The sequence below is a fragment of the Monodon monoceros genome, unplaced genomic scaffold (genome assembly GCF_005190385.1).
Source record: "Monodon monoceros isolate NGI ecotype Baffin Bay Population unplaced genomic scaffold, NGI_Narwhal_1 Super_Scaffold_13, whole genome shotgun sequence".
NCBI lineage: Eukaryota > Metazoa > Chordata > Mammalia > Artiodactyla > Monodontidae > Monodon > Monodon monoceros.
The window spans coordinates 36,070,765-36,142,853 of NW_021703769.1; positions in this window are offsets into that span (position 1 = coordinate 36,070,765).

A 72,089-nucleotide genomic window follows, 5' to 3' on the forward strand; every position below is an offset into this window, starting at 1 on the left:
TAACTTACTCAAAATGATTACAACCTTGCACGTATGAAATGGATGAAAAGGTTGAAGGCCATACATTGGTTTTCACTTTTGTTTTCAGAAAACTGTAACTGTTCTAGAGCCCTTCTTTTACTTAACTCAATGCATATGGTTAGTCTATCAGGAATGATTAATAAATGGTGAGGAGAGACACATGTGCTGATAAATTTCAGTAAATATGTACAGTGAGTGTTATTAAAAATAATCTTAGGGATATTTCCCCTCTCTGTGTACTCTGGCTTTTTATTATAATTTGACCTCAGTTGCTCAGGATGGGATTTAGCATAATCCTTGGTTCATGATGTACTATCACCCATCCATGCACAGCCGTCTTTCATTCATTCATCTATTCATTATTCACTTACTCTCAGATGATGTGATGAACAGTCTTGGATCCGTCACTAAACTCAACAACTAGAAATTAACAAGCACTTGCATCTACCAATGTGTTTCTTCCTTCTTTCATCTTCCCTTCTCCATTAAAGGGACCCCTGTCCTCAACTCTGTGTTGATAATTTATATAAATTTTAAATGTTTATATAGAGTTCTAAAAAATGGATATAAGCTTAAACAACATATTGTTTAGTTTAATTGTTTTTAGACTTTTTTCAGAAGGCTCCCATGTTCTATGTGGTCTTCTGAGACTTTTTCACTCAATATTGGGTCCCTAAGATTCATCCATGAGATTGCTGTATGATATTCTTTTGGATAAATTTCTCTATTGGTGCCTTCTTTGTCTTTGGGCATTGGGAGTTCCCCCCCCGACCGAATACTTTTGTATTACCAACGTTTCTGTGAGCCTTTGGATACAAGATGTGTCAGTTCAAATTGTTCTCTACTATAAAGTTACTGTTTTCCCCTCTTTAATTAATAACCATCTTGGAGGAGGTTCTTTGAGACCATGAAAAAGTCCTATTTCTCCTCAAATATTTACCCATTAATTTTAGCATCCTCCTGTAGATGGTGCCTGTAACAATTATTTCTGTGTTTTATGCCTAATGGTGAGATTGCATTTCCTTCATTTCTTCTACATTTATTAATTATATGTTAAATATATTTAATAACATATAGTGTTGTGTATTAATATTATATTAATAACATATTAATAGCATTAATAATAGCATATTTTAATCATGATGATACGGAAGAAATATTTCTGCTCCTCCATTAGAGTATATTTAATTATTTATTTATGTTACCATAGGTTCATGGATATTTATTTTATTTTTTGAGTTATCATGTAATGTTATCATATCAGCTAGTTCTGGCTTTGGCCATTGGTTGCTCATTCAGGTGGCTACTGTGCCCTTTTAACATGACCCATCCTTTTTCAAGCACTTCTATATTTTATTGCATTATAAGATATTCCAAGGACTGGGACTTGCTCCTTAGGAATCTTGTATTTTTCCTGACTTGGCCTTGGAATAAACCACTTTTATAAGGAAACTGATTGCTTTTGCTAGAGAATGGTGTTTAGAAACCAAGATCTGGGCACTATGTGTGCTCATTGTTACTATCTTGTCACTGCTTCTAGGTCTTTTCTGTGGACAGAATTATGAGGTGTATATACGCATGGATTCACACACGTACATATGTTCCCTTATCTTTGAATGTATGAAGTGTTTGCTTCATGTCCAAATCTAACCTGTTAAGTCTCAATTTAATTTTCCTTTGTCCCATAGAATCAACCTTGACATCCTAAGCTAGAAGGAATATTTTACTTTTCTGAAATTGCATAGACTTTCATCTGTATCATATATTCTTTTTTCCCATAGATTATGTTAATTTCTATGTCTTCATTATAGTTGATGCTAGACTGTAAGTGCTCTAAAAGAAGGATCCTATTTTAATTCTTTTTACATAGGACTTTTTATAGTTCTTTACATAGAGAATCAACAGTAGAGCCACCTCTTATGGGAAGTTACACATTTTAAAACAGGCAATTATTTTCTTTGTGAAAATTAATTAATTTCAAAAATAATTTTAGATCTTCTCATTACAAAAAGGTAGTTTAAGAGGAAACAAAATTAATAAAGCATGCAGAAGAGTGTTTACAACATTGTAGGTGTAAAATATGTATGAATTCCTTCCCTGTCCCTTACAAAATTGCTTTCTCACAGGACGGATTGAATGGTCTTATAATCTAAGTTAATTAATCCATTCTAAAGAAGCAGCCAGCTTCTTATTCTCTTACTATGTCCTAGAAAGTAAAAAGGCCATTAGAAGTGTATTAACAAATGAACTCATGACAGAGCAGGTTAAATATTATAACCTATTCATTTTATAAATAAGGCTGTAATATTTGTTTTGTTCTTTTAATTATGAGAAATGATCAGCCCTGGCATTTTCCTCTCTCCTATTGAGACTCCATTTTTATATTTCTACAATAATGATTAAATTAGACTCTTTAAAGCATGTCTAATAAGCTCTTTGATTTCTTTTTTCTTTTTGCACGTGCTAGCCAGGAAACCTAGCTGGCCATATTAACTTATATCATCTCATCAAAATACTTTTTTTTTTTAATTAGGCATGCTTTATTTTTTTTTCAGCAGTTCTAAGTTTTTTTTTAACATCTTTATTGAAGTATAATTGCTTTACAATGGTGTGTTAGTTTCTGCTTTATAACAAAGTGAATCAGCTATACATATACATATATCCCTATATCTCCTCCCTCTTGCGTCTCACTCCCTCCCACCCTCCCTATCCCACCCCGCTAGGTGGTCACAAAGCACCGAGCTGATCTCCCTGTGCTACGCGGCTGCTTCCCACTAGCTACCTATTTAACAGTTGGTAGTGTATATAAGTCCATACCACTCTCTCACTTTTGTCCAGCTTACCCTTCCCCTACCCGTGTCCTCAAGTCCATTCTCTAGTAGGTCTGCGTCTTTATTCCCGTCCTGCCCCTAGTTTCTTCATGACCGTTCAAAATACTTTTAAGTTGTATGAGTTTGTGTGCGTGCGTGTGGGGAGTGGAGGTTGTGTAGAAAACAGTCTTTTACTGTAGGTTCTATTTTTCTCCTGTCTCTGTCACTGAATTGGCAAACTATGTCATATAGATCATATTTCACCCCTAGGCCAACCAGAGATTCACTCAACATTCAGTCAAACATCTTATTACTTTGTGACTCTGATCTTATTTCCTGGTATTAGACCATGTTATTGTTAATGACAAGGTTAATAAATATTCTGGCTTTAAGAATTGCCAGAAAATGATTGGTGTGTCTTCTCCACTTGCCTCCTCTTCTCAGAGATGGGGTCATTTGACTCCACCATCGTTCTTTAAGAATCAATTTTGACCTCAAGAGAGAGAGATTTGAAGTGTTCACCACTCTCTGGTGCTTAGAATCAAATCCTTCCTGTTCCAGCTTTGAATGATGTTGGGCCTCTGCAATTTTTTCCTGGGAACAGATTCCCAATTTCCACCCCAGTTGCTGCTACTGAACCTCATGTTTTTCCTTGTCATAGCAAATAGGCTGATCTCCAAATCTCTCTGAAACCTGGGAACCTGCCCCTCTTAAAGGTTAACCTCCCAGGGACAGGGGATTACTCCCCAAGAATCTCCTCATCCACTCCCCACATACATCGTTGAATTTCTCAGAACTGCTAGAAACACTGTGTACAACACAAACTGGGTTCAGACTCTAGGAGCTATATTTTCAGTTCTGCTCGATTCAACTTAAGAAGATTTATTAAGCAACTTCAGGGTTCAGGTCCTGTACTAGAGTCTGGGAATATAAAGATGAATCAGACATAATAATGCTCTCAAGGGCTTCCCTGGTGGCGCAGTGGTTGAGAGTCCGCCTGCCAATGCATGGGACACAGGTTCACGCCCCGGTCCAGGAAGATCCCACATACCTTGGAGCGGCTGGGCCTGTGAGCCATGGCCGCTGAGCCTGCACATCCGGAGCCTATGCTCCGCAACGGGAGAGGCCACAACAGTGAGAGGCCCGCGTACCAAAAAAAAAAAAAAGAATGCTCTCAAGAAGTTCCTTGTCTTGTTGAGGAGAATGAGGGGCAAATATTCTTTAACAGTTTGTGTTAAGAGCTAGAAATATGTACCTAGTCAGAGTAGTCAACCATCTGGGAGGAAAACATTGAGATGACGAAGCTTCTGTGTGTAGTGGCTACATAAACATCTTGCCTGGATTTTGTCCTTCGGCCATTAGAAGATATGGTAGATTGCATTATTGGCCCCATTTTTTCACCTTTCCCTGTATATATATTTTTGACATGACCTCATGGGGGCAGTCACCTGTCACATCCCTTAACTCTGAGAAATTAGTGGACATAATACAGGCAGGGTGTAGGATGAATTTTCACATTGGAGCTTGTGCTTTTGTGCTGCTATCATTGCTGTAAAGAGATGCTCAGGTCAGTCTGCTGGTCCCAGGAGGGGATCGAGAGACATGTGGAATAAAGTTGTTCCAGCTAAGCTACCTCAGCCAAGCTAGCCCAGAGCAGCAAGCCCAACTGACAACACAGATGCATGATAAAGCCCAGCTCATTCCTGGTTTCATGACCTATGAAAACTAATTATTGTTGCATTCAACCCCTTGGTTTTGGTGATTGATTATGCAGGAATAGTTAGTCACACAGGAATCATTGAAGCTGTTGAAGAGTTTATCAGAGTTATATTTTAGAAAGATCACTCTGGAAACCATTTTGACAGTAATTTTGATGGGGAAGAGATTAGAAATGGACAGACAAGGCAAGATCACAATATTTGGCTAACAGGTTGTGAAAACTTGAACTATAGTGACAGTGAAAACAAGAATGGATTCAAGAGTGATATACGGTGTAGATGATAGTGATTTATTGGTTATAGATGGAGAAGGAGAAGATGGAATTGAGAATGGCTTAGAGATTTCTGGGTTAGATTACTGACAAAACTGATTGAGATAAATGGAAAATATAGGAGTTCAGCCAGGTCTATTAGTGAGCATGAAACAACAGCAGGTCAGTAACCCATTCCCCTCTTAGCAGAGATATCTAGAAGTAATGAATTCAGTCAAATCTCCATGTAAATGTGATAATGACCTGAGGACAAGACCTCCTGGTAAACATACTAATGGTGTTTATTGGTGGAAGATACCAGAGAGTCCTTACCTTTTTTTTTTTCGTGGGACGTGCCTGGTGTCTCTTGATTACAGTATACAAAACTGGAATTTATGGATTTATAGGTCATGGATGGCTGAAGAATGGAAAGTCATATCATAGATTGTAGTTAACAGAGTGTGACATGGGTGTTTCTAACATGGAAATGGGTCTCTGTGAGTAGTGTCTCCATATACAATGCTCAGAAAGAATTTTCTCTGTTAAATATGAAACCAAAATTCAGTTAAATGAGGGAGAAAAAAATGGTCTTTTGGGATGTGTGTCTCACTGTCTCAGATTCTTCCAAGACATGAATGTTTCACCTGTGACTGGTGACTTCCTGCTTCCTTTGAATTATTAGTAAGTTTTAGTTTGGGGTAGGACCTATAACTTTGTGAGTCTCCTTTGACAATTCAACATATTGTGTTCCCAAAATGTGGATGTCGGTGCTGGGGCAGTGACAGAGAGAGGTGCAAAGCTTGGACTGACGATGATGCTAATACAGCAAGCTGAAGCCACCAACAAGGACCTGGCACTTCACATATTCATAGTTCATGAATATTCTCCCAAAGACAGCCTCCTCCCAGAGCGTGTAAACTACCTGCCTGTGTTAATGAACAGGGCTGGAGATTGACTTAGAAGATAAAGGTTTTCTTCGATTACAATATGAGGACAATGTGGACGGAGTGAGCACTGGAATTTGCCAGAAGGAGATGGTGCAGTTCTCAGAAAAGTGATATTAGGCAAACAAACAATAGCTGTTTTTAATGAAATTCTCTCAGGTTGGCACACAGTTTTAATGTTCAGATAGGTTTCGTGTCAAGTCTTTTGTTATTCCAGAATCACTTGAAATGTGTGTTCACTGTTTTTCTCTTTTTAATAGGTTTATGCTTTATTTCTCCCCAAATACTATTAACGTGAGAACAGGAGTCTATTATATACCAGTGAGTCTCAAACCGAGCTCATGCAAATTCCTAATAAATTGCAGATTCTGACTCAACAGGCCTGGGGTGGAGCCTGAGAATCTGCATTTCCAAAAACCTCGCAGGTGTTGCTGATGCTGCCAGTCTATGGACCACATGAGTAACAGCATATAGCTCTAGAAAGATCATCTATCAGAGTATGAGTATCTCACAGCTGTTTATTATGGGTTCTTAATTACAAGAATTAGTCCCCTGACTGCCTTTCATAAAGAAATTTCCCATTTGAGAAAAGCTCCTTCACTGCCTCTTCTTTCTTCCTTCTAGAGAGCAGAATAAACCAGAGAGAGAGACCCATGGAGCAAAACAATACTTTCCTCCCTACCCACCGGAGAGAGGCTGCTAGCTGGCTTGAAATGAAAATATGGCTTCCTTCAATGGCGATATGTTAATTAACTGTCCTCAGCAAACTAAATTACAAGCATAAAAAGTTTTTTTTTTTTTGAAAAGTGCTTTTGAAGAAATTTGAGGGCACCTAATTTGTCTTCCTTTTACAACCCCCCCCCGTACTGCATAGGGCACAGCTAAAATCTCCCCAGCCTTGGAGTCCCTGCTCATATCTGTAACACTCATCTGCCCTATTGATTTAGAGATATTATCATCTACTGGATCTCACCACTATTTATTTATGTCCCATGCTTGACTTGTCTCCCCTAGAAACTGTTAAGCTCTTGGAAGTCACGGATGGTAAGAGTAACAACTACATCAGTTAACAATCACATATTTACTATGTGTCGGGCACCGTCCTGTGGATTTTCTGTGCATTAATTCACACAGTACTCTTGACACCTTTATTATCCCTATTTCACAGATGAGAAAACTAAGGCTTAAAGGGGATAAAGAATTTACTTGAGGCATGTCAGTTGCCACCCAATACCCGTTCTCTAGCAATAGAATCACAATTACAATTAGGGCAGCAATAAGGTTGGCTTACCTTAGTCAGATTACCTTTCCCAGCCTCTCTTGAAGGTAGGTTTGCATGTGACTAGGGCATCGCCAATGCAAGCCTAATGTGGTAGAGAATTTGAGGATGCATAAAGGAAGCTAAGGCTATGAGGAGAGAAGCATTTTTCTGAGAGAAGTCCTTGTCACCCTTCTGACGTTTTTCCTTCTTTAGGTCTTGAATGATCCTTTTAAGGACTTTGAGCTCTGGCAGGTGACCTGGGGGATGAAGGCTATCCAATGGCATGGTGGAGCCAGAAAATAGGAAGAGCCTGGGTCCCTGATGATCTGGAAGCTACACTTCTAGTACAGAACTACTAGCTGTAGACTTCTGTTACATGAGAGAGAAGTTAATATATACTATTTCAGTCATTTTGGACTTTCTCTCACTCATAGCCTGGCCTTATCCTAAGTGAAGCACGTCTCAGAGCTCAGAGATATTGCCGAGATTCAGTTCTAGGCAATTTCGTATTTTCTTCCAAGCTTCAGTGCGTGACCGCATGATATGCACATTATATGTTCTGCTTAGTTAGGATGCAAAATGAACTCCTTATTGAGAAGAAAAAAAAACCTGTATATTTTCTGTACTATAATATCCCTTCCCAGAATTTCCTTTCAGATCCAGCAGACTGAAGGCAGGAATACATTTGTGTTCCCCCTAAATAATTAGAAAATGTAGTAAAGATATTTTCTTGAAGACTGGAAATGCTTTTCAAGATTCTTATTTTATTTATTAGTGCTCCTGCACTCTACATTTTTATTACTTGCAATCATACATCTGAAGTTGCCATTATCATTTGTACATTCATTTGGTAAATATTCAATATTTATAAAACACCTATTGTATGCCAAGAACCAGTTAGTTGCTGGGTGCAGGAGAGTAAACAAAATAGCCAATAGTCCTAATATTATGGTGTTTGTGTGGGACGGTATGAGGAGAGTACAAATAATAAATGAATAAAAGTCAGTTATTGTATGTTTTATGGAGAAAATTGGAACAAGGTGGGTAGGGTTGCCAGGATTGGGAAAATTACCTAAAACAGGTAAGAGAGGAACATTTGTTTTCCATATATGGCTGTCAACATGTATATATATTTTTTGTGGTACACGGGCCTCTCACCCCTGTGGCCTCTCCCGCTGTGGAGCACAGGCTCCGGATGCACAGGCCCAGCGGCCATGGCCCACGGGCCCAGCCGCTCCACGGCACGTGGGATCCTCCCAGACCGGGGCACGAACCGGTGCCCCCTGAATCGGCAGGCGGACTCCCAACCACTGCGCCACCAGGGAAGCCCAACATATGTTTTTAGTTTAAGAATTAATATATATCCCGCTGACAGAGTTGATACATTTCTGAAAATGTTCTACATTATTCTTCGTAACTTAAAAAATTTTCTGTAGACTTGTCTGAACATTTGCTGTCCACCAATCCCAATTGGACAATAACTGATTTGCGTTATCTTTTCTTTTCTCTCTGCTGTGAATGTGAATGTCATTCCATCAGGAGCTCAAGTACTTCATTCCTCAAGTGAAATTTTACCTTGTTAAACCAACTGCATACTCCAGATATGCACATATATCTGAAATGGGAACTGCAACCAACAAGACCATCCTGATATTTATTTGGTCAAAAGATGGATATTCCTAAATATTCAACCTTAATTCCTCTCAGTCCTCTTAAAATGCAGACTCGCTCCCAGTAGTGTGTGTGGTCTGTCAAGTAAGTGGAGGTGGAAAGAGAAGCAGGAAAAAATTTGAAAGCAGTGGAAGGAAAGATAGTGAGGCAGCGGCTAAATGTTTTGCACAAGGGCAGGAAGACTTCCCTTAATGTATAAAGACATGATCTTGCAGCACTTTCCATTTTGAGTTCATTTTCCTCACCTAATGATTAAGTGAGAATTCAGATGATCTATAGGTCAAGCATTTCCTAGAAATAAGAAGTCCAGAGTTAATAGTTGTTGTCCTTGTCCTTGGACTGAAACCCATCTGCCTAGCACAAACCAACATAAACCAGCTTTCCTGTCATTATCACAAACAGGAAGCCCCTTAGAAGCTTCCTCAACAAAATACTAACAAACAAAATCCAACAGCACATTAAAAGGATCATACACCATGTTCAAGTGGGGTTTATCCCAGGAATGCAAGGATTCTTCAATATATGCAAATCAATCAAGGTGATACACCATATTAACAAATTGAAGGAGAAAAACCATATGATCATCTCAATAGATGCAGAAAAAGCTTTCGACAAAATTCAACATCCATTTTTGATAAAAACACTCCAGAAAGTAGGAATAGAGGGAACTTACCTCAACATAATAAAGGCCATATATGACAAACTCACAGCCCACATCATCCTCAATGGTGGAAAACTGAAACCATTTCCACTAAGATCAGGAACAAAACAACGTTGCCCAATCTCACCACTATTATTCAACATTGTTTTGGAAGTTTTAACCACAGCAATCAGAGAAGAAAAAGAAATAAAAGGAATCCAAATCAGAAAAGAAGAAGTAAAGCTGTCACTGTTTGCAGATGACATGATACTATACATAGAGAATCCTAAAGATGCTACCAGAAAACTACTAGAACTAATCAATGAATTTGGTAAAGTAGCAGGATACAAAATTAATGCACAGAAATCTCTTGCATTCCTATACAATAATGATGAAAAATTTGAAAGTGAAATTAAGGAACCACTCTCATTTACCATTGCAACAAAAAGAATAAAATACCTAGGAATAAACCTACCTAAGGAGACAAAAGATCTGTATGCAGAAAACTATAAGACACTGATGAAAGAAATTAAAGATGATACAAATAGATGGAGAGATATACCATGCTATTGTATTGGAAGAATCAACATTGTGAAAATGACTCTACTACCCAAAGCAATCTACAGATTCAATGCAATCCCTATCAAACTACCACTGACATTTTTCACAGAATTAGAACTAAAAATTTCACAATTTGTATGGAAACACAAAAGACCCTGAATAGCCAAAGCAATCTTGAGAAAGAAAAACAGAGCTGGAGGAATGAGCCTCCCTGACTTCAGACTATACTACAAAGCTACAGTAATCAAGACAGTATGGTACTGGCACAAAAACAGAAATATAGATCAATGGAACAGGATAGAAAACCCAGAGATAAACCCACCCACATATGGTCACCTTATCTTTGATAAAGGAGGCAAGAATATACAATGGAGAAAAGATAACCTCTTCAATAAGTTGTGCTGGGAAAACTGGACAGCTACATGTAAAAGAATGAAATTAGAACACTCCCTAACACCATACACAAAAATAAATTCAAAATGGATTAAAGACCTAAATGTAAAGTCAGACACTATAAAACTCTTAGAGGAAAACATAGGCAGAACACTCTCTGACATAAATCACAGCAAGATCCTTTTTGACCCATCTCCTAGAGAAATGGAAATAAAAACAAAAATAATTGGGACCTAATGAAACTTAAAAGCTTTTGCACAGCAAAGGAAACCATAAACAAGATGAAAAGACAACCCTCAGAATGGAAGAAAATATTTGCAAATGAAGCATCTGACAAAGGTTTAATCTCCAAAATTTACAAGCAGCTCATGCAGCTAAATATCAAAAAAACAAACAACCCAATCCAAAAATGAGAAGAAGACCTAAATAAACATTTCTCCAAAGAAGATATACAGATTGCCAACAAACACATGAAAGAATGCTCAACATCATCAATCATTAGAGAAATGCAAATCAAAACTACAATGAGATATCATCTCACACCAGTCAGAATGGCCATCATCAAAAAATCTGCAAACAGGGCTTCCCTGGTGGTGCAGTGGTTGACAGTCTGCCTGCCGATGCAGGGGACATGGGTTTGTGCCCTGGTCCAGGAAGATCCCACATGCCGCAGAGCGGCTGGGCCTGTGAGCCATGGCCACTGAGCCTGAGTGTCTGGAGCCTGTGCTCTGCAATGGGAGAGGCCACAACAGTGAGAGGCCTGCGTACCACACACACACAAAAATCTGCAAACAATAAATGCTGGAGAGGGTGTGGAGAAAACGGAACCCTCTTGCACTGTTGGTGGGAGTGTAAATTGACACAGCCACTATGGAGAACAGTATGGAGGTTCCTTAAAAAACTATAAATAGAGCTACCATGACACAGCAATCCCACTACTGGGCATATACCCTGAGAAAACCATAATTCAAAAAGGATCATGTACCACAATGTTCATTGTAGCTCTATTTACAATAGCCAGGACATGGAAACAACCTAAGTGTCTGTCAACAGATAAATGGATAAAGAAGATGTGGCACATATATACAATGGAATATTACTCAGCCATAAAAAGAAACAAAACTGAGTTATTTGTAGTGAGGTGGATAGATCTAGAGACTGTCATACAGAGTGAAATAAGTCAGAAAGAGAAAAACAAATACTGTATGCTAACACATATATATGGAATCTAAAAAAAAAAAAGAAATGGTCATGAAGAACCCAGGGGCAGGACAGGAATAAAGTCACAGATCTACTAGAGAGTGGACTTGAGGACACGGGGAGGGGGAAGGGTAAGCTGGGACAAAGAGAGAGAGTGGCATGGACATATATACACTACCAAATGTAAAATAGATAGCTAGTGGGAAGCAGCCACATAGCACATGGAGATCAGCTCCGTGTTTTGTTACCACCTAGAGGGGTGGGATAGGGAGGGTGGGAGGGAGGGAGATTCAAGAGGGAGGAGATATGGGGATATATGTATATGTATAGCTGATTCACTTTGTTATAAAGCAGAAAGTAACACACCATTGTAAAGCAATTATACTCCAATAAAGATGTTAAAAAAAAAAAGCAGCTTATGGAGACTGGTATTGTTTATCATTGGAATTAAAGCTAATAATGTCTTATCTCTAATATGGAAATATATGAACTTCTAGGACGGTTTACTGTTTTCCCTAAAGAGAAATACAAATTGAATTTTGAGTTTGTGTCACATAAATCATGAAGTACCATTACTATATCGTTATACCCTGATCTAGTTTCTCAAAATCTGATTGCACTCTAAGAATCTCATATTTTGCTATTCTCTGTTAATGAGACAATTATTAATAAAATTTTTATTGGTCTTTGTGTTTTATGTTGTGCAGAAATCCCTAGAAGCAGAGCATGAGCCAGGGATTCAGGAGTAGGTGATTAATTGAGGGACAGTTCTCAGAAGAGGAATGGGGAAACCAGGTTAGAACAGGGGAAATAAAGTAAGCAAGGACATGGTCTCAGCTGAAATCTGGCCTCATCTGATCCCACAGGGAGTTCTGGAGTGTGGGTTGTAACTTCTCACCTGGGCTTTTGTACCCCTGTGTCCGTCAGTTGCTGACTGTGGGATATCTTTCTTCTCTTGGTTTATAACCTCCCATAGAAGGTGGCTCCCATTGACCGAAGGTAGTTCTAAGCTGCTGTGAACCATTAGCAACCAGTATTTAGAGAAGCTGGGATATGGGAACACCGGCCCATGGGTGCGCCAGGCTGGTACTGGTGATCAAAAAGCATCCACCACATTTTCCTTTCTCTTTTTCATTTGGGAAAACTTCCTGCTTGCCTTCCTTTGTAGTATTCTTTCATATTCCCTTCTCATTTTTCTTTAGTACTCATGCTCTTCTTTGTTCCACTCCTAAAAGTTATGAATGGTTGTATTATTCCTTGAATAATTGACCCAACCTGTGAATGTAATGACTTATCAGGAGAGAGTAGACCTCTGAATTTTGTGATCAAAGCGCACAAATTCACAGTGCCTTGGGACCCTTTTGTTGTTGTACAACTGACAACAGGATTTTTCTAAGTCTACAATTTTTGCAGGGCTTCTATTGGCTATGCTATAAATAGCTTGGAGTAAGAACTGTCATGTTTGTCTTTCTTATTCCTAGCTTCTAGCATGGTTCCTAGCATAGAGCAGACATTCAATGAACGCTAATGAGTAACTGAATGAATGAATGAATAGTGGAGTTGAGTTTTGAGATATGAGACTTCACTGTAAGAATCCTAAGATTCAAAAAGATTGAAAAGTTTTTGAGGGTCAGTAAATGAGTACAGGTAAAAGAGTTGTGCTCAGTTGAAGATCCCATACAACATCTTATGGGGGCAACAGCTAGTCAGTGTGAACTGGATGGGAATGCTGGCCTAGGTGGGTTTTTTTTCATTTTTTTCAAGAAAATCTAAAAATGTCTTTACTTTTATTTTTAAATTTTTTAAAATATTTATTTATTTACACAGCTACACTGGGTCTTAGTTGTGGCACACATGCTCTTTTAGCTGTGGCATGTGGGATCTAGTTCCCCAACAAGGGATAGAACCCAGGTACCCTGCATCGGGAGCATGGGGTCCTAGCCACTGGACCACCAGGGAAGTCACTTTACTTTTAAATATTAACAACTAACTTAGGGAAAACCAAAAAAATTCACACTGGTCAGAGTGGCCATCATCAAAAAGTCTAAAAATGAAAAACGCTGGAGAGGGTGTAGAGAAAAGGGAACCCTCCTATACTGTTGGTGGGAATGTAAATTGGTGCAGCCACTAACGGAAAACAATATGGAGGTTCCTTAAAAACCTAAAAATAGAATTAACATAAGATCCAACAATCCCGCTCCTGGGTGTATATTGGGAAAAGATGAAAATTCTAATTAAAAAAAGATACATGCACCCCAATATTCATGGCAGCATTATTTACAATAGCCAAGACATGGAAGCAACATAAATGTCAATCAATGGATGAATGGATAACGAAGATGTCGTCCATATGCCGTGGAATATTACTCAGCCCTAAAAGAGAATGAAATAATGCATTTGCAGCAACATGGATGGACCTAGAGATTATCATACTAAGTGAAGTCAGACAGAGAAAGATAAATACCATATGATATCACATATGTGTAATCTAAAAAAAATGATACAAAATAACTTATTTACAAAACAAAAGCAGACTCAGACCTAGAAAACAAACTTATGGTTACCAAAGGGGAAAGGTTGGGGGAGGGATAAATTAGGAGTTTGAGATTAACATATATACCCTTCTCTATATAAAATAGAGAAAAAATAAGGACCTAGTGTATAGCACAGGGGACCGTATTCAATATGTTATAATAACCTATAATGAAAACAATCTGTAAAAGGATATCTATATATATCTAAGTCACTTTGCTGTACAACTGAAACTAACACAACATTGTAAATCAACTATACTTCAATTAAAAAAAAAAAGAAAACCAAACAACTAACATTGTTAGAACCAAACAATACATTTATTAACTGAACTTCACTTGAAAGCTTTCATTTTTGTCCTCTGCCATGGAATATTTCCTGATTGATGGTTACCATTTTTTTTCCTGTTTGAGTGATTAATAACAAAAAATGGAGAACTAGACAGCAGTATTCTCTGTCATCGCCTACTAATCAAAAGTGGCTCAACCAAGAGCATCGTTTTGTTTTTCTCCCAGTAAAACTCTGCTTTGAGTCTTTTCCTGTCCCAGTGACATCTTCTTCTACTTTTTTTATGCCTGTGTGTACTTAAACTCCCCAGCCCTCTTCTCACTCAATGCTTGGAGCTCCTGACCACTCTTCTGGAAACCTTGAGGTCATTTATGGTTATACTTCAAAGGCAGTCAGTGAACACCTGGAAATTCCTTTGCCAAATTATGCATATGTGTTTATGTGTATTTTTATGTGGAGGAATTTGTCAGATTCTAAAAGTAGTACCCCTTGTCCTGGGTTATTCCATTCATTATTGAAGCCTCATCTACACTTCTCTGTGTCTTACAGCTACGTCCCTTCCCCTCCTTTTAAAAATATTTTAGTGGATCCTCACTGCCTTCAAAATAAAATGCAGATTTTTTGGATTAGCATTAAAGATCCCTTATCATCATTTCCAGACCTTTCATCCTCTGTTCCACCAATTGTAACTATTTACAGTCTCAAGTTCCCTCCTGCTTCCATGTATGTGCACATGTCGCTCACCTTCTCCCCATCTCTCATGCATCTGTACATGGACAGCTCATATATATCCTTGGGTTGAGTTTGCCCCAGAAGCAGACCCTAAGACAAGAACTTGAGTGTGAGAGTTTTATTTGGGAATTGATGCCAGGAAGCACAGCTAAGGGAAAGGAAAATGAACCAGAGTGGAAGCAATCTAGTAAAAGGTGTGTTATCAAGCCCCTTACCACTGTGGGCAATTACAGAAATTCTATCCCACTGAGGAACTCTAAGAGACAGTGTAGAACAACTTCAGTGTTATCTCAACTGTGAAGGAAAAAGGGTGAGGTATTTATCCTCCTGGAAGTTACTGCTCTTGGGAGGACTTCCAGCAGCAACTGGGTGTGTTCTAAGGCCAGGAAAACAGCCCTCAAGTGTTGAGTCTTAGGTGTTCCCAGTAAGTTGTCTGTAGAATAGAAATGAGTGCTGAGGGCATATGGGCAGGATAATGTCAGTTTCACTATAAAATTGGAAATGTTTACAGAGGATTCCTCTGTAAACATACCCTGTCAAAGGAAACTAACCCAAGAGAAGTTCTCCAAAGATCTTTCTCCCTCATTTGAGTTATGTAACTGTTCATTGTGTTCTCTTGATGACCTCTGATAACTTCTAAAAGCATACTAGCTACATAATTGAGAAAATATTGATTAAGTTGATGCCCTGGGTTGGGCATTGTGCTAGGCAATGAAGATATAACAGTGAAAATGGCAGGCGTCCACCCATCAATTACAGAAGTGATGAGTATCACACAACTATAACAAGTTGACCACTTGTCTGCCTCCAAGACTAAAATATATCTTTTATGTCTTAATTCTCAGGTCTTACTCATTATCTGGCACAGAGTGGGCAGTCAATAAATGCTTACCATGATCAGTGAAAAAATGAAATATATTCTTCAGGCTTATCTGGAGCCCTTTATTTGGAAATTGTGAGCACGTGGGAAAATTCCGAGTGAATTGAGCATTGAAATTCTACCTATAAGCAGAGATCTGGGAAATCACTGCCTAATTTGGAACATGCCACCTTGACTGGGGGCTTAATGTGAAGCAGTAATCCCTACCTAGCTGTCACCCAGGAAGAACATGCTGTACAATTCTAAACAGCATGTTCTTTTTGAGTAAACTCAAAGCAAGCCAACTTTGCAGCCAGAATCACTGCAATTGAACATCTGTAATTAAATCCAGGCCTAAGAGGCAGCATTTTAATCTTTAAAGTGATTCCCAATGTGAACCTATAAGGTTATCTACCCGGTGAACCCAAACCAGAGCGGAATGAATCACTTCCTGACCTTCTGGTGAAGTGAAGTGCAGGATAATGTATGGAGTATTTTCTTGATTATTTTATCTTGACATAACTGAATTTTTCTTAAGAAGGAATGCAGTCTAACATAAAAAGTCTAAAGAAATATTTTCAGATTCAAGAATGGAAGTTCCTACATGTTTGTCTAGAAGACTTGTGAGGAATCACACATTCAAAGAAAGTGAAGAAAGGGCATTTTGTGTAGTCTTTATGTTTACTTACTACTTATTTTTCTGGAGATGCCTTGATATGCGAATGAACTCGTTTTGCTAAACAGTGTCGTGATCGAGTGAGCCACCTGTTGGTCATAGCTGACAACTGCACCGTAATTGAGTTGCATTTTGTTTTCTTTCCGTGTGGCCTCATGCTGGAATATGCTGCAGAGCAGTGGTTATTGAACTTTGGTGTGTCTCAGCGTCACCTGAAGGGCTAATAAAGAACACACATGATCAAGTTTCTTGAAGCAGGGCAGGGCCTCGGTCTTTGTATTTTTACCAAGTTCTCACACCCACTGAAGTTTGAGAATCACTGCTATAGCTTATGAACACGTTTTTCTTAAATATTTTGAGCAATTGTTTTATGCAGAACACCCATGAAAAAAGTTTTTAAATTTATATTACTCCAAAAAATTAATAAACAACATAATAAATACAATTAAAAGTGTATTTTGCAGAAACAAGTGGAAACAATTTAAGTATTAGTCTAATGAAGGAGTAACATTTCATTTTGTTTTAATGCAGAAGAAGCTATAGTTGAATTGTGTACTAAATGCTCATGGAAAACCTGCATGTTATTCTCAGAATAATGGTTTTATTAAATACTGATCTACGATATCATAACCTTCCTTTTTTTAGCCTTCCTTTGGTTTCCTACTTAAATTCTAACCTTAAATCTGTGCTATTTACACTCTGTATTCCAAATTTCTCTTCTAGCCCATGTTTCTTTTTCTGGTTATTTAAGTTATTTTTATTTGAAAGGAATTTATTTATTTTCATTAAAAATGAAATAGGTCATATTATAGAAGGAGACTGGAGCTCAAAAATTAATTTCCATCTGTAGAAAACTTAAAAAAAATACGAACCATAGCATTAAATACTTTGGCTCAAATATGGACAATTTCAGGTCAGCATACATTGAAAAAAATTGTTCAAAAATAATAAATGTTATCACTTCAAACCCACCAGAATGGTTAAAAATAAAAAAGACTGGCCACACCAAATACTAGTGAGAATGTAGAGCTACTGGAACTGTTTGGAGTGTAAAATGGTATGATCAACTTTGGAAAAAAGTCTTTATAAAGTTAAAAATTTATGGCTATGATACAGTAAGTGCCCTCCTGGGAGAAAGTGCATGCAAGAGAAATGAAAATGTATGTCCACAAAAAGACTTAAACCCATGACCTATCATCAGAGTGGCTCCTTGGATTTTTCAATGAAACTTCAACAAGCCCAAACAGAGGCAGGACTCCCTAAGACTCAGTGGAGACCCATGCATTGGACTTGTTTAGTTCTGGGCAAATCTCTTCTGTTAAGCGAAAAGAAAGACATCAAAAATGAATGTGTCATAGGTAAGGATGAGAGGCAATATGTTGCCAATTTCAGTGAACTGGTCAGAAGAACCAGTGTGGCTAAGTGCAGAGGTTCTCAACCCTGGCTGTGTAGTAATCATCTGAGATGCTTCAAAAAATACCAATACCTGAGCCCCACACACAAAGATGCCGATTGAATAGGTCTACAAGGGGCCCAGGCAATTCTAAAAAGCAACTGGGATTGGTTTAGAGCAGTGGTTCTCACAGTGTGGTCCTCAGACCAGAAGTATCATCATAACCAGAGAACTTGTTAAAATACAGTTTTTCAGGCCTTACCCTAGATCTACTGAATCAGAAATTCAGGGATGGGGCCTAGCCATCTTTATTTCAACAAGCCCTCTAAATGATTATTATGCACCATGTAGTTTGCCCACTGATTAGAAAATTTCTTTTGGGCTGTTTCAGAATCAAGTCTTCCTGGTTTTGGTTTTAGAGTCTCCGGTTTTTGAAGCATTCCTCTTTTTATATCATGGTATTAATTTTAATCTTAAGCAACTTTCTTATGAATTGTGTATGGATCTTTGTATAATTCCCCCCCCAATTTCTTCAATTCTTTACTGGTTAAGTTTTCATCTCCTCTGTAGCCAATTGTTTTTGCTCTTTCTTTTCCTATTTCTTCTCTTCCTGAATCAGCTTCTTTCACAAAACCACATCTTTATCTGCTTTCAAGATCCCTACATTGTGCTGCAAGGTTTTGCATACATTTTCCAGTAGAACTTTGTTGAATGCAGAGAACAAATCTCATGTTGGCTTTGTTCTTCCGGCTCATGCCTGGTTGACACCTCATCGCTCAGCTTGGATGGGAAATGGCCTCAATCTTTTCCAGCTATTGTTAACAAAGATTGTATCCAGGAGATATATATCATCTGTCATCTCTGATTTATTTTATCTCCTCACTCTGGTGATTTACCAGTTATTTCAGCTGCCCAATGCAATTATTCAAAACTTCAAATTCGTTTTCTTTGTAAACAAGGGTTCCCTCGAGGTCTTTCTGAATTTTATAATAAACTGTAATTTTACTGGTTTTCTCAGCTCAGTGTTCCCTTCATTCTGGTTGGACGTTTCCTGTAGGAACTGCTCCATGCTCTCCTTAGGTCTTGATTTTTTTCTCTTGAACCTGCCAGAAGTTAAACTTCATCTTCTCTTTGCCGAGTTTAGCTGCATTAGAACTTTTTTTCACTTTCAGAGTTTTATAGAATTCCTTGAAAATATCTGTGATATTTCCATAGACTTGTCACCTTCCAATACCTTGTTCTGTTTGTTTAATTTTGTTTCCTTTATTTGTTTGCTTTTGTGTTTTATACTTCCTGTTTCCCCAAACAAGTATGCTTTCTACCAGCATTTCATTTATTATTTGATTCATTTTTAAAGATGCTGATTGGAATCTTTATGGAGTCTCTTCCTCAGAGAGATGTTTGTATTGTATCCTGATTTACACACACACACACACACACACACACACACACACACACAGAGTCTTTGCTGCTTTAATTTTCTGTTCCTATTTGACAATCTTTGTTTATTTTAAGGTATCTTTAAAGTTTTGTAAATCGGTTGTGTTGTCATTTATTGCCATCTCTTCATGGAAAGGAATACTCTCCTAAAGACAATTACCTCAAACACCTCATCTTCAGGAACTTAACAGGTTTGTTCCTTTCTTACCGAGTTTCAACTGTGGGCTTTTCCTAAAGGACGTTCATTGAGAAATGGTTCATTTTCTCTCCTTCTCACCTAAATCCTATTTTTCTCCCTCCAAAGTATCAAACTTCATTTCCTCTATGAAAACACAGTCTTTGCCTGTTGACCATGCTGGCAGTAAATCTCTCTTCCTCTCCTTCTGGCTCTCTTTCTCTCTCTTGCACTTCATATTTTTTTGGATTAAATCATTTAGGGACTACCCACCACCAAACAACCCAAAGCTCCCACTAGCTTGTAACACACATGCAGTTCCTTCATCTTGTTATAATTTTTTGGTATTGCAACTCCAGTTTTTTTGTTTCTGTTTTTTTTTCTTCCAGGTTTATTGAGATATAATTGGCATACAGCTCTGAATAAGTTTAAGATGTGCAGCATAATGATTTCACTTACATACATCATGAAACAATTATCACAGTAAGTTTGGTGAGCACCCATAATCTCATATAGATATAAAGATAAAGAAAAAAAATTGTTTTCCTTGTGATGAGAACTCTTAAGATTTGCTCTCTTAACGAGTTTCATATATAACATACAGAAGTCTTAATTATATTTAGCATGTTGTACATTACACACCTTGTACATATTTATCTTGTAACTAGAAATCTGTACCTTTTGACCGCCTTCCTTCAATTCTCCCTCCCCCCACACCCTGCCTTCTCTGGTAACCAAAAATCTGATCTCTTTTTCTGTGAGTGTGTGTGTGTGTGTTTGTTTGTTTCTGAAGTGTAATTGACTTACAACACTATGTTAGTTCCTGCTACACAGCATAGTGATTTGGTATTTCTATACATTTCAAAATGATCACAGAAAGTCTAGTTACGATATGTCACTATACAAAGGTATGACATAATAATTGACGATATTCCCCACACTGTACATTTTGCACCCGTGACTCTTTATTTTGTATCTGGAAGTTTGTACCTCTTAATCTCCCTCACCTATCCTTCTCCTCCCCGCACTTCCTCCCCTCTGGAAACCACCTGATTTTTCCCTGCTTCTACGACTCTGCTTCTGCTTATTATGTTTGTTCATTTTTTTTGTTTGTTTGTTTTTTTTAGATGTTGGGGGTAGGAGTTTATTAATTAATTAATTTATTTTGGCTGTGTTGGGTCTTCGTTTCTGTGCGAGGGCTTTCTCTAGTTGTGGCAAGTGGGGGTCACTCTTCATCGCGGTGCGTGGGCCTCTCACTATCGTGGTCTCTCTTGTTGCGGAGCACAGGCTCCAGACGCGCAGGCTCAGTAGTTGTGGCTCACGGGCCTAGTTGCTCCGTGGCATGTGGGATCCTCCCAGACCAGGGTTCAAACCCGTGTCCCCTGCATTAGCAGGCAGATTCTCAACCACTGCACCACCAGGGAAGCCCCATTTTTTTTGTTTTTTAGATTACACATATGAGTGAAATCATACAATATTTGTCTTTACTTGTCTTACTTATTTCACTTAGCATAACACCCTCTAGGTCCATCCATGTTGTTTCCAAACAAATTTTAGAATTATTTGTCCTCGTTCTGTGAAAAATGCCATTGGTATTTTGGTAAGGATTTTATTGAATCTGTAGGTTACCTTGGGTAGTGTGGTCATTTTAACAATATTAATTCTTCCAATCCTTGAGCACATTATATCTTTCCATATATTTGTGTCATCTTCAGTTTCTTTCATCAGTGTTTTATAGTTTTCCAAGTACAGGTCTTATACCTCCTTTGTTAGACTCATTCCTAGGTATTTAATTTTTTTGATGCTGTGATAAATGGGATTTTTTTCTTTCTCTTTTTTTATTGTTTGCATGGGATTGTTTTCTTAATTTCCTTTTTGATTGTTCAGTGTTAGTGTATAGAAACACAATAATTTTCTATAAATTAATTTTGTATCCTAAAACTTTACCAAATTCATTGATGATTTCTAGTAGGTTTTTGGTGGCATCTAAAGGATTTTCTATGTCATGTCATGTCTATAGATCATGACATCTATAAACTGTGACAGTTTTACATCTTTCTTTCCAATTTGAATTCCTCTTATTAATTTTTTTTTCTGGTTTGACTTGTGTGGTTTGGACTTCCAATACTCTGTTGGATAAAACCCACTCTGACTTTTAAATCCATATTCTTTTCCTCTACCAAATACAAACAGGAACTGGGTCCCAAACAGCTAATTAATTAGAGGTTACTTATGGATTATATCCAGGAGCAAAATCTTAGGACTAGATGGACTCAGTAAATAGTAAATGAAGTCAGATGGCAAAAAACTTCAGAGTACAATTTTCAAAAACTTCAAAAGCACTACTTTCTCTCAAATATATAGGGAACATATGTTAATTAGTAGCAGAAACTCATTAATGGCATAATCAGCAGGATGGTAAAGTTGGATCAAAGTGGAGTTCAAAAGACTGAAGCATGTATTGTCAATGAAAGAAAAAAATGTTGAAATAAGATTGTTAATTAAATACAAAACTGGTTAATGTACTACAGGGCACTAAAATTGTTTTATTGCCCTGTAGTACAGTACAGAAATCATTTGCAAATTATAAGTCTTCTAGAAGTTAACATTTAACTTTGCAGAGTCTGGGCTGTAATCAATAGTAAATAGTCAATCAAACAAAGATACATTATGCTAGAGCCGTTCTGTCCAATATGAGAGCCATGTCATATGTGCCTATTTCAAAGTTAAATTAAATTAATTAAACTTATATAAAGTTAAAAATGGTGTCCCTTTTTTGTACTAGCCATATTTCAAGTGCTCAGTAGACACATGTGGCTAGTGGCTACCATAGTGAATAGCTCAGACATAGAACACTTTCATCATCACAGAACGTTCTATTGGACCCACTTCCTTGGCCTATAAGATGAACCTCAGGCAGGCTTGCTAAAGAATACTCTAGCTTTACACAAAAAGGCAAAGTTTTGCATAAATTTTCTTAATAGGAGGAGCCATGAATTGCAGGGACTTGAAATTTCATTGGAAGAGACATGAAAATTGAGATGAGAGTTTATCTGTGCTGGTAGCTTGTATGGCTAAAGTTTTTCCTGAGCTCTTTGTCTGGACTCCTACCATGGCTCATCCCAGTTTCAATGCATCCTTACTACAATATGGCTGGGATGCTGTGTGGCCCTGATGCTGCCCATATATAAGCCTGTTTTCCTGGAAGTGGCATCTCAAGACAATGGTCTTGAAATGATTTGTTGCAATATCCTAAAATTAAGGGATTTTGAAAAACTATAGACCTCCTAAAATATTTTAAGTTGAATCTAATAATGTAATAACTATTACATTATATTTTAAGTGTATCCAAAGGAATTTAAATATAAATGGTATTTTGAAATTTAGCATCATCCTTTTTTTTTTTTTTGCAAAGCACAGGCTCCGGACGCACAGGCTCAGCAGCCATGGCTCACGGGCCCAGCCGCTCCGCGGCATGTGGGATCCTCCCAGACCGGGGCACGAACCCACATCCCCTGCATCGGCAGGCGGACTCTCAGCCACTGTGCCACCAGGGAAGCCCACATCATCCATTTTTAAGAAATTCTCCAATGATAATCAGAAAATTTACATCATTTCTCTTACTGCTGAAAACCAAATTTTTATTATGGTTCTCCTACTGAACTGTTTCCTATAGTAATTTATTTTATATTTAAAAGTTTTTATTGTTCATTCTACATTCTTCACAGCACCAAAAGTATGTATAATAAATTGAAAAAAGTATTTTGTTGCTGATAACCATAAAGGTTGCTATGTTTAAAAATGTATTGCAATTAATGGTAATTCACAATTGGTAAAAACATTATAAATCTATTACAAATTTTGATAAATAAGTATTCATATAAAAGCAAAATATTTTTTCAAGTGCATTTCTTAATAAGTGAGACTTTTCCTCAATTTATATATTGTGGATATTTAGGAAGGAGATAAATATTTCTTTATTGCTAAAAGGACACGGGTCTATCATGGATTCTATTTCTATTCTTCTTTTTGTATATACAATCACTGTGAAAGCTTTTTCTCATAAACAAGAACACAGGATTGGAAGAAGTTTTGCATTAACAGCAGCATTTTATTATTTGAACTTTCCAAATATACACCAAAATCACATTGTGATTGATCTATCCGAATAGCCTTTTAATGATTCTCTCAGCTATGAACTTGACAAACTCCTCCTTCAATTTTGCTGAGAGCTCATGATTGGAAACCCCCATACTAGCAAAAGTACTTTTATCCCAATCACTAGAGCTGTTTGATATCTCAGTTTCTAGGAAAAAGAGCAAAAAGGTTTTACAAAGAATAATCAAATGCTATTAACTCAGCTTATTACTCTTTCAACTAGATATATACTCTGAAAAGTTTTGGAAAATCAAAATGTTGCTAACTTCTATATACCTTTGCAAATAAAATATTTTTATATAATTACATGCCTTAAATACATTCTTCTTTTTAATGAAAATCTACATATTAATTCATGGAAAACTTCCCTGAATAACTTAATTGGCAAATCCAGACCTCATTTTAAAACTCATCAGCCAAACTCATCTTACCTGTCAGAAAAAGTGGGACATCATTTTTCCATACAAATAGATGTTATGATGCATACTGAAATATCTGTCTCACAGAATGCATTTTGTAATGCATATACTAAAAACATGATAAAAATTTATCGACTTTATGGTAAGTTATTAAAAAATAATAATATCCTACTTCTCATTACTTAATTTGTAATCATTCAACATATCTAAAATATAAGTTATTTGTAAAGCAAGGAGTATGATAGCATAGCATTTCTCTGAAATATATGTTTGTATATGTGTGTATGTTTGTGTGTCTGGTGTTCTGTTTTTGAGAATAATGATATAGGACTCATGTATTAAAATTAAAAAGAATTTCTTCAATTTCACTAGATATCATGATCAAACTATCTTTATGTATTTAATTTAAAAGAATAGCATAAATTGCTAAAAACAAATTGATCTGACCACCAGTATATAATTTAATTTAATTTTTTAATTGCAGGAAAAACAATGTAACATTTATAAAATGAAACTAGATAAGGTTACGGTAATCAAGACAAATAGCTAAAAGTATTATTTGATAAAATAGGTTTTAATTCTTTTATTTAATAATAAAAACAGTGAAAGAAGTCTCATAAAGATTTATCTCTGATTGGTATCCAGAACAAGGTGATACTCCCAGAAAACAGTTTAAATGAATTAGAGTCACTAACCAGCCATCTTTCATTCATTCAAAAGTTCTTTTCTTCCCTTATCTGGGCATGAGGATTGATAATAGGCATCACTTATGTTTAAAAACATGAAAAAAATTGGTATTTTTGCTTTCAGTATTTCTTATGATCTCTTTGCTTTGTTCTCATGGAATCTACCTCAAGAGGGATTCCTCTTTTGACAGTATTCGGGGATTTAAGAGGTTAGATTGTACACTTCCATCTCTTTACATCAGAATTAAGAAACATTAGAAATGAATAGTACAAAAACTCCTGTGACATAATAAGAAATATATTTTGTCTTTGGTCCCATTTCCTGGCACACAGCTCCGAAAACCCTTGGAATCGCTGAATATGCTACTGAGATGTCTAGTGGCTGGCTCTTGGATAACCTCAGGATGCGGCTGGTTGCCAAGGGAACCAACCATGTTATTAGAGGGCTGGAAATTTCAGCCCCACTTGGGACTAGAGGTTGAGTTAATCTCCAATGGCCGATTGGGAGATTGGGATTGACATATATACACTACTATGTATAAAATGGATAGCTAATAACCTGCTGTGTAAAAAAATAAATAAATAAAAATTAAAAAAAAATCTCCAGTGGCCAATAATTTAATCGATCATGCCTATGTCACGAATCTTCCATACAAACCCTAAATGAAGAAATTGTGAGACCTTCTGGGTTGGTGAATACTTAGAGGTGCTGGGAGAGAGACATGCACAGAGAGAGCATGGAGGCTCTGCATCCCTTTCTTCATACCTTGGCCTCTGCATCTCTTCCATATGGCTGTTCCTGAGTTGTATCCCATTGCAATAAAAGGTTAATAGTAAGTAAAGTGCTTTTCTGAGTATTGTGAGTGGTTCAAGCACACTATCAAACATGAGAAGGGAGTTGTGGGAACCTAAGATTTACAGTCAGTTGGTCAAAAGTATAAGAGGTCTGGACTTGTGATTGGTATCTGAAGTGGGGACAGTCTTGTGGGACTGAGCCCTTAACTTGTGTGACCTTATGCTAACTCCAGGTAGATAGTATCCAAATTGAATAGAATTGTAGGATACCGAGCTGGCGTCAGAGAGAATTGGTCAATGTTGGAAGAAACTCACACCTTTGGCATCGGAAGTATGTGTAGTAGAGAGAGAAACAGTTTTCACTTTTATAAGACATGTCAAATTCTGAAGGACATAAAAGAAGTACCTAAAGAAAGTATATAGCTCTAATACATACATCAAGAAACCAAAAATGGTTAAAAAAAAAAGTGAGCTAAGCGTGCAAATAAAGAATATGAAAAATAGCAGAAGAAATCCAATAAACCAAAGACAAGGGAAATATTAAAATAATGACAGAAATCTGTGAAATTGTGAACAATAGAAATAAAAGCAAATCGTAATAATTAAGCAAAACAAAAAACTTATTCTTTGAAAAGCTTAACAGAAAGACAGATTTCTGGCAAAACTGAATGGAGAGGAGTGGAATTTGCAAATATACCGATCCATAAAGTAACTAGAAAGACTATACATGGCACATAAATGTAAAATAAAAAAAAGAATCTTATGAACTACTCTATCCTATTAATTTGAATACCTAGATGGAATGAACAAATTCTTAGAAAAATAACTGCAAGCATAATCAAAGTGGAGAAAATTGAAATGGACCAGTAAGAATTAAAGAAATTAAGTTAGTTGTCAAAGACCTCCTTTTCCAAAACACCTCATGTCTAACTGGTTTTACAAGTATTACCTCCCAAATATTTAAGAAATGGTTAATTCCTATTGTTTACTCCAGAAACTAGCAAAAGGTAAAAAGTCTGCCTCTCTGTAACTGATAAAGTAAAACATAATTTTTAAATGACTACTATAATCAAGCATAATCAAAAGATTTAAAGAGGGGAGTGATGTGGCCAGATTTACAATTGAAGATCCCTCTTCCTGCTGCATAAGTCATGGACTGGATGAAGTTTAAATTGAAGGAGAGCTCAAATTTGGAGAATTTTGCGATAGTTAAGGTGAGAGGGTAAGAACATGAACTAAGAAAACAACAGTGGTGGTGGAAGAGATGGATTAGAGAGCTTTGAAAGAATTAGAATTGACAGGTCCTAATAACTGATTAGCTCTGGAAAGTGACAATGAGGGAGGTCTCCAAGGTGACAGCCAAATTTCTGCCCCATGAGACCTAGGGAGTCAGTTCCATTAGCCAAGTTAAGGGTGAAGGTGGTCACCAGAGAGAGAGGGTATATCATTTGCCACAAAAAGGACTAGAGGAGGAGGAATATTTTGATGATTTTTAGGTGCCATAAGCTCTAGTAAGCAGATGAATATAAGGATCTAGATCACAAGAGGAAACTCTGGGCCAAAGATTTGGAAGTTTTCAGCATATAGAAGATAATGAAAGGCTGGGATGTAGATGAGACACATCAGCCGAGACAATGTGTAGAATGAGAAGGGCAAGGAAAGAAAGAGGACATTAGCAGACATCTTCAGTGTCTCTCATATCTCCTCTGCTAACATTGCACCATTTAGCTGAGGCGTTCTGTCTGTGGAACATGGTTGCACAGGCAGGGGGTGGCTGGAAACACCATGGAGTTAACCCCCTAGGAAGAACCCTCAGCCAGGAAGAAGGGGGGCTGTCAGTAGATGGATGCCCAGTTTCCTCCCATTTGGTTGGGGCAGCTCTGAGCTGTGTCCTACACTGTCTCTCAGAGCCACCAGTGGGACAGATCTCCAGTTGCCCCAAATGGTGATGCATTTCTATTGATAAGGTACATTTTACCAGCTCTTGTCTTCCCTGTCTCGCTTCCCCACTCCATACCATGGTTTCCTAGGATCACCTCTGGAGTAAACTACCTGCACACAAATTCTTGTCTCAGGAAAACCAAACTATCACAGGAAGGGAAATACCAGGGGGAGAAGGAGAACGTTGGAGAGAGGGTGTAGAAGAAATTGTGAGAGACCAGTCTGATATTGTAAAAGGTAAAGGAGGAAATAATTTCTAAAAGAAGGGAATACAAATACTGTAAGATTCTACTTATAACGGGTATCTAAAGTAGTCAAATTTATAGAAACAGAAAGTAGAATAGTGGTTGCCAAGGGCTGCAGGGAGGGGAGATGGGAAGTTGTTGAATGGATATTGAGTTTCAGTTTTGCAGGATGAAAAAGTTCTGGAGATTTGTTGCACAACAATGTGAATATATTTAATGCTGCTGAACGGTACACTTAGAAATGATTAAGGACGGAGTGAACGGATGAGGATGATTATAAGTTTTGTGACTTTCTGTTTAAATTAAAACAAAAAATCCCACAAGGACTCAGAGGCAAAAAATATACAAATTAATTTTCACTGCAAAGTAAAGGAGCTGTTACAGTGGAGGATTACTGGACTGAATGTCAGTATTATGACCTAGTATGAGTGTGTTTTGTGTTTGGTAACTGCAATCATTGTTGCTTTTGTTGTGGTCATCCATTTACAATGCTTGGTGTCAGTCTATTTATCTCTTGTAAAAATAAAATACAGTGTGTGTGTGTGAAAAAAAATAAAAAATAAGTAAAATAAAAAAATATATTATGGTTAAGTTTTCTAGTGAAGGAAATGGCATTTTATTGTAGTTTTAATTGCTTTGCTTGATAATTAATGATGTTGAACATGTTCTCATAAGCTTGTCATTTGTATATCAACTTATTTAATACTTTGACCCTTTGTAAAAAATTGGCTGTTCATACTCATAAAAAATGATTAAGATGGTAAATTTCATTTTATGTGTATTTTACCACAATTAATTTTTTAAGTGAAAAAAAAGGGAGAAGATAACAAATGGTGTCAAATGCTATAAAAGGTGGTAAAAGATAAGAAATGACAAAGATGTATGGACTTGGCAAAATTGGGGTTCTGAAGAACCTAGAAGAGAGATTTCATTGTAACAAGGGTGGTACAAACTGGAAAGCAGTGGATTGAGCTGTGCTTGGGTGAGATTAGCATATACTGAGTATTTATACCAAAGGCTAGAAACCAGTGGAACAGAAGGAAATCAGAGTAATCTGCTTCTTGCATAGTCCTGTTGTCCCGTGAGAAAATATAAAATGAGATATTTCTCCACTTATAGACCACTTATAATTGAGAACCCAGTTATATTGATCTCTGTGGCATTTTGTCATTTATTCACCTATTCTATAATACAGTTGGAGAGAGACAGAACAAAAGAGAAATGGAGAGCAACCAAATACTCATACAAATTAATAAGACAGACCCTACTACGAACAGCACCTATCATTAATGCTTTAGAAACTGAGATACATGGTGCTATAAGAACGTTAGAGTTGCTACTGGACCCAACCAGGAAGGCAAAGTCAATCATGGTGATGCAGGATGAGGAAGGAGTAGGAGTTAATGGAAGCAGGGGAGAAGTAGAGGAAGAGGATGAGGGATGGAGAGAATAGCATGTGCAAAGGGCCTGGAAAGAGAGGGAGAATGGCAAGATATGAGCCTAAAAGAAGGCTCCAGGGACTGGAACAAAAAAGGCCCAGTTCAAGAGCAAGAGAGAAAGGTAGGGGTCAAAGGATGCAGGCTTTGCTGGCCCTCTTAGAGAGAGTCGACTTCCTTCTGAGGCAAAGAGGAAGTCTGAGAAACCTTTTAAGCGAGGGGGAGGTGAGTGGAAGTTGGGGTAATAGGAGTGTAACATGATCTCTCTGGTCCCAAAGTGGTGAATGGATGGAAGAGGGCAATAGTGGATGGGGTGAGATCAGTCAGGAGGGCAATGTAGCAGTCTTGGTGAGAGAGAACAGTGGCTGAGACTGGGTGGTGGCAGTGGAGATTGAAAGCATGGAAGAATGCAAGACATACTTAGGAAATAACAGATCATCAGGTTGTGAGTCTCCTGTGGAAATGTGAACATAAAAAGTCTCCATAGAACAAGAAGGAAATTAGGCAGAATCTGGAATTTACCCAGACTATGGTGGCCAGGTGAGCAGAAAATACATCATAACACATCATGGTATGAGGATGGCTGGGGGGAGAGCAGTTGCAGATAATTGAGTTATACCAGCTATGGTACCCAGGTCTGCAAGGTCAAGTTCTGGGCCAAAGGAGGTTATTATAATCACAGACATGGAGGACTGTACTGGGGCAAGTCAAGGCCCACTTTAGTGTAGTGGTAGGAGTACAGTAGGTTGAGGTTCTCAACAGTACAAGATTATTAGAGCCCTCAGAAAAGTAGGACGCAGAAAGCCTGCAATTTAGGCCCACTTTCTACCTATCAGCCATGTGACATTTATTCATTCATTCATTCACTTACTTGTCTATTAATGTACGAATTCATTCACTTATTCAACAAATATTTATTGAGTGCTAACATGCAAAGGCTGTGTGCTAGATGCTCAGGAAATGAGGAAAAAGACAGATAAGCTACTGCTTTCAAAGAAAGCATGACAAGTATATGCTGGTGAGTGTTTAGCATTTCCTTCTCCCTGTACTCCTTTCTCCAAATCAAAGACCTGCTTTGTACTTCATGCCACTTTCTAGGAGTAAATATTCTTGCTATCATTGATTTCAAATTACCAACATGATATCAACTGACTCACAAAATTCCTGGAAATGTAACAGTAGGTTCTTATGAGCTGGTATGAGCCAGCCCAGCATCATTGGAATGGACACTCTAGTGGGGAAGAAGAAGCAGTCAATAGTCAAGAAGGAAAATAAGGACTTCCCTGGTGGCTCAGTGATAAAGAATCCACCTGCCAATGAAGGGGACACGGATTTGATCCCTGGTCTGGGAAGATCCCACATGCCATGGAGCAACAAAGCCTGCGAACCACAACTGCTGAGCCCACATGCCACAACTACTGAGCCCGTGTGCTGCAACTACTGAAGCCTTTGCGCCTAGAGCCTGTGCTCCGCAACAAGAGAAGCCACCCCAATGAGAAGCCCGCACACCACAATGAAGAGTAGCCCCCTCTTGCCACAGCTAGAGAAAGCCTGCGAGCAGCAATGAAGACCCAAACAGCCAAAAAATAAATTAAAAAAGAAGGAAAATAAATAATATTATTATATATTCTTATTTCATTATTGGTAGTTAGTGCTAAGTAAAAAGTCATAAGGGGGAAAGAGTGTCTTTAATTAGGGTAATGAGACAAGACCTCTTCAAGAAAGGTCATTTAAACTTAGCTGGAATGAATGAGAGGGATCAAATGAGAGCCTTCTAAGCTAAGGGAACCACTAAGCAAAGCTCCTAGAGTTTGGAGCATTTATTTCTCTATTTCACTCTCTGAGAATTCTTTCAGGCTTCCAGAGTTTCTCCACTGAGGTTCTCAGGTCCCTTTCTTACTCTCTCCTGTATCTACCCACTTTGGTAATGTCTCCCCAAGGCTTGGTCATGTGACTTGCTTTGGTCAATGGGACATTAGCAAACATGGGGCATGTAAAGGCTTGAAAAATCATTTGTGCATTTCCACTTTTACTCTTGGTCCTCTGTGTTCACTATGACAACATGCCCATGCCAGCTTGCTGGAGGATGAGAGATATATGGAGCTGGTCTGGCTCAGTATGACCAAGGTTCAGATATGTGAGAGGGTCCAACAAAGATCATCAGAACCATCTAGATGACACGTGCCAGACCGCAGACACACAGGTGAGCTCTGCTGAGCCTAGGTCTTATCAGCAAAACCACCCAGCCACCTGAAACTCCTGACAAATAATAAATTATTGTTATTTCAAGCCACTAGGTTCTAAGAAGGTTAGGTAGCAATAGCTAATATAATTGGTTTTGTCTATATCTATTGATAGATATAGATAGATAGATAGATAGATAGATAGATAGACTATGAGATTAAGAATTTGTGGGGAGGAGAATATTTTTCTGCTAAGATGACAGTTATACAGAAGGCTTCAAATGTTTAGAATCTAGTGAAATAATATCTTCTTAATTTATAATTAAGAATTCAATGACTTAAATATATGTTCTCAGAGCAAGACAAAAATGGGACTTAAACTATGCAAACAAAGATTTGTCTTTCAGCCCCAGTGAGCTTTAGAAAATGTACCTGATGGTATTGGTTTTCTGGATATTGAAATTAGACATATGTACCTTTACCAGTTTCTCCATTTTATAAGAGGGAGAGAAATCTTATTTTGTAAGAGGGAGAGAAAGCTTTAAAAAATAATTTACTCTAGTTTCATCCAACTTGCAAAATTTGTGCTGTCTCTAGCAATATTTGGTTTTCTTCTCTTCTCCAGTAATCTCTCTTCATGCTTTGTTACTCTCGAGAAAGACTGTGCTTTCTTTGTATACATTAACAAACTGTGTTTAACTTACCCAAATTCCTTGGAAAACTAAGCTAGCAGGGATTTTTAAAGTCGGGAACATATACTAAATTACTCTTGGATCTCTTCTTTCTGTTTAATTTAATTACCCTGAGTAATTGGGCAGAGAAAAAACTGCAACTAAAAAATAACATGTAATAAATTTATAGATATATGTCATTAACCATGATTCATTGATCTTTAAGGACTTGTAGTAGCTTTGGGCCTGGAATATAGCATTTAACCAAGAAATATTTTTTGGCCAACTGACTTAAAATGAATGTACCCAGAGACCAATTTAAATATGTGGACATTGTCAACATTAATATTTAGATTAGTATTCCCAAAATAACACTCAGATCATTCCTATAAACCTATGTGGTTTCAATCACATTTTATCACTAAGAAATTTATAGCAGTTCCAAACGATATGTTAAAATAATTTTCACCCCCAAAGTTCAAGGAGGTAGAATTTTTCTCATCAGGTACATCTATTGATTAAACCCACATCATTCTTGTCATACAAAAGAGAAATGCTTTTGAAGACTGACTACTGTGAACTTGGCTCTTTTCTTTGATGTGGATTATTTTTACACAGCTAATTGCCTTAAAAGCTGATGATCGTGTTAGCAGTGGTAAATTGCTAAGCACAGGTGCTGTGTCTGTATTTTTGAAAATCATGATTTTGAAATGCTTTTGGAAAACAAAAGCAACTTAACAAGCAAAGACCCTCTCTCTGTTCTAGATTAACTTCAAATGAGTGCTTATCATATGAAGACTATATCTGAATGAAAATTGCTCAAAAAGCCCACTTTGGTAAAGATCTTACATTTTAAAAATGTGTCTTGTATACACACAAATCAGTGCATGAAGAGAATCTTTTAAGGATGTATGAAGCCTTTCAATATTATTGATACTTAGTAATAAAAAGGGACCAATTACCAATACACGAAACAACATGAGTAAATTTTACAGACATTGCAAAAACAGGAAAAAATGGACCCCGAAGAATATGTACTGTATGAATCCAGTTATATGAAGTCTAGAGAAATCAAAACTAATTTTTGGTGAGTGAATTCAGAAAGTGGTTGCTTCTGGGGAAGAATTTGACTAGAAAGGGGCACAGGGGAATTTTCTGGGGTAATGACAATGTTCTATATATTATTTTGGGTGGTGGTTACATGGCTACACAGCCCTAGTCAATTGTCAAAACTTGTCAAACTAAACACTTAAGAACCATGTTTCATTCTATGTAAATTATACCTTAATAAAATAAAAATTGGGCACTCAAGAATAATTTTAGCTTTGCTATTTTTATTATAAAGAACAGAGTTTGAATTTATAACCAGAAAGAATGGTGTCAACTAGGGATCAGATATTATCTGAATACACATAGCACTAAGTAGATGGTGGTTGACTAATTATGTGTGCTCCCCTGGGAACACTGCTCAAATATTGTGATGTGTAATGAAACAGGAAAATTCACAAAAAAATAATTGCAAAGCTTTATAGAAAATCAAATAAACATGTAGAGTATGGGTGTGCAACTCTAGCAGAGCAGACTGGCCCATTCTATATGTAACACCTTATAATGATTGTAGCCATCATATGGATATATAAGTGTACATATAGATCATTCATTTCTGTATTTCTGTAGAGATTTAATCTTCCAACCTTGCGCTTAGCGTAAGTGCCTGGCCAAGCCCCCGGGCCCATAACTTTCTGCTTCACTCTGTAAAACTCCTCTTTTATCTGTTTTGTATATTAAGATTCTGTATAAAATGTCATTTGGAAAAGAGGTTTGTGGCTCACATAAGATTGAATTTCACTGTAGAAACTAGTATTTTAATTCTTCTGAGTCAGGACAAGAGAATGTGTTTTAATTTTTTTTAACATATTTTTTGGAGTATAATTGCTTTACAATGTGTTAGTTTCTGCTGTATAACAAAGTGAGTCAGCTATATGTATATATATATCCCCATATCCCTTTCCTCTTGCATCTCCCTCTCACCCTTCTTATCCCACCCCTCTAGGTCATCGCAAAGCACCGAGCTGATCTCCCTGTGCTATGCAGCTACTTCCCACTAGCTAGCTATTTTACATTTGATAGTGTATATATGTCAATGCCACTCTCTCACTTCGTTAATTTTTTTTTTCTGGTAATATGTAGTAGTTAGCAGTTGTAATGGGTTTGCTAACCCTCTATACTCTCTTTATCAGCCTATTTTGTGACCAGTGGCATCCCTTTTCAGGATAGGAATCACAGCTCAAATTCTTAAGAAGTGGCTATATTTATTCTTAGAGATATTGACTATAAATGATGTTGCTCTCATGGATATTACATGGCCAAATATTTTCTCATAAGGTGGATAATCAACAGTGTTAGAATATGATAGGTTTTTGCATGCTTTTTAGATACCTTTTTTTGAAAAGTGATTTTTAGTTACCAGTATCTGAATCTTTGTACTAACATCAGATTTAGAGGGATTTTTACAAAACACTTTTGATTTAGCATCAGTTTATTTTCAGATTGTTCAATAAAGCCTGACTTACTACATGAACAAACAAAGCTAGAGCATCTCTGGTTGAAGTAGAACTGGGGAAACTGGGGCTTTACTTATTTCATTTCCCCATAATTTTCTGCAGCAGCCCTCAAAGAACCACAACATAACCCTAGGGACCACATAAAGATATTGATTTGGAGCAGTGATTCTGAACGAGGGGTACTTTTATGTCACAGGGGACATCTGACAATGTCTGGAGACATTTCTGGTTGTCACAATTGTGCAGAGGGGCTACTGGCATCTAGCTGGTACTGGCCAGGGATTCTGCGCACCATCCCACAGTGCACAGGACAGCCTCCACACGAAGAATTACTTGGCCCCAAATGTCGATAGTGCCAAGACTGAGACACCCTGATGTGAAGCAAGATTGAGATGCAAACACTTCAGTGTAATTTGTACCAACTTTGTTGCTGAGTTAATAAAAATCCACTTACATATTTTGCTATGCTATGAAGTGAAAGATATAGAGCTTAACTCTGATACTTACATTTCTGAGCAGCTGTTTATAGCACTCCTCTTCTGTCTTTAAGTACTTACCTAGAACTAATTAGGAAGAACACTTTAAGGTGTCTCCTTATTGCCTTTAATTGTGTCTTGACATGATTGGTCTTCATTTTTCTCACCCAGCCAGAGGTCAGAAGTACAAACCTCATCACATAGTTCTAAAGCAAAAGGAAAACTTTCAACTGTATTCTGAAAATACTGGAGCAATTATGATTCAAATTCCTAATAATGCTTCCATTAGACCTGTGTTACAGCTTTAAGTAAGTCATAGTTCTTCATATGAGTATTTTTCCTAGAGATGGAGAGCAATTTCTCTCTGCCTATAAGACTGGTAACATATGTCCATGGTTTGGGATGACAGATCTAAGTAAACATTTCCATCAGGTTTCATTGTTATAAAAAAAACAATCCACCCACTGCACAGGAAATTAAGCAATAATGAATGAAAAGCAAGGGAACAGGTTATTAACACTTCCAGTACAAAAAGCAATCAAGGCTTCTTGCCAGTATCATGTATTACTTTTAAAAGAAAGATTTTTGGAAAACTCATTATGTTGGAATTTGACTAATTAGAAAACTAATTTGCAGCAACACTTTTCAGTTGGAAGATACAATGCATAGGCAAGGCTGCACATTTAGAGTGCCCTGGATTTTTAAAAATATGAACCTTTTCAGGTTTTCTTAAGTGTGATCTCCTCACTTGCAAGATCACTCTGTCAGTTGTTGCTGCATAAAATAGTTGCATAAAATGCTGCATAAAAGCTACTCTAAAGTTTAGTAGCTTAAAACAACAGTTATGTACTTAGCCCTTGATTCAGTGGGTTAGCAATTTAGGCTGGGCTGAATTGAATAGTTATGGTTATCCTAGTCTTGGCTGGGCACACTTATGCATATACAGTCAGCAGTAGATCAAGGAAGTGACACTGCTTCTTGCAGTTGGTTGGTTGTTGGCTGGTACAGAATTAGGACAACTGGGACATCAGACACCAAGCTAGCCCTCGTCTGTTCACATAGAGAGGCAAGGGTTTGGAGAGAGAGGGAGAGACAGAGAGACAGAGAGAGACAGAGAGAGCACGCAGAAGCATGCAAGGCCTCTTGCAGTCTAAATTGGTACAAAATTGTTTTGTCACATTCTATAGGCTAATGAAAGTTAAAAAGGCCAGCCCAGGTTGAAAATATGGAGAAACAGGTTCTAGCACCTAAGTTTTGCCCCGGGCTTTATTTTCTATGAAACTCAGACTATGAGATTGTCTATCACTCTAACAGTTTTGTTTTGTTTTTTTTCTTTAGCCAATGTCCTTGAATATGCTTAATTTTGGGGGGGGTATAAGCACTATTAAGCTAGGATTAATAAAAATAAAACAACACAACATTGTAAATCAACTATATTCCAATAAAAATTTTTTATAAATTACATATAGTCCCATTACCTCCACAATAAAACAGTCCATTATTTTCCAATTTTCTTTTCTAATGCTTTTCCACATACATACAACATTTTGCAGTAATTCCACCTTGACTATTTATCATAATATATTCTGCATTTTCTTCTTTTTTAACCTAACCCCATCATGATAGTCATTACCATTACTGAATTATCTTCAAAAATTTTGCTAATGGCACAATACTCCAAATTTTGAGGGATCTGACAGATTATTTTCATTTTCCTTGACAGATGCTTAGTCTTTTTTGTTCTCTTATTGACTCTTTATGGTTTTACCATTAATGATACTCACAAAAATTTATATGTAAAGATTTTCTAACCTCTGCTTTTCTAATATGTAGCATGATTGAATAAAAGATCACAAGAACTTGATATGATTTGAACAATCACTTAGTATAAAATGTGCTGCAAAATATGGTCACTAACGATAATCAGATTGTTAATTTTATAATTTTGTGTGATTTATATAAAAGAGATGAATTGTTTGATTTGTTCACTCGAAAAGTATTTGTCATATGCGGGCATCATTGTAGTCTTCTTAAATACAAATACGAATAAAATATGGCATTGACCTCAAGGAGTTTTCAGGCACTGAAGTTCTGCTTCTTGCTACTCTAGTTACTTGACTAGTTACTTAAATTTATAGTCATTATTATTTAATATAGTTATTATTAAATTAAAATCAAAATTATATTTTAAGGTTATAAAATGTTGTGGTGTTTGAGCAGGAATAGAAAAAAATAACTAATGGAACAGAATTCAGAAACAGACTCATGATAAATGAGAAAATATTATTCTTTAGAGGTGACATTTCAATTCAATGGGGGAAAGTTAGACTATTAAATAAATTATTGTTGGACCAATAATCCATTCACTTTGGGCAATAAAATAAAATGATTACCTACACATACCATAAAATATAAAATCCAGGTGGAATAAATTTCTAGAAGTACAAGGAAATATAGCAGAGGTTAGGAAGTTCTTCCTATGCAAAACTTAAAATTCATAAAGGTAAAGATAGCCAGATTTGGTTTTATAAAAATGTTTTTAATCTTCTGTAAATTTAAACTTATAAGATGAATGACAGATTTGAAGAAAATATGTAACATACAGAAAAGTTAAAAACAGATACTATTTCTGTAATATTCAGGTTTCAGTTGCAGGCAGCAAATCCATACAAGATGCTTTAGGTTGAAAACAATCTAATATGGGGAACAGGATATAAACAAAATCAACATAGGAGCTAGAAGAGTAGAAGTTATTTCCAGGGGACATCAGCATCATGGTGGAGTGAGATGCTCCCTTTAACCCTCCCCCTCAATCTACAACCAGTAAAACATTCACAGTTCAGAAACATGACTCTGCCTTACATACCAGCATGCTGAAAATCCTGCAAATCTGTGCATCTAAATGTGGGAGGACTGGAACACATAGAGGAGATGGAAGCAGGGGAACAGTGGAGGCAGTGTCTCCAGTCCTGGATGCCCCAGCTGCAGCAGCTGAGCCTGCAGCCCCAGAGAACCTGGTAGCAGCAGGGGAGGTGGTACAAATGACTTCAGTCTCCTTGCTACAACAATGCACATGGCCACAAGTAACTGGGCAGCACTGGCAGTGGACCTGAGACCCCATCCCTCCAGTCACAGAGGCACCTATTACTCAGACCCCTTGAGCCCCACCCACAGCAGCAGAGTCCATGTACCTGACAACACCAGACACGGCAGAGGTGCCCACATGTCCCTGGTTGCTCCAGCCTCCTCCACCTCCCATCACAGTGGTGGAGGCTGTGACTCAGGAGATCCTGGACCTGGCAGAAAAGTCCACCATCATGATACCCCAGGCAGCAACACTAGTGACACTGGAGAGTCAGCCGCAAGGCACCAATAACCCCGGAGGCACAAGCAGTGGTAATGAGGACACTGACAGAGGTGGTGGAGGGTGGAAAATGTGGATTCTCAAATATAACCAGAGGTCTCTCAGGTAAGAAAAACTAAAAACTTGTGCTATTGTGCCACCTACTGAAAAACAAAAGAAAGTCCTCTAATTTCTAACCTGTTAAATCTTTAGAAGCAAGTAAAAAAAAAAAAAAAAAATTAAAAAGCTTTACTTAAAGAAGAAAGATGCTTGCTACTTCAAATGCACCAGCAGAAGAAAAACTCATCAAGCACTATGAAGAATCACAGTAATATTGTATCACAAAAGAAAATGACAATTCTCCAGAAGCCAAACTTAAATGTATGGAATATTGCAATATGATAGAGAATTCAAAATAGGTGTCATGGAGTAACTCAATGAGAGAAATTTATAGTTATACAGGCCTACCTCAAGAAAAAGAAAAATCTCAAATAAACAATCTAACGTTTTACCTAAAAGAACTAGAAAAGGAAGGACAAAGCTCAAAGAGTGTAGAAGGAAGGAAATAATAAAAATCATAGTGAAAATAAATGAAATAGAAAAGATCAATCAAACTAAGAGCTGGTTCCTTGAAAAGATAAATGAAATCGACAAGCCTTTAGCTAGACTCACTAAGAAAAAAGGGAAGGCTCTCACAGATGAAATCAGAAATGAAAGAGGAGAAATAACAATGGATAACACAGAAATACAAAGGATTATAAAATAATACTCTGGACAGGTAAACACGAACAAATAGAAAAAACTAGAAGAAATGGACAAATTCTTAGTATTGTACAACATCCCAAGACAGAAAGATGAAGAAATAGAAAATCTTAGTAGACTGATCACTAATAAAGAGATTGAAAGAGTAATCAAAAATCTCCCCAAATACAAAAGTCCAGGACCAGATGGCTTCACTGGTGAATTCTACCAAACATTCAAAGGAGATTTAATGACTATCCATCTCAAACTCTTCCAAAATTTGAAGAGGAGGGAATATTTCCTAATTCATTTTATGAGGCCAACATTACCTTGACATCCAAACCAGACAAAGACAACACAGAAAAGGAAAAGTATAGGCTAATGGACATAGATGCAAAAATCTCCCAAAAAACATTAGCAAACGGAATACAACACTACATTAAAAGGATCATACACCACAATCAAGTGGGATTTATTCCAGGGATGCAAGGATAGTTCAACAACCACAAATCAATCAACATTATGCACTACATTAACAAAATGAAGAATAAAAATGATATGATCATCTCAGAAATAACATTTGACAAGATTCAACAACAATTAAAAAAAACTGTTGATAAAATAGGTATAAAAATAACATGCTTCAACATAATGCATCATTCTCAATGATAAAGAACTGAAAGCTTTCCCTCCAAAATCAGGAACAAGACAAGGATGCCCACTCTTATTCAACATAGTACTGGAAGTTTTAGTCAGAGCAATTAGGCAAGAAAAAGAAATAAAAGGCATCCAAATTAGAAAGAAAAAAGTAAAACTTTTACTATTTGGATAACATGGTATAGAAAACTTTAAAGACTCCACAAAAAAACTATTAGAAATAATAAACAAATATGGTAAAGATACATAATACAAAATCAATGTACAAAAATCTGTTTCATTTATGTATGCTAACAATGAGCTAGCAGAAAGAGAAATTAAGAAAATAATCCCAGTTACAATTGCAAAGAAAGAAAAAATACCTAGGAATAAATTTATCCAAGATGATGAAAGACCTATATACTGAAAACTATAATACATTGTTGAAAGAAATTGAAGATGACACAAATAAATGGAATGATATTCTATGATCATTGATTGGAAGACATAACATTGCTAAATGTTCATATTACCTAAAACAATCTACAGATTCAATACAATCCATACTAAAATCTCAAGGACATTTTTTCACAGAAATAGAACAAAAACTCTAAAATTTATATGGAACTACAGAAGAGCTCAAATTGCCAAAGCAATCCTGAGAAAAAATGGAACAAAGCTGGAGGTATCATGCTTCCTGATTTCAAACTATATTACAAAGCTAGAGTAATCAAAACAATATAAAACTGGCAGAAAAATAGATTCATAAATCAATGGAACATAATTGAGAGCCCAGAAATAAACCTACACATATATGGCAATAAATTTACAACAAAGGTGCAAAAAACATACAATGGAAAAAGAATAGTATTTTCAAATAAATGGTGTTGGAAAAACCGAACAGTCACATGCAAAAAATGAAACAAGACCACTATCTCACATCACACACAAAAATCAACTCAAAATAGATTAAAGACTTGAACCATAAAACTCTTAGAAGAAAATATGGGGAATGAGTTCTTTGACATCAGTCTTAGCAATATCTTTCTAGATGTGTCTCCTCAGTCAAGGGAAACAAAAGCAACAATAAACAAATGGAGCTGCATCAAACTAAAATGCTTCTGCACTGTAAAGGAAGCCATCAGCAAAATGAATTTCTCAAGTAATTTAGAACAGAACTACCATATGATCCAGCAATCCCACTTCTGGGTATTTATCCAAAAAATATGAAAATACTAATTTGAAAAGATACATGCACCCCTACATTCACTGCAGCATTATTTACAACAGGCAAGATATGGAAACAACCTAAGTGCCTGTCAACGAATGAATAGATATTCATTCCATATATAGTAGGTATATATACACACACACACACACACACAATGGAATACCACTCAGCCATAAAAAAGATGAAATCTTGTCATTTGCGACAACATGGATGGACTTTGAGGGTGCTACGCTAGGTAAAATAAGTCAGATGGAGAAAGACAAATACTGTATGATTTCACTTACATGTGGAATATAAAAAGCAAACAAACAACAGCTAACCCAAATAAATGAACAAATCAAGCCAAACAAAACCAAACATGTAGATACAGAGAAAAGAGTAGTGGTTACCAGAGGAGAAAGGTTGGAGGGAGGGGAAATGGGTAAAAGGGGATCAACTGTATGGTGAGGGGTGGAAACTAAATTTTTGGTGGTGAGCACACTGTGGTATATACAGAAGTAGAAATATAATGTGGACATGAAATGCAACGTTATAAAGCAATGTTACTTCAATAAAACATAAATTAAAAAAAAGAAATAAATTATGTCCAGCCTCAAAACTACTCTGCCCCAGGCATCATCTGGGAAGCTGCCTCTGTGGCTGCTTCAGGAAGCTAACAAACCCTGACTCTGTTGTTACTACTGCTGATAGAAATCCATGTTCCATTTGTCTAAATGAGGAGAATTGCCTTCATTAATAAAGTTAGCAGATGAACCAAGAAGATGCATACAGATTAGAAAGTTGAACTATAGCCATTGATTCCAAAGCCATACCACCTCCACAAGTAACATCTGTGAAATAAGTGTCCTGGGCCCTGCCTCTTCCATCTCTTCTGAGCAACATACTCTGCAAGTGCCTCTGATTGGTGGCTCCTAAATGATGTTCAGTACCCAAGTTTCAGAAATATCTGGGAAATCTGGTGTTTACCTGCCCACTTTTGCATGCAAGAAGTGGGTTGGGATGAAAGTTAAGTGAGTCAACTGACCACAACACCTAATATGCAAAGGATTCCTATGAATCAATAAGAAAAGGATGATGAATTGATAACCAAAAATAATTCACAGAAAACGAAATTTTAAAAACTTATATACTATAAAAGAATGTTCCTCCTCATTAGCAATCAGGGAAGAACTTTACATAGTTAAAAAAATCAGATTGACTGAAATAATAAATAGTATCTAATATTGGCAGGAAGAAGGAACTCTCATTGACCTATTAACCTGTGGTGAGGGAGAAATTTTATTCAGGTTTCCCCTGCCCTTTTTGGAGGGCAACTTGTTAATATCAATCAATATTTAAAATCCTTTGACCCAACAGTACTTCATCCAGTAATCTGCCCTTCAGCAATACCTAAACTTGCACAAAGAGACATGTATAAAGTGTTTATTGTATCATGGTTTGATGTCAGATAATTAGAAATAATTTAAATGTTCATCAGAAAGGCAATATTTAAATTGTACAATCATGTTATAGGATTTTATACAGATTTTTTTGAGAACTATATTTATGAAGATGGACATGGAAAATGTCCATGAATATTAGTAAATGTAAAAGCAAGTTGCAGAACTATAGAGAAAGATCCTTTTTTTGAAAAATAAAACATTCATGTAACCTATCTATCCCCATTTCTCTACAAAACATCTCAGTAATATCTACATTGGTTATTTGGTGTGTGTGTGGTGGATGTGTGTGAAAGATTCTAGAAGAATATACATAACATTGTTACCAATGATTACTTTGGGACAATGAGGTTGGAGAGGAGACTTTGATTTTTACCCTGCATGTATTTATATTGTTTGAATATTTTGAAAGTTGCAATGCTCTTATAAGTGAAAAAATGCATGATGTACCAAGGAAAATGCTGTCAACAGTTATTCAAACTGTTAGATTTTGCCCTAAAACCCTCATTCTAAATGCTGTCAACGATAATTTCCAGGATTATCATCATAGAATATCATTGAGGGCTAAAATCTTGCCTATGAAATCTTTTGAGATTTGTCTGTCTGATAATCATCAAAACTTCCAAGTTAAACTAATTAACCTTGATACCATTCCTAGGGCCCACCCACTCCACACATCTTTGCCTGTTACAGCACTCTGTCTCCAGCTGGCAGTAGATGTTATATGCTACTGAATGATGCTACTGCTAAATTCCAATCTAACAAACATCGCTCAGAACTTATCAAAAAGAGCTAAAATACAAATCCCAGGGTACTGTGCAATTATTTTGGCTACTCCTTGGCCTAAGAGAAACTGCTAGACATTTAAAATTAATAATAAAAATAGCTAATGAGGCAGTACTTATTTTTGCTTTATATAAATTGCCTGATTTCCCTGCAGCTCACTCTGCTTGATTTTTGGCCCTGAGTATTTAATGAGAATGAAAATCATATGATGCAACTGTGGGGCCATTTGCTCCTTTAAATTACCAAACCCAGACATTCCTGGAAATGGCATTGTCTATTATCATTACAGGAAAACATCCTGTTCTCACCAAAGCTCATGGGGGCATACCCAAACTGAGAATGCATTTTCAAAGAGCAACAGCCAGCTTTGCTTGGCACAAATCTTTACTCTGAAGCTGATTAGAAGAGCTGTCCAAACCATTTAGAGTTTGAGATATACTGGATAATTTCCAACTCACGTGTATAAACCCAGGGTAAGAACACTCAATAAATCTCTAAACTAGGTGGAAATACAAAATTATGCTGAATAGAAACAGATAATTATCACAACAAATAAAAGAGAATTTAAAAATGACAACATACTATCTGCCCAAGTAGGATTTTATTCTGTCACCTGGAATTCTTCAATATAAATGAACATATTCTCTAGAATAAGTGTTAACTGAAATATGTATTTTTCCTCCTTTGCCACTGATAATTGTCTCGGCCTAAGAAAACTTGATCCATCTGGATTTCTTCATTCTCCTCCCCTCATTTTTATTATTTTATCATTTGGAGGGAAATCTCAATGTAAAACAAGTCTTTGCTCTCAAAGTCTCAAGTTTTGTCTCTTTGGATCCTGATTTTGAAGCAAGTTTCCCGTGTAACCCTTGCAAATTGAGGTCTCCAAATAAAGTCAATTTTGAATTACATAGATATGGAAAGAAGCAGTTACCTGGGTGTCCTCAGTGTCATGGAGACCATTCTGGAGAATTGCTTCAGACAAAGGGGCTTGGCAAGGGAGAATGCCAAGATTACTGCAGCATCAGTTTCTATTAACGGTGATAACCCCACAACCGTATGTGTCTCATTCCAGACCCACTGGCTTCCTTCCTGGTGCAAGAATAAAATACTGACTTTCTGGTTACTTTTCTCTTTTCCCATTTATGAATCCCCACCCTTCATTTAGAGCCAGTTTAAATTCAACCAATACTTTTATGATTCCTTAATCTTTTCTGGTCCAGAAATCTCTTTTTGCCTTGTCAGTTCATACCCATAAACTTCAAGAAATTTTTAGTGCAATTATGCTCGTATCATTGATAATTTTATAACAATAGTTTCTGCTCTCCAGAAGTAGATTGAGAATTCTTTCAGGTTAAGGTCTCAACTTAAATACATTTTTATCCATTTAAAAAAATTAAGGTATAATTCTCCCTTCTTTGTGTACAGTTCTGCAAGTTTTGACAGATGTGTGTAGTCATGTAGCCACCTTCAAGGTCAATAAGGAGGGCACATCATTTACTTCAAAAAATTCTCCTACATCCCTTTCTGGTCAGTCTCTACACAAATCCCCAGCTCCTGGCAACCATGTATCGATTTTCTGTCCATAGTTTTGTCTTTGCAAAAGTGTTATATAAATGGAGTCATACAGTAGCCTTCTGAGTCTGGCTTCTTTCACTTAGTGTATTTGAGATTCATCTATGTTGCTGCATGTTTCAGCAGTTCATTCCTTTTTATTGCTGGGTAGTATTCCATTCTATGGATATACAGCAGTTTGTTTACCAGCACTCCAGCTGAAGGATATTTGAGTTGTTTCCAGTCTGGGGTGACTATAAGTTTGATATATTATCATTATCTTAGCAATTGTCCATCCACTGAGCCCCATCCTGCTCCCTGGCTATAAATTCTCACTGTTCCTGTTGTACAGGTTTTGGAATACAGGTGAATACAGGTTTTCATTTCATTTGGGTAAATACCTAGTAGTGGGATTGTTGGGTCCTATAGTACAGGTATGTTTAACTTCTACTATATTTTCTCTTATACCCTACATTTTTTTGGCTGTACCGTGCGGCATGTGGGATGTTAATTCCCTGACCAGGAATTGAACCTGCACCCCCTGCAGTGGAAGCACAGAGTCTTAACCTCTGGACCACCAGGGAAGTTCCATATACCCCACATCCTTGTATGATGCCTTATGTAACTGAGACAGTAGTTGGGCTCCCTTCCTTTAATGGTCTGGGTAAAATTGGTTCACAGTTTCAATAAGTTAAAAGTTCTCTCCTAATGTCATTTTATTTGGGGGAATTTCACTTTGATGGGTACCACCGCATCTGATTTCTGGGTCCTTTAAAAGATGTCCTCCCACCACTAATAACCTCGATTGGAAATTTGTAACACCTTGCAATTAATTGTATAGGATCTGGTCACATAAAAGCATGAGTAAGTATTATAGATTTTACTGAAAGTTCATAGGGACCATAAGTTGTGAGGGTGAACATGTTACATTTTACATCCCACAGAAAACAACTAAAAATTACATCTTAAACATCTCAGTCCTTTTATGGAATCCCAACTTGGACACTCACCATTCTGATTTCTTTCTACTCTTGCCCTTTTAGGAGCTAGTCTTGTTAACCTCTCTCTAAGCCTAAAGCAATTTTCCTCCTTCTATATACAGGGCAACTCATCTCTCCTTGGTTGCTCTTCCCAATTGTGCATATATACACTTAGGAAAGCAGAAGAAATGCTTTCATTTTAAGATTATTTTCCCTACTTAGAATATGTAGTTTCTTCTTAAAGATGCTATTTTTAACTTAAGTTCTAATTCTTTGAAAGCTGACTACTTATATACAGTTCAAGTTGATAATTCTTAGCTTATCAGTTAGCTAGTACTGTGTAAAAAAACACCTCCAAACTTAGTGGCTTAAAGACCAACAATTTATTTTTTTTTATTACTCTGAGATCTCAGGTGAGCTAGAAAGTTCTGGTTGCATCTGGTTTCACTCCTGTCTCTACAGTCAACAGTTGGTTGGGTTGACACTTCTGCTGACCTAAGCCAGGCTGCCTCACCTACTTGGCTGCAGGATGTTTTAACATGGCCTTGGCTAAGACTAGCGAGTTCTCATCCATGTTGTCTTCCAATGTCCCACCAAATAGCCTGGCTTGTTCTCATGGAAGTGGTAGGGTCCAAGAGAAAGTGTGGAAGCATCCATGGCTCCCTCAGAACCTGCACACCATCACTTCCATTCTGTTGGCCAAGTAAATCACAAGGCCAGCTCAGATTCCAGGGTGAAGAAAGAGACTCCATCTGTCAATGGGGGTTGCTACAAAGACGCATTACACAGAGGATTCATGTAGGAAAGGTGAAGAACTAGGGACGTTTGCACAATCAATCTAGCATGCTTACAATCAGAATATTCTATTGATTAGAAGATCAATTTTTCCTATAATTCTTTTTGTAAATTAAATTTTATTTATTTATATTTTTATACAGCAGGTTCTTATTAGTTATCTATTTCATACATATTAGTGTATATATGTCATTCCCAATCTCCAAATTCATCCCACTACCACCACCACCCCGTGCTTTCCCCCCTTGGTGTCCATAGGTTTGTTCTTTACACCTGTGTCTCTATTTCTGCTTTGCAAACTGATTTATCTATACCATTTTTCTACATTTCACATATATGCATTAATATATGGTATTTGTTTTTCTCTTTCTGACTTACTTCACTCTGTAGGACAGTCTCTAAGTCCACCACGTCTCTGCAAATGACCCAATTTCATTCCTTTTTCTGGTTGAGTGATATTCCATTGTATATATGTACCACATCTTCTTAATCTGTTCATCTGTCGATAGGCATTTAGGTTGCTTCCATGACCTGGCTGTTGTAAATAGTGTTGCAATGAACATTGGGGTGCATGTGTCTTTTTGAATTATGGTATTCTCTGGGTATATGCCCAGTAGTGGGATTGCTGGGTCATATGGTAATTCTATTTTTAGTTTTTTAAGGAACCTCCATACTGTTCTCCATAGTGGCTATATCAAATTACATTCCTCCCAACAGTGCAAGATGGTTCCCTTTTCTCCACACCCTCTCCAGCATTTGTTGTTTGCAGATTTTCTGATGATGCCCATTCTAACCGGTGTGAGGTGATACCACATTGTAGTTCTGATTTGCATTTCTCTAATAATTAGTGATGTTGAGCAGCTTTTCATGTGCCTCTTGGCCATCTGTATGTCTTCTTTGGAGAAATGTCTATTTAGGTCTTCTGACCATTATTTGATTAGGTTGTTTTTTATTTTAATACTGAGCTGCATGTGTTGTGTACATATTTTGGAGATTAATCCTTTGTCCTTTGATTCATTTGCAAATATTTTCTCCCATTCTGAGGGTTGTATTTTCATCTTGCTTATAGTTTCCTTTGTTGTGCAAAAGCTTTTAAGTTTAATTAGGTCCGATTTTTAATTTTTGTTTTTATTTCCATTACTCTAGGAGGTGGGTCAAAAAAGATCTTGCTGTGATTTATGTCAAAGAGGGCTCTGCCTATGTTTTCCTGTAAGAGTTTTGTAGTGTCTGGTCTTACATTTAGGTCTGTAAATAAACTCAAAATCCATTTTGAGTTCACTTTTGTGTATGGTGTTAGGAAATGTTCTAATTTCATTCTTTTACATGTAGCTGTCCAGTTTTCCCAGCACACTTATTGAAAAAACTGTCTTTTCTCCATTGTATATCCTTGCCTCTTTTGTCATATATTAGTTGACCATAAGTACATGGATTTATCTTTGGGCTTTCTATCCTGTTGCATTGATCCATATTTCTGTTTTTGTGCCAGAACCATATTGTCTTGATTACTGTAGCTTTGTAGTATAGTCTGAAGTAAGGGAGTCTGATTCCTCCAATTCTTTTTTTTTCCCCCAAGATTGCTTTGGCTATTCAGGGTCTTTGGCATCTCCATACAAATTTTAAGATTTTTTTGTTCTAGTTCTGTAAAAAATGCCATTGGTAATTTGATAGGAATTGCACAGAATCTGTAGATTGCTTTGAGTAGTATAGTCATTTTCACAATATTGATTCTTCCAATCCAAGGACATGGTATATCTCTCCATCTGTTTGTGTCATTTTTTATTTCTTTCATCAGTGTCTTTTTTTTTCCATTTTTAAAAATAAAATCAGCTTCATTGAGGTATAATTGACAAATAAAATTGTAAGGTATTTAAAGTATACATCTTAGTGATTTAAGTTTTGTATTTTTGGATCTTGTTTAAGAAACATTTCCCCATCCTAAGACACAAAGATATTCTCCTGCTTCTTCTTCCATTAGCCACACTGTTTTACTTTTCCATTTATATCTACCGCTATCTGAAACTTACCTTTGTACTTAGTGTAAGGTAGGGATTTAACTTAATTTTTCTTCATATTGTAAATCAGTTTTATCAACATAATTTCTAAGCAATCTATTCTTTCCTCATGAAGATGGCTTTGCCACATTTGTAATGCTGCCTTTTTTGTACATCAAGTTCTATGTATCATGGGTCTATTTTCAAGCTTTCTATCTGTTCTATTTGTTTGTTTATTTGAACCTAGGGGCAGGACAGGAATAAAGACACAGATGTAGAGGATGCACTTGAGGACACGGGGAAGGGGAAGGGTAAGCTGGGATGAAGTGAGAGAGTGACATTGACATATATACACTACCAAATGTAAAATAGCTAGTGGGAAGCAGCTGCATAGCACAGGGAGATCAGTTCCGTGATTTGTGACCACCTAGAGGGGTGGGATAGGGAGGGTGGGAGGAGACACAAGAGGGAGGGGATATGGGGATATATGTACATGTATAGCTGATTCACTATGTTATACAGCAGAAACTAACACAACATTGTAAAACAATTATACTCCAATAAAGATGTTCAAAAAAATCATCAGTGTCTTACAGTTTTCTGAGTACAGGGCTTTTACCTCTTTAGGTAGGTTTATTCCTAGGTATTTTATTCTTTTTGTTGCAATGGTGAATGGGATTGTTTCCTTAATTTCTCTTTCTGATCTTTCCTTGTTAGTGTATAGGAATGCAAACGATTTCTGTGCATTAATTTTGTATCCTGCAACTTTACCAAATTCATTGATTAGCTCTAGTAGTTTTCTGGTAGCATATTTAGTATTATTTATGTATAGTATCAAGTCATCTGCAAACAGTGACAGTTTTACTTCTTTTCCAATTTGTATTCCTTTTACTCTTTTTCTTCTCTGATTGCCGTGGCTAGGACTCCCAAAACTATGTTGAATAATAGTGGTGATAGTGGACATCCTTGTCTTTTTCCTGATCTTAGAGGAAATGCTTTCAGCTTTTCACCATTGAGAATGATGTTTGCTGTGGGTTTGTCATATATGGCCTTTATTATGTTGAAGTAGAGTCCCTCTATGATGACTTTCTGGAGAGTTTTTACTAGAAATGGGTGTTGAATTTTGTCAAAAGCTTTTTCTGCATCTATTGAGATGATCATATGGGTTTTATGCTTCAATTTGTTAATACGGTGTATCACATTGATTGATTTGCATATATTGAAGAATCCTTGCATCCCTGGGATAAATCCCACTTGATCATGGTGTATGATCCTTTTAATGTTTTGTTGGATTCTGTTTGGTAGTATTTTGTTGAAGATTTTTACATCTATATTCATCAATGATATTGGTCTGTAATTTTCTTTTTTTGCAGTATCCATGTCTGGTTTTGGTCTCAGGGTGATGGTGGCCTTGTAGAATGCGTTTGGGAGTGTTCCTTCATCTGCAAATTTTTGGAAGAGTTTGAGAAAAATGGGTGTTAGCTCTTCTCTAAATGTTTGATAGAATTCACCTGTGAAGCCATCTGGTCCTGGATTTTGTTTGTTGGAAAATTTTTCATCACAGTTTCAATTTCATTGCTTGTGATTGGTCTGTTCATATTTTCTATTTCTTCCTGGTTCAGTCTTGGAAGGTTATACCTTTCTAAAAATGTGTCCGTTTCTTCCCAGTTGTCCATTTTATTGGCATAGAGTTGCTTGTAGTAGTCTCTTATGATACTTTGTATTTCTGTGGTGTCCATTGTAACATCTCCTTTTCTATTTCTAATTTTATTGATTTGAGTCCTCTCCCTCTTTTTCTTGATGAGTCTGGTTAAAGGTTTATCGATTTTGTTGATGTTCTCAAAAAACCACCTTTTAGTTTTATTGATCTTTGCTATTGTTTTCTTTGTTTCCATTTCATTTATTTCTGCTCTGATCTTTATGATTTTTTTTCTTTCGACTAACTTTGGGTTTTGTTTGCTCTTCTTTCTCTAGTTCCTTTAGGTGTAAGATTCGATTGTTTATTTTAGATTTTTCTTGTTTCTTGAGGTAGGATTGTATTACTAGAAACTTCCCTCTTAGAGCAGTTTTTGTTGCACCCCATAGGTTTTTGATCATCGTGTTTTCATTGTCATTTGTCTCTAGGTATTTTTTGATTTCCTCTTTGATTTCTTCAGTGATCTCTTGGTTATTTAGTAACATATTGTTTAGCATCCATGTGTTTGTGTATTTTTATGTTTTTTAACCTGTACCTGATTTCTAATATCATAGTGTTCTGGTGGGAAAGGTGCTTGATATGATTTCAATTTTCTTAAATTTACCAAGGCTTGATTTGTGACCCAAGATGTGATCTATCCTGGAGAACGTTCCATGTGCACTTGAGAAGAAAGTGTAATCTGCTGCTTTCGGATGGAATGTCCTGTAAATATCAATTAATTCTATCTGGTCTATTGTGTTGTTTAACGCTTGTATTTCCTTATTAATTTTCGGTCTGCATGATCTGTCCATTGGTGTAAATGAAGTGTTAAAGTCCCCCACTATTATTGTATTACTGTCAATTTCCTCTTTTATAGCTGTTAGCATTTGCCTTATGTATTGAGGTGCTCCTATGTTGGGTGCATATATATATTTATAATTGTTATATCTTCTTCTTGGATTGATCCCTTGATCATTATGTAGTGTTCTTCCTTGTCTCTTGTAACATTATTTTAAAGTGTATTTTATCTGACATGTGTATTGCTACTCCAGCTGCCTTTTGATTCCCATTTGCATGAAATATTTTTCCATCCCCTCACTTTCAGCCTGAATGTGTCCTTAGATCTGAAGTGGATCTCTTGTAGACAGCATATACATGGGTCTTGCTTTTGTATCCATTTAGTGAGCCTGTGTCTTTTGGTTGGAGCGTTTAATCCATTCACTTTAAGGTAATTATTGATATGTATGTTCCTATTACCATTTTCTTAATTGTTTTCGTTTTGTTTTTGTAGGTCCTTTTCTTCTCTTGTGTTTCCCACTCAGAGAAGTTCCTTTAGCATTTGTTGTAGAGCCGGTTTTGTGCTGCTGAATTCTTTTAGCTTTTGCTTGTCTGTGAAGCTTTTGAATTCTCCATCAAATCTGAATGAGACCCTTGCTGGGTAGAGTAATCTTGGTTGTAGTTTCTTACCTTTCATCACTTTAAATTTATCATACCACTTCCTTCTGACTTGTAGAGTTTCTGCTGAGAAATCAGCTGTTAACCTTATGGGAGCTCCCTTGTATGTTATTTTTCATTTCTCCCTTGTTGCATTTAATAATTTTTCTTTGTCTTTAATTTTTGTCAGTTTGAATACTATGTGTCTTGGCGTGTTTCTCCTTGGGCTTATCCTGCTTGGGACTCTCTGCACTTCCTGGACTTGGGTGGATATTTCCTTTCACATGTTAGGGAAGTTTTCATCTATAATCTCTTCAAATATATTCTCAGGTCCTTTCTCTCTCTCTTCTCCTTCTGGGACCTCTATAATGCGAATGTTGGTGCATTTAACGTTGTCCCAGAAGTCTCTTAGGCTGTCTTCATTTATTTTCATTCTTTTTTCTTTAATGTGTTCTGCAGCAGTGAATTCCACCATTCTGTCTTCCAAGTCACTTATCTGTTCTTCTGCTTCAGCTATTCTGCTATTGATTCCTTCTAGTGTATTTTTCATTTCAGTTATTGTATTGTTCATCTCTGTTTTTTCTCTAATTCTTCTAGGTGTTTGTTCTTTAATTCTTCTAGGTCTTTGTTAAACATTTCTTGCATCTTCTTGATCTTTGCCTCCATTGTTTTTCCGAGGTCCTGGGTCATCTTCACTATCATTATTCTGAATTATTTTTCTGGAAGGTTGCCTATCTCCACTTCATTTAGTTGTTTTTCTGGGGTTTTATCTTGTTCCTTCATCTCATACATAGCTCTCTGCCTTTTCACCTTGTCTTTTTCTGTGAATTGGTTTTCATTCCACAGGCTGCAGGACTATAGTTCTTCTTGCTTCTGCTGTCTGCCCTCTTGTGGATGAGGCTATCTAAGAGGCTTGTGCCTTTTCTATAATTACAAATATGCAAAATTTTAACTTTATTCAGCTCAAGAACTCAAAGGTAATTAAAGTAAACATCACACTTCATTTAAAAAAATGTCATACTTTCCCTAATGAAAAGTTAAAACCACATTATTGGACTCCTTTCAATTTAATAAACTACACATAATGTAAAGCTAAAATAGTACCACTATGGTTTTCTGTCAGCTATTTTTGTCAATACCATTGAATCCATTTAAATAAAGCATATTAAATTGGTTGTATAAAAAATCTTTAAATAGAAAGAAAATATGGAATAAAAGGGAAACTAGTTTACAACTTAGAAATTCCCTAATTTGTTCTTTTTTGGAGGGGGTAATTTCATGAAGTTATACATGTACATATTTTAAAGAGTAAAATATGAGACAATTTTCCAATGTTTGAAACAGCAATTCCCTACATCCCTGCAGTCACTGTCCTCTTCCAACAGGCAAATATTTGCATCCTTTTACATCTATTCTTTTTGTTTAGACATCCACATTGCTCAAAATTCCATGCTAATATTGCCTTCTCTTTAATTTTCAGTCTTGGGTGTTGTCTGTTGTTTTCCTATTAGGGAAAGTGATGGATCGTGCATGATGTCTCCCGAATCTTCCTGTTCCCTTATCCCCCAACAAAGACACTTTTCCCTCTCTTCCCATCCTCTTAGGATGTTTATATCCCAATTTGGATTAGTACAATATGCAATTATTATTATAGGAATGCTCTCTGCAGATCCTCCCTGTGATATACTTTAATTACTTTCCATGTCTTGTGAACCTATTGTTTTGTTTGTAATTAATAATCATCTGTTTCATTTGTTTCTTTAATTCTCTCTGTATTTTTTTAGTAATGCAACCTCAAATTCTCCAATTTATTTATCTCTCCTTTTAATTATTCAGATATGTCATTATCCAATAATTTCATCTTTTCAAATAAGTTTTTCCCAAAACCCTGCATCATGCTTTCATCAGGACAGTTGCCTTGTGCCTGGCAAATCAACATCCTTCTGATGATTCTCTTTATCTCTTCGCTAAGTTGGGTTCTCTGTTTTTAAACCGTCTATCTTTTTTTTTTTTTTTTTTTGGTTTCTTTATTTCTTTGGTTGTGCACATCCTCCAAAATGTTCCTGACGCAAAATTTTGGACACCTTGACTGTCTGAAAATATTCTAACCTCACATTAAGTGACAGGTTGCTAAGGTATAGAATCTTATTTGAAAATAAATTTCCTTTGAAATTATGAAGGCAATTCTGTGTTGTCTACAGCATCTAGTGTTATCTATAGCTGTCTAGAGTTGGCCATGAGAAGTTCAAGACCATTATCAACTTTTATTCTTTAATTGTGACTATTTTTTTCTCTTGTCGAATCTTCTCTTTGTCCCCATGCATTTTACATTTCTCCAGTGTCTTGGCATAGTAATATTCTCATCCACTGTGCTTAGCCCTTGCTGGCTTCTTTCAATCTGGAAATTTATATCCCTTTATTCTGGGGAATTTCTTGAATTATGATTTCCTCCTCTCTTTCTCTGATATCTCTGTCTGAAATTCCAACTTTTTTTTTCGTTTTTTTTTTGGTCTTTTAGACCTCCTGGACTGGTACTCTACCTTTCCTTTTCTTTTTTTTCTCTTACTTTCCATCTCTGCCATTTTATTCTTCCTTTTGTGCAGATATTCTCAACTTTATTTTCCATGACTTCCATGGAGTTTTTGTGTCTGTTCTCATGTTTCAATTTCTAAGAGCTCTTTTTATTATCTGAACATTCCTTTCTATAATATTCTGTTCTTTTATTCAAGAATGCAATATCTTCCTTTAGGATTATGAAGATATTAATGTAGATGCTTTTTAAATTTCTTCTCCTTGCATAATGTTTCCTTCTAAGTAGTTTTTTCCCCCCTTGTTTATTTTGGCCTTAATCTTTCATGCTAAATGTATCCCCACTGTCTAGTGATCCTAGGCTGTCTGCTTATATTTACACCTAAGACCCTGAAATGCTGATTGGATGCGTTGGAGCCAGTGGGTGGGCTTTGTCAACTCTGGGCTTTACTGTAGAGGCATCTAAGGGAGCTCTCTGGAATCCTTAATGTCAGAGTCTTTAGCTCTTTCTTCTTGGACAGGTCAGTTTCCCCAGAGAAAAACTTTTAATTTCCTGGCTGGAAGACAGGTCTTGCTACCCACACTCTGGGAACTAACTGGGAAGAGAGGGCTGGGGGTCTCAGAGTTAAGTATGCAAATATAGTCTCACCCTTAAGCCTGGAAGGGTAACCAGTAATCATGCTTTGCTCAGGACTGCGGTATTTCCTGTAATGCAGGATTCTGTGTGTTAAAATCAGTACGGGACAGTCGACCACTTTAGCCTGGGCAACATTCTTTAAAGGATCCTATTCTGGCCATTCTTTGGAGCGTCCTTCCCCAAGGTCAAGGGGACCTGTCCGTCATTTCTAGACTGTGCTTCAGAATTCTTGTCCACATGACCTCAATCCTGCTTCCAGGAACCATGTGGGTCTCTTCTCTCATTCTGTCCTTTTTAGGGTGAATAATTTCACCCACAGTGTATGGGCCCCCTGAAACCAAGGGATGGCCAAGGAGTTTAACAGAGCCTTCAACAGAGGACTGAGTCTCCACACACTCTCATTTCAAGGCCCTGCCAGTAAGGCAGGGAAATAGAGTGAGAAGAGAGGCGAGGGTAGGCCAGGAGCCATGGTCCCCCTGGGCACTCTTGCTTTGGGCTCTGCAAATGCCAGGTGCGAGCCTGAACCTTGCTCTTTTCACTGTGATATCTACTCTACTCTCAGCTGTGCCTAGACCCCTCCAGTCCAGAGACCTCTCAATTACCCTCTCCCATGACTATATTTCTTGCATTTTACCAGGCTGCAAAAGGGCAATTGCCCAGATACATGGAGTGACAGTAGGATCTTGTAATCAAACCTCCTTAAGAGACTTCCAACCAAACTGTCTTGGTGCCATCTTCACTCCCACTCCAGGAAAACCCTACACTACCAATCCCTGAATCTGTTGGAGGTCTATGGAGTATTAACTGGATTGCATCTTCTCTTTCCCTACTTCAGGCTTGTAATTTAAATTTCTTTTGTTTGAGAAGTCAGGGTCCTCCCATCCATCCATTTTCCATCTTCCAATGTCTGGTGGTATAGTTGCCACTTCAGTCTTTATATTAGTAGGTCTTATTTTTTAAATTGCTAGTTAAATTACAGCTGTGCTAATAGAATTTACAGAGGGAAAAAAGCAAATGTGTATATTCAAACATGCAGCGCTATTGGAAGTTAAAATGCCAAAATATTTCCAGCAATGTAGTAAAGAGGAAGAAAAAGAATAAATTTGGGGGTAAGGATGTGGGTGAGAAACTGGGAGAGAAATAGTAAATGTCTATTTGATCCACTAATGAAACAACATCATGAAATTACATGAGATAACATCTACCAGTTTGTTTGCCATCAAATATGTTATATCAGGCAAAAGTACAGCTGTTCTGGTTGGGCTGAGTAAGCAAAGGGTATTGAATTTCTTTCCAAGACATTATTTCTGACCTCTGCTAGTGATATAAGCTATAGTGATTGTGCTACTTTATATATAGACAGAGGACAAAAGAAACTACAAGCTCTCAAATGGTTACATACATACATGTAAAAAAAAATTTTTTTAACAAATAAAAGTTTTGGGCAGGGTATCACAAAAACAAACCTGTAACCTCAATACAGCGTCAGATTTTAGTGATGCTGCACTTCCAGGGTGGTGAAGGCTGTTGCAGCATATGTGCAAAGATAGAACATTATAAACTGGAAGAAAGGGGCTCTCTGCTGAGGAGTACAGCCCCCCATGCACTCAGTACAGCCCCCCATACACTCAGTACAGCCCCCCATGCACTCGGTACAGCCCCCCATGCACTCAGTACAGCCCACCATGCACTCAGTACACACAGCACCCCATGCAGCCAGAACAGCCTCACCATGCACTCAGGACAGCCCACGATCTACTCTGTACAGGCCCCTAGGCATTCAGGAAGCACAACCCACATGCACTAAGAACAGCCTCACCATGCACCCTCTACAGCCGCCCATGCGCTCAGTACAGCCCCCCATGAATTCAGAAAAACCTAACCATGCACTAAGTACAGCCTCCCATGCACACACAGTACAAGCACACAGTACATCCCCCATGCACTCAGAAAACACAGCCTCCAATGCACTCAGTACACACAGTCCCCCATGCACTCAAAACAGCCTCACCATGCACTCAGTACAGACCCCCACACACTCAGCACACACAGCCACCCATGCACTAAGAAGAGCCTCACCATGCACTTAGTACAGCCCCCCGTGCACTCAGTACGGGACCCCATGCATTCACTACATACAGCTCCCCATGCACTCAGAACAGCCCCCCATGCACTGAGTACATCCAGTCATGCACTCAGTACAAAAAGACCCCCATGCACTCAGTACAGCCCCTCATGCACTCAGTACACACAGACACTCATGAACTCAGAACAGCCTCACCATGCACTCATTACAGCCCGCATGCACTCAGAACAGCCCACCATGCACTAAGTACAGGCAACAATGCACTCAGAACACAAAGCCCCCAATGCACTCCAACAGTCCCCCATGCACTCAGTATAGCCAGCCATGCACTCAGAACACAAAGCCCCCCATGCACTCAGTACAGGCACAGATGCACTCAGTACACAGAACCCCCATGCACTCAGAAGAGCCTCACCATGCATTCAGTACAGCCCCCAATGCACTAAGTACACACAGCCCCCCATGCACAAGGTATAGCCCCTATGCACTCAGTACACACAGTCCCCTGTGCACTCAGAACAGCCCTACCCTGCACTCAGTACAGTCCCCCATGCAATCATATGGCCAGCCATGCACTCAGTACACAAAGCCCCTCATACACTCAGTACAGCCCCTTAGGCACTCAAGACACACAGCCCCCCATGTACTCAGTACAGCCCCCATGCACTCAGTACACACAGCTCCCCATGCACTCAGAACAGACTCAGCATGCACTAAGTACAGCCACCCATGCACTCAGTAGAGCCCACTATACACTCAGAACAGTCTCACCATACACTCAGTACAGCCCCCCAAGCACTCAGTACACATAGCCCCCAATGCACTCAAACAGTTCCCTATGCACTCAGTACAGCAAGCCATGCACACATTAGAGCCCCCCATGCTCTCCGTAAAGCCACCCATGCACTCAGTACAGGCCCCCATGAACTCAGTACAGCACCCCACATGCTCAGTGCTGTCCCACTTGCACTCAGTACACACAGGCCCCTATGAACTCAGTACAGCGCACACTGAACACAGTACAGCTGCCCATGAACTCTGTACACATGGCACACAATGCACGCAGAAATGCCTCACCATGCACTCAGTACAGCCACCCATGCAATCAGTACAGCCCCCCATGCACTTAGTACACACAGCCACCCATGGACTCAGAACAGGCTGACCTTGCCCTCAGTACAGCCCACAATGCACTCACTTCAGCCCCCCAATCACTCAGTACAGCCCCACATGCACTCAGTACAGCCACCCATGCACTCAGTAGAGCCTCCCATACACTCAGTACAGCCCCCCATGCACTCAGTTCGGCCCACATGCACTCAGTACATTCCTGCATGCACTCAGTACAGGGCCGCATGCCCTCAGTACACACAGCACCCCATGCACTCAGAACAGCCTCACTACACCTCAGGACAGCCCCCGTTCTACTCAGTACAGGCCCCTATGCATTCAGTACACACAGCCCCCCATGCACTAACAAGAGCCTAACCATGCACTCAGTACAGCCCCCCATGCATACAGTACATCCCCCATGCACTCAGTACACACAACCTCCAATGCAGGCAGTACATACCGTCCCCCATGCACTCAAAATTTCCTCACCATGCACTCAGTACAGCCACCCATGCACTCTGAACAGTCCCGCATGCACTCAGCACTTCCAGCCATGCACTCAGTACACAAAGGCCCCCATGAACTCAGTACAGCCCCTCATGCACTCAGTACTTGCAATCCCCATGCACACACTACAGACCCCTATGAACACATTACAGCCCACATGCACTCAGGACACACAGCCCCCCATGAACTCAACACAGCCTCACCATGCACTCAGTACAGCCCCCCAAACACTCAGCACACACACACCCCATGCACCCAATACAGCCCACCATGCACTCAGTACAACCTCCCACAGCCCCCATGCAACCAGTACATTCCCACATGCACTCAGTACTCACAGCCCCCCATGCACTCAGAACAGCCTCACCATGCACTGCACTCAGTACAACCTCCCATGCACTGAGTACACACAGCCCCCCATGCACTCAGAACAGCCTCACTATGCCTCAGGACAGCCCCCGTTCTACTCAGTACAGGCCCCTATGCTTTCAGTACACACAGCCCCGCATGCACTAAGAAGAGCCTCACCATGCACTCAGTACAGCCCCGCATGCACACAGTATAGCCGCCCATGCACTCTGAACAGTCCTGCATGCACTCAGTACTTCCAGCCACGCACTCAGTACACAAAGGCCCCTATGTACTCAGTACACACAGCCCCCCATGCACTCAAAACAGCCTCACCATTCACTCAGTACGTCACACCGTGCACTCAGAACAGCCCCCCATGCACTCAGTGCAGCCACCATGCACTCAGAACACAAAGCCCCCCATGCACTCAGTACACTCAGCCCCCAGTGCAGTCATAACAGCCTCACCATGTACTCAATACAGCACCCCATGAACTCACTATACAAAGACCCCCATGCACTCAGTACAGCCCCAATTAACTCATACAAACTGCACCTAATGCACTCAGAACAGTCTCACCATGCACTCAGTACAGCCCCCATGCACTCAGGACAGGTGCCCATGCACTCAGTACACACAGCCCACCATGCACTCAGAACAGCCTCACCATGCACTCAGTACAGCCCCCCATGCACTCAGCTCAGCACCTCACGCACTCAGTTCAGCACCACATGAACTCAATACAGCCCCCCAAGAACTCTGTACACACATCCCACAATGCACTCAGTACAGCCACCCATGCACTCAGTAGATCCCGCCACGCACGCAGAACAGCCCCACAAGACCTCAGTACAGCACCCCATGCACTCAGTACACACAGCCCACCATGCACTCATAATGGCCTCACCATGCTCTCAGAAGAGCTTCACCATGCACTCAGTACAGCCGCCATGCACTCAATACAGCCCCCCATTCATTCAGTACCCAGAGTCTCCAATGCACTCAGTAAACACAGCCCATCATGCACTCCAAGAGCCTCACCATGCACTCAGTAAAGCCCCCCATGCAATCGGTACAGCCCCCCACGCACACAGTACTGCCCCCCCATATGGCAAATACACACAGGCCCCCAAACACTGAGTACACACAGCTCCCGATGCACTCAGCACAGTCCCCCATGCAATCAGAACAGCCTCACCATGCACTCAGGACATCCCATTCTTTTTGCATGAAGGTAGTTCCTGGACAGACAGAGCAGTGCGTGTTGCTGTCAAGGCCAGACCAAAACCCACGTTAGCTCAGGGAAAATGCTCTACCTTTGTTATGTGCCTAATAGGGACCCATGGAAAGCCTGATTTCAATGAAATCTTTAGTAATACCCCTCACGTTTACTTGCAAGAAAATTGAAGGCCCGAGAGGTTATATCATTTACCCACAGCCCACAGTGGCTAGTCAATGGTGGAACTGGGAATCCCATCCAATTCTGTCTAGTTCTCTAAACCACATATCAGTATCATGAATCTGGGCAGATGCAAGGACTTCTACATACGGTTGCTATTATGGTTTCCCAAGCAGCAAGGTGAGGAGTCTTTGGATACAGCTTTTCTTCACCAGGGCACAGGTGGCCTGGGCAACATGGTCTAGGTAGTAGAGGGTGTCTGGCAGGTGCACCTTCTTTAGTGGGGCACAACTGGCTTCCCTTCCATGTGGGATCCCACTCACTTTCAGATTTCAGATCTTCTGTCCACGGATGATGGACACACCGTTTAGTGTATTGACATCTCCTGGTTCTTGGCATTCTACACTTTTATGGTTATTGTTCTAATTGTGGAATGGGTGTATTTGTTTCATATTAAGGACGTCAGCCAATTGAGATCATATAGGGACATATAGCAAGAGATGGAAATCCTCTTTCTTGGGTTTAGGGTTTATTTTTAGTCATTTTGAACTACTTTTACTCCAATTCTTTCTCCCCACCCCCCCAAAAAAAACCCTCACTTGGTTAGGCTTTCTCAGACGAAGCTCATAGAAGTTATCTTAAGTTCTGGAAGACTTAATAACATATTGAGATAAAATGTCCATTGTCATACTGTCATCTCAGCTGTTCACATAGGCAGTAAGAAGCGTATAAGAGCACAGCTCAGGGACTGCCACCGGATAAGGCAGTTCTCCAGAGGGGAGGATGACTGTGAGCTGTTTGCAGGTGACACTGGCAATGGAGGGCGATGGGTCCAAAGGGGACCAGGGCATGGACACCAGCAGTATCCCCCACAGCCCCCCGCAGTGCACAGTCAGCAGCTTGATTCAGTGGCTCGCTCAGTCTCTGCTTCTCTCTGATGGTCTTTCTCATCTGCTCCCACCTCCAAATAATTGACCTCATTTTTATATTTGATTTTTTAATTTTAGAAATGAAATTTATCAAATATGACATTAAAAATAGGAAAACTCCCATATGACCACTATCCAGAATTAGCAATGGTTAATAACTTGCTTGTATTTGCTTTCAGAAACAAATAAAACATTAGAAACATAATCCCTTTCAATTAGAAATCCCCTGAGTCCCATTCCCTCAGCCCCTCCCCAAAGGTAACAACAGTCAGTGGTGGTTTTCTTTCCACTCCATGTTTTATACCCTGAACAATAACTAATATAGAATATATGTGTGTTTTATTTACATACATGATGTCAAGGTGCATATTTCCTTTTTAACTTTAAATTATATATTGGTGATATAGACATTTGATTGGTATATATTTATACATTTACGCACATACATGAAATGGTCATCCCTTTTTGGCTCCTGTGTAGTATTTTGTCATATAAATATGCCTGCCACATTTTGTTTATTCCCTCATTAGTAGACATTTAGATTGCTTTAATTTTTCTGTTAATACAAAAATATTGTAATAAACACTCTCATAACATCTGCTTATGCAAATATGCAAGCTGGTGTGAATTCTGGAAAGTGGAATTCTTGAGTCAAATGTCAAGCACTTTTTCAATTTATGCTGCCAAATTGGTCTCTGAAATGCATGTACCATTTGACATTCTCAGGGTAATGCTTGAAAGTTCTGTTTTTTTCAGTACTTTGCCAAGACTTGGTTTTGGCAGACATTTTTTTCCCTCCCATCCAATGGATGAAAATGGCATTTCTTTGCTTTTTTTTTTTTCATCTCCCTGAAAATAATTAGATTTTCTTTCCAAGTGTTGATTGGCCATTTGAGTTTCCTTTTCTGCTTTTTTCTTAATTTATAGGATGTTTGCTCATTTACTCACTCATGGATCATTTATTACAACTGGGCTGTCTTCTAAGCACTGCCGGTGAATAAGTGGTAAATAAGACAGACAAAGACTTCAGTTCCCTTGGAGTTTGTACTCCAGGGGAACTGGGGGAGGCAAGAAAGAAATAATAAAGGAACGAAGAAATTTCAGATAACCCCCACGAAAATTCCGAACAGTAAAGAAAATAAACACTTGATGTGATAGTAACAGAAAAAGAGCAGTAATTTATAGTGGGTGATCTAGGACAGACTCCCTGGGAAGGGAACATTTCAGTGGAGATTTGGATGAAAAGAAGGAGCAAGCCATGTACAAATTGTGGGTGAAGATTTGGGTAGAGGAAACAGCAAGTGCAAATGCCCTGAGAATACAAGTGTGGTGTGTTCTAAGGCTGAAATGAAAGCCTGGGTGGTTGCATCCCAGTAAGAAAAAGGAAAGGGGTTAACAGATGTTATCTGAGAGGTAGATGATACAAGGACTTTTAGTTCATGCTGAGACTTTGACATCAAGGGTAATGTAAGTATTTAGAGGGTGCAGGGGAGTGATGTAATCTGATTTACTTGCTAGAAATGTCACTCTAGCTATTGGGTAGAAAATGAATTGGAAGGAAGAAGTAGGGAGAACAGTTAAGAGGCCATTGAACCATCCAAATTAGAGATGATGGAGGCTTGGACTAAGGCGTTAGCGGTGGAGATAAGGAGAGATGAGCAGATTCAGGATATAGTTTGCAGAAGGAGGTGACAGGACTTTGATAGATCAGATAGGCAGTGGAAGTTGAGAGAACTAGAATAATCAAAATCGGTTCCTTGGGCTTCCCTGGTGGCGCAGTGGTTAAGAATCCACCCGCCAATGCAGGGGACACAGGTTCGAGCCCTGGTCTGGGAAGATCCCACATGCCATGCAGAACAACTAAGCCCGTGCACCACAACTACTGAGCCTGTGTGCTAAAACTACTGAAGCCCGTGTGCCTACAGCCCGTGCTCCGTAACAAGAGAAGCCACCGCAATGAGAAGCCCGCGCACTGCAACGAAGAGTAGTCCCCGCTCACCACAACTAGAGACAGCCTGTGTGCAGCAACAAAGGCCCATTGCAGCCAAAAATAAGTAAATAAAATAAATTTATTTTAAAAAACGTTAAGAAAACAAAAACAAAAAACAGTTCCTTTGGGTTTGAACAACTGGGTAAGTTGTAAATCCATTTATTGAGATGCCAAGACCAGAAGAAGTGGGAGTGGGAATAATTTGTGCTAAATGAAAACCTCTGACAGCTGAATGTCTTGACAGTAATGCCAGTGGCAGGATACAGAGGGCCCTGGAGACCTTCTCAAATTTCGTTCATCAGGGTGATGTTTCAAAGGAAGTTATGGATCAGGGGTTAGCAACTGTATCAGTCAAGATCCTGCTAGGAAATAGAACACAATACAGATTGTTCAAGGGTCTTGAATGAAAACACTATTTACAGAGGCGTGGGAGGGGTTACAGGAACCCACAGGGAGGTTACAGCATCCAGGGCACTAGCATTGTCAGGAAGCTATTTCCACCTCGGGCCTGAAGGAGCAAAGAAAGGAAGTAGTGTTAATGGAGCCTAACGAGAGTGGAATCTTTTGGCAACCACTGCCACAAACGTGGAAGAGCCAGGAGAGCGCCAGAGAAACGAATAACCTGACCTCTCTTTCTCCTCCCACCATCCTATGTCCTACTGCTCTCTCCCAAATCCAACCAGAAAACAGACAACAGTGGAGTCTGGGCCAGGAAATCCATAGGAATTAGTGTTCCGCTCCCCCAGGGAATAGAGAAGGACAAAGAAAGGCAGAAAATGGATCCGGTTGGGGAAAAGAAGGGGCAAATGGCGAATAATCTGCAAAGCAACATATAGAATTTTTCCTGTGACACATGGGTAAGTCACTCCAATGTCCCTTTCCATGCTGGCTTTGAGGGCACAATATTTGGCAAAATAATCTTTCCTCTACTCATCCCCCATCCTCTTCCTTCCACTCATATTTATGAAACTCTAGGATGTCACTACTTCCCGTATTTCAGTAAGTAAATGATTTTGTTCAAAATGTAGACTCCATATCATGCCTCTTCATGTCCAACTTTCTACCTAGAATCGACATGGCGATACCCTTGACCTTCTTAAGAGCCTTCCGTGACTCCACACCATTTAATGGAGAAAATCCTACTTTTTTTTTTTCCTTGCATTCAAAGTCACCACCCACAATTTGGCTTTAGCCATCATCCCTAGATCGTTCTCCTACTATTTCTCAAAAAGGACCCCAGATGGTGGTCAGTCTGAACACGGTCTTGTACATTCCCCACCTTTATGCCTATGCTGTTGCCCATGTCCACTTGTAAAATTTCTTTCTTGCTTTTTAAGGACCAAATGAAATGTCAGTCTAATGGACCTACTATCCTCAGTGTCACTAGGCGGGAGCCTTGCCTCCCACTGCTCTGTTCTGTGTGCCATATGATCTGTCACTAGTAGGTCAAAATCATGAGGGTTGGGTGAAGGGCAGTTCACATGTATTATCTCATTTACTCCAAGCTAAAAGTCCAATGGAATCAGAACTATCCTGATAAGAAAACTGAGGCTTGGAAGAGCATGGTGTTTATTATATGTGGATTACATGTCCTCTCACACTGGGGTGCTATAATATCCTCCCATTTTTCAGAGGAGGAACAGAAACTCTGCGAGATCAAGTAACTTTCTCAAGAGCTAATAAGGCAGAGGCTGGATTGAAACTCAGCTCTCTATCCTCAGGCTCCACACCTTGGTTCTTCACAACAGAAGAAAAAAGAAAACTACGGGTAGCCCTCTCTGGCCCGAGAACAGTGCTGGGGGCTTTCATGCAAGATTATCTCACTTCATCCTAACCAGAACCCTGGGTGCAAAGGAATGTTCAATGAGGAGGGAAAGCAGAGCACACAGGAAGGACCCAGACGGTATCAGAGTGGCTGCTGGCTTCAGGCTAAGACCCTCCTCTTCTCTCTCCCTCCGTTAATTTGACCTGTTGATTGAATCACATTATGAAAGATGCAGTTGGAGAGTTATAAAGAAAAAACTGTCTACTTTATAGAGTTTCTAAGTGATGGTCTTGATAGGCTTGGTAGCGGCAGCTCCCAGGAGAGAGAGAAAAGCAGATACCTTCTGGCTGGTGAAAAACAAAACAAAACAAAACACAAGCTCCTCCTTTGTGGCCACCATCTTGCCCGTTAATTCTCAATGAATATTTACCACTTAATCCCTTGTCACAGGTTATAAAAGTTGAAAAGTGGTTCATATGGTTTCTTATCCTGACATGTACCTTAAAATACAGTGGGTTACTCAAGCATATTTCGTGAGAAAACAAATATCCAGATTTCCTTGCCCCTTCATCTAATCTGATTCACACACACACACTCATACACACACACTCACACACCCAGGTTGGTGCTGACTTGCCTCTTTAGTCCCACTAATATTTACTTTGCAATACCTGAATCTTGCCCCACTCATATTTCACCTCTCTAGTGGCCAAGTAAGTAATCCGAGATTCACCATCATTTTCTAAATAGACAACCAGATTACATAATCTTAAAATAATACCCTCATTGCTATTTCCTTGTACTTACAAATAATCTATTGCAAATTCCTATTCAATTATAATATAGCATCCCCTACTCTTTTAGTCAGAGTCCTAGCAGGAATCAGCATGTTATTCAGATGATTCAAGGAAGAGACTATTTACAGAGGTATGGGCAGTATTAAAAAAAAACAGTGAGGAAGGATGAGGCATGCAGAGATTGGCAATGGTAAGAAGCTGCTATCACTCACAGGTTTGAAAGGATACAGGGCAGTGGTGATGCTACTGATGCAGCCGTGGTTGATGGGCTTCCAGGTGGATGCTATAATTATTGATGGATTCAGCCATTTCCAGAACTGAAAAACCAAAGCCGTCAGGGAGTAGGAAAGAAGTGCTCTGAGCTCTTTTCTCACTGTGATCTCTGGCAGAGTGTTCCATTGGCCAAATCCAAAAGGGCACCAAATGACAAGAGAAGCAGCTAATGCAACCAGAATGATCAGGCCCCTGGGGCGCAGAGCAGAGGAGAGAGGCTGAGAATGGATGGGGAGAAAGAAAATAACATCCACCTTCTTAATACCATAGATCTCTACCACCAACAGTGGCCCCATTTTAGCATAATCCTATCTCCCATGGTCTTCACTGATTGATTCATTCATTCAACATGGATTCATTGACTGCATTATTGAATTATGGGAAACAGAAAGCAATTTGAATATAAGAATAAATTTTACTCATAAGGAACACATGATCTAGATACGTGAGCAGACATACCTGGTGAAACATTCCTTGGAACCATTTCCTTAACTCTCTTGTATTCTGCAGTGAGCCCTCTAACATAAAGCCCTCTAACATATTTTATAAAAATATGTCAATATTATCATGTCCTAGTAATTTGTATCTGAACTTTATTGTGGATCACATTTTAATCAGTGATGAAACCCTGTATTTCTGGCACATTTTAGGTAGTTCAGTGTTGAATCTGTTGATCTTGGAAACCTTCAAATAACAAGTAAGTTTGCAGACATTTGAGGGCAAAATTTCCAGGACCTTGACAATTCCTTGTTAGCCTATATACTTAAAACTCTATCATTATGTTGAGTTGGTATACTCCAGAGACAAGCCCTCCTAGACTGCTCCAGCTTGGCTCTCCACAGAAAAGCCTTCATTAAGCTTTGATTTAATAATTTGGGTTTAATTAAAGGTCAGTATGAAAAATGACCATGTGCAACATGTTGCTGCTTATTCTACAAAACTACATTTATAGATGACACCTATTATATTCTGTGATGTTCCTTATATAAGAATTCATACAAACTCCTCCTAAAAGAGGTTTTCTGAAAATGTGACCTCCAGTTTTGTTTCTGTATTCACCATAGTTGCTAAAACACCTGTAATAAATCAGATTTCTAGAACATTTTTAACATAAAATGGTTCCTCTGTTCTTTTCAATATTTACTTATAATGACCTATTTTGATCTTTGAAAAATATGTCACCTTAAATTCTTTTTAGAAAAAGTGGAATATAAATTAAGAATTCGAGTTAAAAAAAGAGTATTATTTATTACTAGGTAGCTAATGAAGCCAAACAGCAAAAGAATAATAAAATAACCATATAAAATATATGTATATACATATATGTGCACACACACACAAAGATATATGTGTGCTGGAGTGTGTTGTGTATCTATACACACACACACACATAGCGTACAATGTACTGCAAAGGGAGAAGTGTGAAGTGAGTGATAAAGATAATTCGTAAAATGAATCATGGGAGGAAAACCACAATGTGCTAGAGAAGGCAGTTAGGGCTTCATTTATTAGTTTATTAATTCCACAAACATTTATTAGGCTGCTTCTATGTGCTAGACATTGGGCTAGATGATACAAAGTTGCATTAAGCAATAGCTCTGTCCTCAAGGAGCTTTTAGTCCAGTGGGGCAGGAGGGTATGGTGGGTAGCTGAGTACATTTATTATAGGACTGTGTTATAAGAGGACACTCTGGATGCTAACAAGAGTCCAAATTTGGTAGTCAAAGCATGGGAGGAATTTGGAAAGGCAGAAATTCCATCTCATAGAACAGTCACCGTCAAAACAACGATGGAGACCAGGAGAATGCAGGGTAGGTGTGAAGGCATCATGCATGCTAATCTGTCTAGAATCAAGTGTTCATAGAAAAGCCTGAATAGGTATTTTACTCCAGTAAGAACTCTATACCCTATGCTTGATACTCTGTTTTCCCTGTCAACTTTCATATGATTATTACAAGATACTTCTTAGCACGAGGACTGTGGTAGATTAATGGCAAAATGGCCCCAATTTTTCACTCTGCCTATATCCACACCCTTTGCAATGTGAGCTTGTAGCTCCTCCCATTGGAGGTGGAATCTATTTCTTCCCCACCTTGAATCTGAGCCTGACCTTGTACTTGTTTGGATCAATATAATGTAGAGGAAGTGGTGGCCTGCCAGATCTGAGCCTCAGGAGAACTTGTGAATTTTTCCTCTCTTTTGGAACCCTGCCTTTGTCATAAGAACAAATCCAAGCTAGCCTGCTGGAGGATGAGAGGCCATGAGAAGCAGCGAAAAGTCATCCCAGCCAAGATCTCAGGTGTATCAGAGCACAGCAACCATCAGTACCCTACCCAGCAGACCAGCAGTGGGCTGAGATGAATGCGGGAGCCCCCCACAAGCCCAGCTCAGATCAGCAAAACCACCCAGAAGACTCATGAGAAGTGAGAAACGGCTGATGTTTTGTATCACTAGGTATTGAGGTATTTTATTAGGAAACAATAGCTAACTGAAGGATTTAAGAGAAAAAAATGAATCAAAAAATAGATAATCAGTAAGGACCTACTGTATAGCGCAGGGAACTCTACTCAATATTCTGTAATAACCTATATGGGAAAAGAATCTGAAAAAGAATGGATATATGTATATGTATAATTGAACCACTTTGCTGTACACCTGAAACTAACACAACATTGTAAATCAACTATACACCAATATAAAATAAAAATTGAATTAAAAATGAATCAAGATATTAGAGAAACAGAAGGGAAAATGGGAATAAAGTGCTCTCGTAATGTCAGAGACTTCTACTCTCAGCTCTATTGCTAACTGGCTAGTGCCCTGGAGCGATTTATGTAAACTCTTTGGACTTTGGTTTTCATATCTGTGGTTTAGATAAGATAAGGGTATTTCTGATTAGTAAAGGAAGAGTAAAAGCATTTTTATTTTTTTCCTCTCTCTTGAAACACACCAGAAAAGGAAGAATGATAAACAGAAGGGACAATATTCCATCTATAAAGAGAAAAGAGTACCCAAAAGAATTGAAAACATGTGCACACCAGTTTGCACATGAATGTTCATAGCATCATTATCCATAATAGCTAAAAAATGGAAACAATTCAAATATTGATCAGAAGATGAGTGGATGAATAAAATGTATCCACACAATGAAGTATCATTTGGCAATAAAAATAAGGTACTCATACGTGCTACAGCATGGATGATCCTTGAAAACATCATTCTAAGTGACATAAACCATAAGTGACATAAAATACAGCATACTGTATGATTCCATTTTTATGAAATGCCCAGAATAAACAAATCCATAGAGACAGTAGCCTAGCGGTTTTCAGGGACTATGGGAGGAGGAAATGGGGGATGACTGCTAATAGGTATAAAGTTTCTTTTTGAAATCGTAAAATGTTTTGGAATTAGCGGTGATGGTTATAAAACATCATGTACATACAAAAAAAAATACTGAATTGTACACTTTTAAAGGGTGAATTTTATGATATGAATTGCATCTCTATTTTTAAAAATAAAACAAACAAAGAAGAAAGGAGCTACGATCTCAAACCTTAGACTATGATATATAGTTGCCCCAAACTGAATTCTGCACTAAAATGACTGCATTATCACAGCTGCAAAACAAGTTACAGGAAGTCTGGTGGCAGTACTAAAGGAGGACAGACACAGAGATTGTCGATTCCAAATAAGAACTTAGGTTTTAGGAATTTAGTTGTGAACCATACCAACTTCTTAAAGCCCAGAAATGCAGACATACACGTGAGGCACAAAGAAAAACATGTTAAGAGGAAGAGGTAGATTTGATTAGAACCACAGCCTGTCCCAGAACATTCTTTCCCTATTTCCCTACAATATCATCTATCACATAGCTGTCCCTATTCAAAATAAGTATTAATTAGGTAGCAGCTTGAGACCTGTTGTCAGAAAGGAAGTCATTTCTATAGGACTCTCTCCTGTGTTCTGTTGACCACGCACTTCTTTCGTTGTTTCGGCTGTAACCAACTCTATTCCCTATCATGGTTCCCTACCGCCACAGTTTTGTAGACATCCTCTTTGTTAGCAGAATCTTCTGGAAGTATCCTTTTTTGAATATTCTATTTCGTTGCTGTTGAGACATTGATTAATACAGTGAGGTAGTTTGGATAAATTTTCTTATATCTATTTTAAAACTGTCATAAGTTATATGATTCTAGGCCTAAGGGTCATTTTTCTATGTTGCCTTGCCTCCTAGTCTAGGGTTAAATTTGGTTCGGAGCTTATAGTTTACAGAAGAAACAGTTGAAGCCCCTGCTCATGACTTTTGGTAGAAAATAGAAACCCTCTAATTAATCACCGGGGTTGAAGGGATTCTTTTTCTAACTAGTCTGGTTAAAATTAGAAATCAGCTTGCTATGGATTAAACAATTGGCTTGATATTATTCTTTAAATCTAACTGACTGATAATATACTAGATTATATCTAGATATGCAAGAAAGGGTATGAACCAGGACCCTTTGAGTGAAGGGGAAGGAGAAAGAGGAGGAAGGCCTAGGGTCTGAGGGCAGACTTGAGACAACCCTGCAGTGGAAAGCAGAAGGCTGCTACTCAGGGACCATATGAAGGCAAAGGACACAGGGGAGGACTGACAGGAGAGGCAAGTATGGGATGAAGACAGATAAGGGTGATGAGCATAAACGACTAACAACATGTTACACAGCATTTGCCAAGAGCTCACCTTATTATGAAGGTAGAGCTAATGACAAATGGCACACTGTGGAAACATACTTCAGAGCCCCACCCAGATGCCTCAGATGAGCCAGTGTACCCATCTTATTTGCTATGAATATTAGATGTTAATGGCTACTAGCTACTCCTGTAGACAATTGCCCAGCATGTATAAGGAATACCTTGCCAAGGAAGTTTATATCTTTCCCCTAAGCAACCAGAGACAAACTTAGAACCACTGATTGACTGATAGAGAAATTCAAATCTGTGATGCAGCTTATATTCCAGAGTTCACCTGTGGATTTGGGCAGAGGCTAGCTCTTACCTAAGACCACATCCTTGCTATTCTGCTTTATCTCCTTCGTTGCAGGCTTTTTCCTGAAGAGTGTGCCCTCGGTACTTCATATACACATGGATCTCTCTCTCAGGCTCTGCTTTGAGCCTGATCTACATGCACTATGGTTACAGAGTCCTTGTCTGCGTTCCTTCTTCCCTTCCCTTGTTTTTCAAATATTCATCAATCCCTTATTGTGTGTGAGTCGTTGCCTTTTAGTAATCAAACATCAGGAAGCTGCGGTGAGGTTGTTAGCGTTCACTTTGATGATTTCTTTAGAAGTCTGTCTTGGTCCAGAGATCTTTACACTGAACTTCAAAAGAATCTTTGACTTATATTTCATCTGGTCAATCAATTTCACAATTCAGCAAAAATAGTAAGAAAGCAGAATTTCCATACTTTCTCCTAGTGGGATCTTTTTTTTTTCCCTTGATGCATCAATTTTATTTTATTTTATTTTGGGGGGAATCTTTAAATTAATAATATATTTATAAAGTTCTTCCAAGATTCTATTGCATACATGTACCAAGTGAACTCTCTAGTTCCATTTAAACAAGAAGTTAATATGAACTGATAAATCTAAGTTTACTATGTCTATTCCTGCAAGCAGGAAACACTTGAGGATAAGGGAATAAAACTGAATTGGGTTAATTAGCTAGTGTTATTAAACAGTGAACTTTATGTGCCACCAAGATGGCTTATTTATTCACACTATACTGTAACAGAAAAACTAATAAGAATTTGTTATTTATGGTACTTATACAACTTTTGAAGAAGAGAGAGTTTAGGAGCTAAGAAATGGGCTTATCTTAACATTTCTTTTTAATAGCGGTGAGCTACTGAACTAACTGTAAAACTGCACAATGAAGCTGCTCAGTAGAAAACAAGAGTAGGGTGTTCAAAGTGAAACCATGAGCTTTGTTCT